The 72089-nt window shown below is 43.4% G+C and overlaps 1 pseudogene; it reads right to left on the bottom strand.

Annotated features, from left to right (window-relative positions):
* Positions 1-23453: 23453 nt before the first annotated feature.
* On the bottom strand, positions 23454-53180 carry LOC123935988 (annotated as a pseudogene).
* Positions 53181-72089: the final 18909 nt, after the last annotated feature.

The raw sequence follows: 72089 nt of genomic DNA, 5'->3' as shown, positions 1-72089 counted from the left end.
TGTAGGACTGGTCACTGTTATGGAAGATAATTCTAATTCCCTTAGATAGCAATGTCTTGAAGGAAGGCGCCACACAGTTCCTCCCAGTATGTCAATCTCCTGCTGAATAAGAGACAGACTGGATTTGAGGGTGCAGATGATGTTAGCAGCCACATACCATCAGGCATGCACAGCATAGCTGTGGACTCTGCAGACGACGGAGTAAGAAGCAGTCACCGCAGGCAGACTGCATGTTGGCCTCACGGGTGAGTTATTGCTGACTCCTAGGTCACATGTTCAGAAGGCAGATTGTAATATTTATTTAAAAAATGAGAATCATCAACACATAAGTTCCAGGAGTCGAGGGCTGGGGGTACTAGCATTGAAGTTATGCTTTACTTTTTCTGGTTCTGAGGTTCTAATCATTCTGCACCTGTTAAAACCAAGAAATAGAAGAGATGCATTAGAGCATGGCCTTGCCTGGACATGTACTGTATTTTTAAAAGAAAACAAAATTATATATTCAACCGACAACTGTAAAATTGTCAGAAAGCCTTCCAACAGAAAAGCTTTGTTCTCAATTAGCAGTGCATGTGACCAGGAAACTGATTACACAAGCCTATGTTTAAGTGCTGTGAAAACCATTATGTAAATAAGGCAAAGTCAGTAATAATATTGAGGTCTAGAACTGTAGTGGCCATTCCTTTGATTGTGGCCAGAGTTATGGCCACATAGATACAATTTGATTTGTGAGAGAAAATGGCTATTATGAGCCATATTTTACAGAGAAATGTAAAATGCCAATTCCCTAACAACATTTGGGAGACACTGCGTTAGAAAGAGGGAAAATACAGCAGTTTTCCCCTGAAGGCTCCATGAATTGATATACTTTGCAAAGCAAGGGGCAGGACACATTTTTGTACCATGGATAGGCAATATCTTATTATCATGTTCCTGCCCTGCTTTGCCTGTTGCTAAGATCTAGTGGCTTCTTGGCTCTGGAAAGGGTCCCCTTCTCTCCTTCAGTGGGGTGTGGACTCTGAGAACCAGCCGCAGGGTAATGATTCTGGAGGCCAGTGCACAATGGCTTCTTGTAAAAGAAAGATGGAAGATATTCAGAAACAAGTGGATGAACGAAGATGGAAATGTTCATTGGAAGTTCTCACGCTTGTTCTCAGTCTCCTTTCTGATTCCCCATGTCTATTCATCCTGCTGTACTACATTTTCCATCATGGGGGTGGGGGAGGTCCTATGTCTCTTTAGTTAATTCTAAGTCACCTGGTGAACCTAGGAATCCTTCTAGATCATCCTCCGCCACACTCACACCACAAGTCTCAGGAATGTTTCTCCTGCTGGAAGTCTTCACAGCGGGGCCATTAATCTTGTCTGACCCCTAAACACACTGAGATGCAGTGTTTCTTCAACGGCAGAGTGAGGACCTCAGCAACCGCTCTTCCGGGGTGTGGGGGAGGGGAGAAAAGAAAACAAACAAAACAACAAAATGCCAAGCAAACAATTCAAAGGCCAATATATTTATGCAAGCACAGAATTGCTTTTTTTAAAGTCATGCCCACTGTGATGCCTTGAATGCCAAGCACGGGCACTGTCTACACACTTGACTTGGCCCCTAAGAATCTGCTTCATCTGCCAATGACTATGAATTATAATTGCTTATTTCTGTTTCTATGTATAGTTCCTCATGAATTCAACTTCCCCTAAATACAAATTATTAAGATATGCGCTTGAGGGTGAATGGTATTGCACAGGGTCATCTCACACGCCTCCAGAGACCCTTCAAAGAGCACCTGAATCATCGATAGAGACAACCTCCAGTAACTCTTCCTGAGTAATTTTTGCTGAATCAGATGACAGCTGACATGAAACAGCGGGGCCAAAAGTGTGAAGAAATTAAACCTAAGAGAGGAAATGTGTTTTTTTTCTATTAGGAAAATGCCAGTCTTCTCAAAGTTAGTTAGCAGAGCACTTCTGCGGACATCATAAAAAGTTAGAAACTGAGAGAACCAGGGCGATTTCTGGGAACATCAGAGGAGGGTCGTTAATCTTGTCTGATCCCAAAACACACTGAGGTGCAGTTTCTTCAATGGCAGAGTGAGGACCTCAGCAAGCCAGTCTTCTGGGAAAACAAAACAACAAAATGCCAAGCAAATAATTTAAAGTAACTAGTTTTGAATTTGGAAGTGAACCCAGTCATAGAACAAACCAACAGCCATCTGTCCAACAGAAGTCACTGACCCTTGGTGAGACAGTGGCATCTGGAATGTTCACACACCCCTTCATCCCATACCCAGCTCAACAGAACAATGCAAAGTTGGCTGGACGTGTTAACATCTAACAAGACTGGCCTCGTACTGAATATTGATTAATTTCATACATCAGGCTGATAAAGGAAAAAACAGACAGAAGAAATGTGATAATCTCAAAAAATGCATAAAAAGATTTTGACAAAATGCATTACCCACAAATGATTAAACATGAAATTAAGGAAACAGTTAAAGTTCAAGTAGTAGTATAATTGAGAATCAAATACCTAGGATTAATTTTAACAAAAGATGTGTGATACTTGTATACCACAAACTATGAAACAGTGTTGAAAGAAATTAAAGAAGGTGTCAGGAAGTGTAAAGACATCCCCTGCTCAGTATTGTAAAGACAATACTGCTCCCCAGTATTATCAAGGTGGCTGTCTCTCAAATAGGGCTGCGGCTTCACTGCACACCCTAGTGAAAACCCAGATGCCTTTTGTGCATAAGTAGACTAGGATGATCCCAAAATTCACATGAAATGCAAAAGGCTCAGAAAGAAAGTATCAATCTTGGGGGGAAAAAAAGGAAAATGTAAAGGTCTTGTATTTCCTGATCTCAAAAGCAGCTACAAAAGTACAGTGACCAAGAGAATGTAGAAGTAGGTAAAGACAGACACAAAGACCAAGGGCACAGAACTGAGAATTCAGAGAGAAACCCTCACATTAATAATCGATTTTTGAAGAGAGTGCCAAGGCCACTTAGTGAGGAAAGAGTAGTTTCCTTAACAAGCGGTGCTGGAAGAACTGAATATCCTCGTGCGGAAGAGTGCGGCCCATCCTCCCCTCACACTGTGTGCAGAGATCCACTGAGAGTGGGCCACAGAGTGACACACAAGACCTGAGACTGTAACCTTCCAGAAAAAACACAGGAGTAAATCTTCGTGGACTTGGCTTAGGCAATGATGGGCAGTTTCTTAGAAATTTGAGCATAGACTTAGGAAGGGACCCCGCAAAAGCACTCCTAGGTATACACCCAAGCTCACTGACAACCTATGTACATACACCTGTGGGTGTGGTATCTGTGCACCAATGTTCCCAGCAGCTTCATTCGCAACAGCCAAAGAGTGGAAACTCCTCAAAGTTCATAGGTAGGAAAATGGACACACGAATCTTGCATCCATCCAATGGGCTCTCATTCAGCTTACCCAGGGGCCACAAAACTGGAGGCCACGGGCAAGAGTCCTCTAGACTGCCCCGTCTGCCTAAGACAGCAGACTCCAGCCCAAGTCTGGAAATCTCTGATACCCTGTTCACTTCAGAGAGGCTACGAGCTTGCATGTCCCTGCAGATGCATTTAGGTCTGCCCACTCTGCTGGAATGGCCCTCAGAACTCAAGAAAGTGCTCTACTTCCAGTTTTATTATAGCAAAATGGTAAATCAGAACTAGCAAATGAAGAAACATACACGGGGGTCTGGGACAGGGAGGGTTCCAAGTGTCAAGTCTTCTGAGAGCTGCTACCCTCCTGGCATCATGTGGGCAGTGGGCGCATGAAGGACTGTCTGCCAGGACGCACTCAAGCATTGCTGTTCAAAGGACTTCCTGGGGCTTTATCACATAGACAGGATTGACTGATCCACTACCCACATGACTGACCTCATTCTTCAGCCCAGTTCATTTCCAAAGGTCAGGGGGACATCATCTGGTTCATCAGGTGAGCCCACCCTGAGACTATCAGTGTGGCCAGCTGTACCATGAGCTATCTGGGAGCAAACACTAGCAGCTGTGGTGTGAGGGGCCCACAAGGCTAACAAAGGCACTTCTAATGCTTGGAAATTCTAAAGATTGGGAGGTTGTCTCCCAGGAGCTGGGGACAAAGGACAGTGAAATTCCTTATTACACAAGCCATAGAAAGGAATGAACTACTGACTCGTGCCACAACACAGATTCAACCCAAAACACGTGATGGTAAGCGAACGAAGCCCGATGTCAGAAGCCACATGTTGTGAACTGCAGCTTCTATATGATGTCCAGGAAAGGAAACCCATAGAGAAAGGCAGTACATCGTCATTTCCAGGGGCTGGGGGAAGGAGGCATATGGGGAGTGAGTGCTAATCTGTCCATGGTTTCTTTGCTGAGGGGGGTTGATGGAATATTTCAGATTTAGAGAGTGGAGATGGGTGCACAACTCTGTGTATACACTCAACACAGGTGATATTCATGGCACTTGAATTATCTCTATAAGAAAAAGCATGTAAATAAACGATTCTGTATTTAAAATTTACCTATTCACTAAAACTTACTTGTCCCCCAAAGTCAATACTTATGCTTCTTTCAAGCCATTCATTCATGGACAAGCATAGGGCATTGAAAAATTCGTCACCCAGCACACGTGTTTCTGGGTGAGTGACAATGGGGCGTGGACAGATTTCTTGTCTTGGCTTTCAGACAGAGATGGACAAAAGAATCAGACAGCCAGGAAAGCACAGTGTAAAGGAGGAAGCTTCCACTCTGACACCTGCTCAGGGTTGGGAGGTGGGGAAGGTTCAGACAACTCCTTAACACTCCTGAGCCCTCCTTTCTCTTTTGTAAAATAAAGAAAATCAATGCATTGCTTTTAGGATCTAAGGTTTTAATCTATGTGTGTGTATGTGGGGGTGTTTTTGTGCACGTGCGTACATCCACAATTTTCCCGCTAGAACGTTCAGAATCATCATTCTGAACTCTTGATCTGACATATTACCAATGTCTGTGTTGATTAGGTCCCTAGCCTTCGGTACTGCCTCTTGTTCTTTTGTTTGTGGTGATTTTTTCAGCCTTGTCATTTTGTCCAGATAAGAGGATATGAAGGATCAAATAAAATACTAAAAGGGTGGCAAAGAACCCAGAAAAATGCGCTGTAACCAAATCAGAAGAGACCCCAAATTGTGGGGGGGGAAGGGAATAAAAAGAGGTTCAGAAAAAAATTTAAAGAATAAAACAAATAAAGAAAAAATATAAAAAAGAAAGAAATATATTTATATTTAGATAATCTAGTCAAAAAACGTTAAAAAAGAAAAGTGTAATAGTTTTAAAAAATTTAGCAGAAGAAAAAAGAAAGAAAAAATTGAAAAAAAAAATTGAATTAACCGCAAGACTAAAGAATCATGGGAAGAAAGCCATGAGTTCCGTGCTTTGTTTTCTCCTCCTCTGGAATTCCGCTGCTGTCTTAGGAATTGAACCTGCTTTCCTTGATAGATGAACTTCGTCCTGGCTGGATATTTGTTGATCTTCTGGGGGAGGGGCCTGTTGTAGTGACTCTCAAGTGTCTTTGCCCAAGGCGGGATTGCACCGCCCTTACCAGGGGCCGGACTAAGTAATCTGCTTGGGTTCACTTTTGGGAGCTTCTGTTCCCTGAACACTTTCTGTAGAGTTCTGGAGGACAGGAATGAAAATGGCGGCCTCCTAGTCTCTCGCCTGGAGGAGCCAAGAGCCCGGGGCCCCACTCCTCAGTGCACCCCCAGAGGACAGCACGCAATCACTCCCGTATCCCCAGCTTCTAGGCGCGTTCTAAGCTCACCCAGCCCGCAACCAGTTCAAGGTAACCCCGAGCTGAGAGTTCAGACCTCGGCTCTGTCTCTGTAGCTGGCTTCTCCGTTCTACACCTGCAAGCTCTGCTACTCTCCGACACCCCTGATCCTTCTGTGACCCCGCGTGGGCTTCACCCCGGTTTAGCCTCTGGAGCAATATCCCTCAGTGGAACAGACTTTTAACAGTCCTGATTTGTGCTCCATTGCTCTGCCACTTGCCGAGAGCCAACCCCTCACCCCCGCGGTCTATCTTCCCGTCATTTTAGATTCACTTCTCCACCAGTCCTACCTTTCAGAAAGTGGTTGATTTTCTGTTTCTAGAATTGCTGTTCTTCTCTTCGATCTCCCGTTGGATTTGTAGGTGTTTGCAATGTTTAGATAAGCTATTGAGCTGATCTCCTGCTACGTGATGTAGTCTCAGCCTGCTACTTCTCCACCATCTTGACTCCTCCTCCCCCGGAAGTCTATTTATCTGATAACGGACTGCTTTCTTCTGATGAATACGTGCATGGTGCAACATTCTTCATCCTTATCCTTTCAACATGCCTCTATTATTATATTTCAGATGAATTTCTTATAGACAACATGTTCCTGAATCTAGATTTTCATTCCATTCTGCCAGTCTTTTTGGCGTTTTGTATTTTCAATTGTTTATTGTGACCAGTTATATAAAAATAATCCCTTTTGTTAGGGCTTCAGTCCATCATTTAATTTTTGTGTCCTGCTTTTTCTCTTTGATTTTAGTTTTTTTTTTTTTTTTAATCTTTTCTCCTGCCTTCCTGTGGGTTTCTTGATCATTCTTCTAGAATTCATGTTGATTTATCTCTAGTGTTTGGATAGTTTCTCCTGCATAGCTTTCTAGTGACTGGTCTAGGTGCTACATTATACACACATAAATGACCAGGGTCTGCTGTTCAAATGAGGTCCTTTATCGTTCCTGGTTACAGTTGTCTTAGACATTTCCAAGTCACGTTTTTGGAAATTCATCACACCGTGTTGCGATTTTTACTTTCACCATCCAATGTAATTTAAATAGTTCAAGGGGAGAACAAAAATCCTTTGATCTGCCCATATTACTGTCTACTGTGTTTTTATTTCCATTCTGGTGTTTCAAGGTTTCTTCTTTTGTCATCCTCTCTGTGTAGAGCACTTTCTTCTGTCGTTCTTTTAGGCTAGTTGTGCTCTGACAGACAGTCCTTCTTTCTCCGTCTGAAAATGTCCTGATTTCCTCTTCACTCTGAAGGACGTTTTGAGTGGGCAGAGAATTCTGAGTGGACAAATATTTTCTTCCAGTACCCATGCAATATTATGCGACTTCCTTCTGGACCCCATTGTAGCTGTAGGAAACCCCCCTGCGTTTGAAGTGGTGTTGCCTGAGGCGAGGTGATGGTTCCCTCTTGAGGCTTTCCAGACATCATGTCTTCTCTTTGGGGGAGATTGATGACAAAGTGTGGTGGGTTAGAACTCTTTTGGTTTTGCTGGCAAACTTGTGTCTACAAGTTTATGTCTTTTGCCAAATTTCAGAAGTTTTCTGCAAGCCACTGTTTCTTTTTCCTTGCTAAAGTTCAGTTGAAACATAGAATTGTGTTGATCTCAGGGGTACAACAGAGTGATCTGACAGTTGTGTGCACTACAAAGTGCTCACCATGAGGACGCCCTCACAGACTGTCACTGTACGGTCATTATGAAATTACCAACTATATTTCCTGAGCTGCACTTCCTACCCCCATGAATTGTTCACTTTCTAACTGGAGGTTTGTACCTCTTGATCCACTTTTGGCCCGACCACCACCCCTCCGCTCTGGCCACCATGAGTTTGTTCTCTGTATTTATAGGACTGATTCTGCTTTTTGTTTATTTGATTCATTTGTTTTGTTTTCTCAATTTCTCCTGTAAATGAAACCACATGGCCTTTTTATTTCTCCAGCTGACTTAGCGTTTTACTTCACATGATACCATCCAGGTCCATCTACGTTGTTATGAGCCTGGTACTTCTTTGAATACTTTTTCAGCCCTACATCTTTCTTTCATCCTGAGGACATGAGGACATGTACACTGGAGCTTCTGTTACAGTCCCACGGGGTCCTGAGGCTCCGTGCATTTTTTTTCAGACTGCTCTCAGTCTCTTATCCAAACTGGCTAATTTCTATTGCTCTATCTTCCTATTCGTTCATCCTCCCATCTGTCATTGTGCCATGCCCTGAGCTTTTTATTTTGGTTGTTATATTCTGCACTTCTACATGTCTCATTTGGTTCTTCTATAAGTGGTCTAATTCTTTGCTGAAACTGAACTATGAGACCTAATTATTTTCTATTTTGTTTCAAGGGGTCTCATAACTACTTGTTGAAGTTCTCATATGCTAGCTTACTTAACATCTCTGTTGGATAATTCTAACAGTGCTGTCACCTTGGTCTTGACATCCTTTGAGCGCCTAACCTCATTTAGAGATCTCTCCTGGTTCTCAGCATGATGAATGGTTTTCTTCTGAAGCCTGACATCTTGGGCATTATGTTGTAAGACTCTGGATCTTATTTAAAGCCACTGCATGAGCTGGCTTACTTCGACATTCATTTGTAGAAGAAGTGGGGAATGCCAGATAATGTCTGCCATGTGGGGGAAGAAGTTCAGGTTCCCTATTTGGCTCTCTTTAGCCCCCATCCCATGAGGGGGTCCTCATTACTTTTAGGAAGGGGTGGTGGTGTGGCCGTATACTGAGGCCTGTATGATACTTCCCTGGCTGGAATAGGTGGTGGCATCTTGTGACTACTCCCCCATGGCCTCCAACAACATGCCTGGGAGGAGGGTTGGCCTTTTTGGATTTCCCTAGGCACCTAGGGGAAACCCTGGCAATCCAGCAGGCCTCCTTGCCCAGCATCCCTGTGGGGGGACATTGCTGATGCTGGGTAAAGGAGGGAATCCAGCCCCCCATGTTCTTTCTGCAATAGGACTTTGGGAAACAGAAGTCCTGACCACTCAGCACACCTTCTTTGACACTACCCTGGTCATGAGCATGAGTTGGGACAGTTTGTGATAGCCTCACAAGGGATGAAGTCTAGGATCTGCACCTGATCCTGTTGGCATTTTGAGAGTGGGACTACGGGTTTCTCTGTGGTGTTATCGAGAGTAGAACAGTTACCCTAAAAGTTTTTTTTTCCCTGAAAGACTGCCTCCTCCCCATTCCTTTGTTTAGAGAGAAAGCAGGATTTCGTAAGGTGTGTGTGTGTGTGTGTGTGTGTGTGTGTGTGTGTGTATTGCATAAAAAACAACACACAACATAAAATTTTCTACTGTAACCATTTTTGAGAGTACTGTTCAGATCAGTAGTGTTAAGTATATTCACCTTGTCATGAAACAGATCTCCAGAATGTTTCCATCCTACAAACTGAAACTCTATATTCACTAAATAATATCCCTTCCCCCATCTCATGATAACCATAATCCCTAGTATCTCTTTCTATAAATGTGGTTACTCTAGGTTCCTCATATTAATGGAATCACACAGTATTTTTATTTTACTTTTTTGTGACTGGCTTATACCACTTAGTATAATGTCCTCAAGGTGCATCCACGTTGTACCAAATGACAGGGTTCCTCAATAAAACTAAGGGTTGTTTTTGAAAAGATCAACAAATTTGACAAATTCTTAGCTAGGTTAAATAAGAAAAAAAAAACACAGAACACGCAAGTAAATAAAATCAGAAAAGAAAAAGAAAAAGGAGACATTATAACAAATGCCACAGAAGTAAAAAGGGTTAAAAGAACATGCTGTGAAAAATAGTTTGCCCACAAATTGCGTAATGAAAAGAAATGGAAAAATTCCCTGAAACTCATTACCTACCAGAGCTGAATCATGAACTGGAAAATCTGGACAGACAAATTACTATTAAGGAGATTGAATCTGTGATCAAAAATGTTCCCACAAGGAAAAGCCCAGGACCAAATGGCTTCATTGAAGAATTATAACAAACAGTTAAAGAAGAATTAACACCAATTCTCTTGAAAACCTTCCAAAAAATTGAAAAGGAGGGACCACTTTGAAGCTCATCCTCAGAGGTCAGTATCAAAACGAGACAAAGAAACTGCGAGAAAAGAAAATTACAGCCCAGTATCTCTGATCAAAATTCGTACAAAAGGCTCCAGCAAATACAAGCGAACTGAATCCAACAGCATATTAAAGGGATTAGACACCACAACAAAGTGAGGTTTGTTCCCAGAATAGAAGCATGATGTGACACATGAAAATCAATCAGGGTAACTCACCACACTAACAGAAAGAAGATAAAAACCACACATTTCGTTGATGCAGAAAAGGCATTTGACAAGATTCCACAGCTGTTCTTGGTGTACAGACTTGGACCAGCCAACTTCGTACCCTGTCTTTTTATTACCTTTGTCTGGCTTTATTATCAAGAATATGCTTTTTTCCCCCCTAAATATGTGGCATTACATTGGAAGAACTCACTCCTTGAATAAAGGTAGAACTTGAATTCACCAGGACTTGCACTTCATGAGAGACTTCCACTTGGACTTGGGTCCGTTATCAAAGGAACGAGACTGAAACAAAGTGAAAGTTATGTAAAGTTTTATTCTATGTGAAGCGTTAGAAGTCAGAACGACCAGCCAGACTGCCTCCAAAGAGAGCAACCGCCCTTGGTCTTACAGGTTACTTTTTATATGGTACAACTGCAGACCTTTACATATGTGGCTTTGGCTGATTGGATGTTTCCACCTGCCTGGCCTTGTTTTAGATGTTTGTTTTAGTAATAGTTACCTGGAACCAATTTAAACAAAATGGCCTTGTTTTAGGTGTGTGTTTTAGCTACAGTTACCTGGAACTAATATCAATAACTGCTGAGGTATTTATTAAACAACAAAATGTCTACCTAGGCAAAATGGTGTCACTATGGCTAAGTAGGCACAGGCAGGCCATAGGGGTTTAACAGGTTTTAACGTGGTATTGACCCCAACATTCCCCTCTTTTCTTTGGAGATTAGTCAGTTCTTTGACTCTTGCTGAACTTCAAGCAAACCAGGCTCCAGTGGAGGCCTTAAGGAAGTTAGTAAAGAAAGGAGGGACTATTGTGATCCATTGGGCTGTTTTAGGGTGATGAGGTGTTTTATGGCTGCTGCTGAGTAGGAACAGGGCTAAAAGTTATGAAACCCTTTTGAGTCTTAGTTTTAGTCCACAGTTGGTGGGGTCAACTGGCAGTGGCTCCTATCTGTGGGGGATGTACTTGCCCTTGGCTCATTTGGTGTGACACATGTGAATCCAGGTCCTGATGTCCTCTACCCTTACTGCCATAGGGATGGTCAGGATGACAGAGAATGGTCCCTTTCCATGAGGCTTTAAGCTTTAATTCAGTGGCAGCATATGCAAACCAAGTTTCCAGCTTGGTAAGGATGTGGTTCCATCTCCCTGTCTCTGTCTCAGTGTAGGCAGCTTGCATCCCTGTGTGGGATTTTTAAAAAACATACTCTAGTGCCTGCAGTGACTGGAGTACAGATTGATAAGTCATTTCTGCTAGGGCAACCTCTTGTAGCCATGGGCAGAAAAGAGGGGGTCTCCTGAACATTATTTTAAATGGGGTAACCTTGTTTAAATAGGGTGTACATTGTGCCCTAAGGAGGGCGAAGGGAAGGAGATCCACCCATCCACCACCAGTTTCCAGAATTACCTTTGTTAAGGTCTCTTTAAGAGTCCGGTTTATTTTTTCTACTGTGTCCGGTAGGCACAGTATAGTTTCCAATTAGTGCTCATGGCCTTGGCCAATGCCTGTGAGACCGAACTCACAAATGCAGGGCTATTTTTTGACCCGATCACAAGAGGCAACTCAAACATAGGAATTATTTCTTTTTTTAGTAGTTATTTTTGGCTATTATTTCTGCCATCTCATGTTTGGCGGAAAATGTCTCTACTCAGCCTGAAAAGGTATCGATAAAAACTAATATATATTTATGTCCAATGGGTTCTGTTATTATCCCTACAGAATATTAGGTAAGGTCATCTAAGTGAGCTATTGTGTAACTTCTCTGAAGTCTACCTCATGTTGTCTAGCTTGGGAAAACAAACATTTAAAGACAACAAAATCTAGAACTCAATATTTACAAAGGTGTGTTACTCAAACATAATTTTTCTTTCTAAAATAACCCTCATTTTCAGAGATAGCCAAATCAGTACTAATTTATTTGAAAAACAAGCTCAGTTTTAACAAATTTGGCCTAATTATTTATATAAGCTCAGCAAGAACAGTGAGTGATCATGTAGACTTTTTAGAGTCTGCTTTGCTGGAACTTTTCATAAGGAATCATCTAAGTTGAACTTTTAGTAGCATCTCTGGGCCAGAAGCCAAGCCACGTACTTGACATCATACATGCCTGTAATACCTGTCAATTTGGGTGAATTCTTCTTCCTGAGGTCCCCAACGTATCCTACCAGGAAGTGACATTCTTTACTCACCTGGTAAGGCTGCTGGGAACTCTATAAGCAATGTATCAGGCCATCAGTTCCAAAGGGCTTTATGGCTCCAGGTTTTATAAAGTCAACCTTAGTTCCTTTAAGCTGTCTGGTCATATCTGAGTCTTTTAAAATACAACATTCCAGTCAAAGCCTTGGTAAAATAACCAGTGTTTCCAGTGGTGTCCTGTTACAAGGAGAACATATTCTTATTGAACTTATGCAAATGGGTGATTGCCATGGAAGAAGAATACTTACTGAGACCTTAGGAGATTTAGAGGGTTCAGATAGAGAGAAAAGTTGAATGCCTTGATTCATTTACCAATGAATACTTTTGCATCTTTGTAGATTACAGGTAACTTAAGAAAAAGTTTCCTTAGTCTGGAAGAGTAAACATTAGTTTGTCTAGTCCCATGTTACTAATTCTGGTTTAGTCTGAATGTGGCTTTTACTTAGTTCTGGAAATTTTTACCCATTTTAGTTCTAGGATTTTTTTAAGTTTTTTTATTTATTTATCTGACAGAGATCACAAGTAGGCAGAGAGGCAGGCAGAGAGTGAGAGGGGAAAGCAGGCTCCCTGCTCAGTAGAAAGCCCAATGTGTGGCTCGAACCGAGGACCCTGGGATCATGACCTAAGCTGAAGGCAGAGGCTTTAACCCACTGAGCCACCCAGGCGCCTCTAGTTCTAGGATTTTTTTAACATATCCAAGACATGTATTTGTCCTGAAAGTCCTTTATACAAAACTCCTTTAAGGTAAAACTTATTTTATAAGAGAATTAAAACAATTATAAGTGACAAAAACTCAGAATAGATATGGATTTACAATTTAACTGGCAAGAAAATCAGGTTACTTCTGTGATACATAACATTCCAATAATTACAATATCAAGTGATGACCTTTTCAAAAGGTTAAAACTTTAGGAAATGCATAGAATTTTTATAATAGTTATAGCATTTACCCAAATATAACCCAAGGTTTATTATTGGTTTAGCAGTACTTTCTGAGTAACTTCGTATACTAAGGAAGAGCCTTATGAGTCAAAGAGATCTCATTTACAATTTAAATCTTGTTGGCAATTGTTAAAATCTACGTTTTAAAGCACATGACTAAATAGGATTACGGATGAAACAAAACATAGAAACTGGTTTCTCTGGGCAGGCAAAGAGAAAACCATTTATATTCTCTTCTTAACAGCAGATCAATTAATCTAAGAAAAATTTGTCTTTTGAACAGAGAGAAAGTAGATTTTTTTTTAATACCAGTGTTTTTTAGCTTACATAATAGTCAACATTTATTGGAGTGGATCACCAATATAGATTTGCCATGACACAGGGCTTTAATCTTTCTTTTTAAATACTATGCTTCTTTTGAACAAAAACATTTTACAGGAAAAGATTTATTAGATTTTTTTTTCCTTTTCATGAATACATCCATCAAAATTGATCTAGCATGTTTAAATTTCCAACATAGTTCATTGTTCTCTTTCAAACTATAAACCAAGGCAAATAAAGGACACTTTCCCCAGGCCTTCAGTGACTTACTAAATACTCTCAAGTTTAGTTTTTATTATTTTCTTTTATGTGCTGGTGCAACCAGACATTTTTTTAAGACAAAGTACTTACTCTCTTAGGCTCCCTTTTTTGTGTGTGTGCAGTTTTTCTAAACTTACTATCAGTTATCAGTCAACTGCCATTCCTCTGTTTTTTTTTAGACAACACTAAAACTTTTAATAAAAACATTAACTGCATTTTCTTTTCTTTTCTTTTTTTTTTTTTTTGGTAGTCTAGAATACACGGAGTCATTTCATGTGTATTTGTCATTCTGATGTGCTACATTTTAAAATTCATTTTAATTTTGGCCATTCTAACTGGTGTAAGGTGGTATCTCAATGTATTTTTAATTTGAATCTCCCTGATGGCTAGTGATGATGAACATTTTTTTCATGTGTCTGATAGCCATTTGTATGTCTTCATTGGAGAAGTGTCTGTTCATATCTTCTGCCCAATTTTTAAAGATTTATTTATTTATTTATTTGACAGACAGAGATCACAAGTAAGCAGAGAGGCAGGCAGAGAGAGAGAGAGAGAGGAGGAAGCAGGCTCCCCGCTGAGCAGAGAGCCCGACATGGGGCTCGATCCCAGAACCCTGGGACCAAGACCTGAGCCGAAGGCAGAGGCCTTAACTCACTGAGCCACCCAGGTGCCCCTGCCCATTTTTTGATATGATTATCTGTTTTGTGTGTGTTGAGTTTGAGGAGTTCTTTATAGATCCTGGATATCAACCTTTTGTCTGTACTGTCATTTGCAAATATCTTCTCCCATTCCGGGGGTTGCCTTTTTGTTTTGTTGACTGTTTCCTTTGCTGTGCAGAAGCTTTTGATCTTGATGAAGTCCCAAAAGTTCATTTTCGCTTTTGTTTCCTTTGCCTTTGGAGACATATCTTGAAAGAAGTTTCTGTGGCTGATATCCAAGAGGTTACTGCCTATGTTCTCCTCTAGTATTCTAATGGATTCCTCTCTCATGTTGAAGTCTTTTAGCCATTTCGAGTTTATCTTTGTGTACAGTGTGAGAGAATGGTCGAGTTTTATTCTTCTACATATCGCTGCAAGACAGGAAACAACGTGTGTTGGAGAGGATTTGGAGAAGGGGTAACCCTCTTACACTGTTGGTGGGAATGCATGTTAGTGCAGCCACTTTGGAGAACAGTGTGGAGATTCCCGAAGAAATTAAGAATAGAGCTTCCCTATGACCCTGTAATTGCACTGCTGGGTATTTACCCCAAAGATACAGATGTAGTGAATAGAAGAGCCATCTGTACCCCAATGTTTATTCCAGCAATGCCCATGGTCGCCAAACTGTGGAAAGAATCAAGATGCCCTTCAACGGATGAATGGATAAGGAAGATGTGGTACATATACAGAATGGATTATTATGCCTCCATCAGAAAAGATGAATACCCAACTTTTGTAACAACATGGACGGGACTGGAAGAGATTATGTTGAGTGAAGTAAGTCAAGCAGAGAGTCAAGTATCATATGGTCTCACTTATTTGGGGAGCATAACAAAGAACACGGAGGACATGGGGAGATGGTGAGGAGACGGGAGTTGAGGGAAACTGGAAGGGGAGATGAACCATGAGAGACTATGGACTCTGAAAAACAACCAGAGGGTTTTGAAGGGGCGGGGGGTGGGAGGTTGAGAAACCAGGTGGTGGGTAATAGGGAAGGCATGTACTGCATGGAGCACTGGGTGTGGTGTAAAAGCAATGAACACTTTACGCTGGAAATAAACAAATAAAAAATTAAAAAAAACACACAAAAAATATAATAAAATAAAATTCCTTTTAATCTTAGTCTATCCTGACTATGTCTAATATTTCTTTTTTTGAAGATTTCTCTTCACAAACCTTTTCCTTTTTTTTTCTTTCTTTCTTTTTTTTTTTTTTTTTTTTTGCATCTAGGTTTTGTCCCAAGCCATTTTTTTTTCCAAACAGTTATCTCATTTAGGACAAAATTACCTTTTATCTTTAACAAAATGTGTTTCCATTCCTTATTTTTTATGTATCTCCTACTTTTTACATATAGGGTTGTTTTTCTTACTTTCATTAGTCTTAGTTACAGTTAGTAGAATTTTTTATTCTTAGAAACACTTTAGTCAATAGTGATGACTAAGTATTTACCAATTGTGAACAGTTACAACAGAATTCTGTCGATGGCCAATTTATGAATCAGTTAAGCACAAAACATGTTTACCGACAGATTTAAATATTTTTTAAGTAAAAAGTCAAAGGCACAAACCTGATTCCAGTAATTAATGCTTTAGTATTTTATCCTATTTGGTTAAGACCTTGATGTCCAAAAAATTTAATTCCATTTGTCATCCAAGCAAACCTTTAAAGTTTCAGGTTACCAAAGTCTTTGAAAATTATTTTAACAATTACCCATTAAAACTTTGAGACAGAAAATTAATCATTAGTTCTTCAGTTATTTCTTTATTAACAGATTTTAACATATAACATGAGCTTATTTGATCTTAAGTAAACTTTGATTGAAGTTTCACATTTTCTGCTATAACTTTAAAGATATGTCTATCTTAATTAAACCAACAAACGTAACTTAGTTTAAATTCTGATTTACGTTTCATCTGGGTGGGCCCACTCCACTTTGAATATTTACCTGAGACACAGGTGGGAAGATCTGAAATGGGGGATTGTTAGGTCCAGGGACTGTTCTTTTTGTTCCTTAACAGTGGAGAGAGGAGCCATGGTGCAGGAAGCACCAAGGATGTTATAGAGGCCAGTTATGCAAGCCGCACCCAAGTTGTGAAGAAACAGAAGGGGGAAACAGAAGAACAAAGTGCCTCCAGAAGGCCCCACCAGTAAAGGGGAGGGGCCAGGCTTTCCATGTTGTACCAGAGAGGGCAAGGCTACTTCCCTGAAACAAAGGGAGTTTTGGCATTTGCTTGGGATATTCCTTAAAGTCTCTGTCTCAAGTTAGACTAACCACCATTGGCTCCAGTTATAGCCATTAACACAAGAAATGAATGAGGGAGAAGTACCACATCTATTAGGAGGAATGGAGAGATGAAAGTCAGAGTCCCCTTCCCCTTTACTTGCCCCATTTTTTCAAACACAACAAACAACACAACAGACAACAAAAAGACAAGACACAGACAACCACAGACCCAGCGGCCTTACCCAGAACCTGCTGCTGGTGGGGATTTTCTCGGTCCCCTACAAACATTCGCTGGTGGGGATTTTCTCAGTCCCCTAGAAATGAGCAACACAACAGACAACAAAAAGACAAGACAAAGACATACAGACTCAGCGGCCCTTACCCAAAACCTGCTGCTAGTGGGGATTTTTTTGGTCCCCTGACTGCCTAGGGGGGCTTGAACCCTTGGTGATCTACCAGAAGAGGGATGGGGCATCCCCTCATCCACTCCAGCCCTGGGGAGCATGGCTACGTCCAGCTTCTTCCTGGCGGGCCATATCCTGGAGCTCTGCAACCAAACAGACCGAATCTCACAATAAAATTTGGAGATCTTACCTCCAGAGGCTTTTCCCAGAAATTCTGATGCTGGCTCAGTTCTCGTCGTTTGATCACAGATGAGCCCCCATATGTTGGGTCTGTTATCAAAGGGACGAGACTGAGACAAAGTCAAAGTATGCAAAGCCTTATTCTATGCCAAGCATTGGAAGTTAGACTGACCAGCCAGGGGAACGAGGCTGAAACAAGTGAAAGTTATGTAAAGCTTTATTCTATACCAAGCATTAGAAGTCAGACTGACCGGCCAAGGCCGCTTCCAAAGACAGCGACCCCAACTTGGTCTTACAGGCTTGTTTTATAGGGCACGACTGCAGACTTTTACATATGTGGCTTTGGCTGATTGGATGTTTCCACCTGCCTGGCCTTGATTTAGATGCGTGTTTTAGCAATAGTTACCTGGAACCGATATAAACAAAATGGCCTTGTTTTAAGTGTGTGTTTTAGCAACAATTACCTGGAACTGATATCAATAACTTTTGAGGAATTTATTAAACAACAAAATGTCTACCTAGGCAACATGGAGTCAATATGGATAAGTAGGCCCAGGCAGGCACTAGGGTTTTAACAGGTTTTAATGTGGAATTGACCACAACAAGAGGAGTTTTGACTACCAATGTCTGGGGGCCTGGCTGGGATGTTTCCCCCAGAAAGGAAAGGGCCACCCCATCCAATACACTCCACACAGCACACTACTCAGGTTGTGAGGAAGAAACAGACAGAGTTGATAGCCTTCCAATGCCTCTCTGTCCCCTGAGACCTTGAACCCTGTAGAGGGAAGGATTGCTGGGTCATCAAAGGTGTCACTCACTAGCTGTCTGCACCAAACCATAATGGTTCAGCCCAGAACATCGGAGACAACCCCCCCCACCATGTGTGCCCTTTTGGTTCACTACTGGTCTCCTTAGAGTGGAATCTCTCTTTTTCAGTTACACCCCTATCCAGACTCTTGCTACCAGCATAAGAACCTAGAACAAATGAAGTGGAGTCATATGCAGTTACTATGTCATTAATATCACAGTTTCTAGATTCGCCAGCTTACCCACATGTTAATTATTTTTCAAAATCCAATGAAGATATCAGTATTATTATTTTGAACAATTTTTCTTGGGGTTTATCCACATATTTAACTCTGTGCCCTTCATTCCTTCCTGCATCTCAGACCTTGCAGTCTCTACAATTGCTTTTTTTGTGCTCAGGATACATCCTTTGACCCGTGTTGGCCCACATAGTACCCATTAGTCACATGTGGTTTTTATTTAAGGTGATTTAAAAAAAATTATTTATTTATTTGACAGACAGAGATCACAAGTTGACAGAGAGGCAGGCGGGGTGTGGGGGGGAAGCAGGATCCCTGCTGAGCAGAGAGTCCAATGCAGGACTTGATCATGACCGGAGCCAAAGGCAGATCATGACTGGAGCCAAAGGCAGAGGCTTAACTCACTGAGCCACCCAGGTGCCCCAAATTTAAGGTGATTAATGTTAATGTTAACATTAACATGGGGTCCCTAGTCAGAGTAGCCACACTTTACATGCCTATTGATAACCACATGTGGCTGGAGGCTAATTTTCTATCATCGTAGAAATTTCTACTGAGCTGTGTTGCTTTAAAATGTCATTAATGAAGATCTCCACGTGCAGATGTACTCACATTTTGTTATCCAAATTGTCTTTCCTTCTCACTCCCTTTTCACAAATCTTCTCCTGAGTATAGGATTCTGGGTTGAATCCCTGAATTTGCATATAACAAGTGCAGGGAGGTGCTTCTGTAATCCTGTAGCTGAAAACCCAAGGTCACGGTCCTTCTCCATAAATCTGACCCCTGTGTGCAGCTCCAGATGAGGCTGGAAATCAGATCCTGGCCCGGCTGTCTCCTGCTGCTGTGACTCTGAGTGTCCTGTGACCTGAACAACCACATCTGGGACTCCTGTTACTTCCCTATTGCCGTGGATAAAGTGGCTCCCATGTTGATAGCTCGGATGTGAGATGGTAATGAATGAGTTACTTTCAGTTAATGAATCTTTCCCTTGGGTCCTGAACTATCGGAGTCAACTCTTTATATCTTAAAAAGATACCCAAATAACCACTTTCATTCCCACTTCAGTTTACTTTATATGTATGAGAACTCCAAAGCCTCAGCTGACTCAACAGAAGCAGTAAACTAACAGACTCACTGTGGGTAAGGGGCCACACTAAGCCCTCCCAAGTGTTAGGTCAGTGCTTATGAATACGTTCGTCCCCTTATAAACATCGTAATACTCATATGTGAGTTTAAGTAGCCCGAAGATCCAGCACTAGTAACATTTTTGTTCAGCTGTAGTATTTTCTTTTTCTTTTTTTTTTTAAAGATTTTATTTATCTTTTGACAGAGAGATCACAAGCAGACAGAGAGGCAGGCAGAGAGAGAGAGAGGGAAGCAGGCTCGCTGCCGAGCAGAGAGCCCGATGCGGGACTCGATCTCAGGACCCTGAGATCATGACCTGAGCCAAAGGCAGCAGCTTAACCCACTGAGCCACCCAGGCGCCCAGCTGTAATATTTTCAACCTGTACAGAATCTGTACAGGAGCCCATGGTCTCCAGGGGAGCTGTGGACACACATACACACCCAGTCCTTTTCCTCATTTGGAACGCAGACCACTTCATGTTTATCACTATTTTCCTAATTATTCCTTCCATGTTGCCACACCTGACGAGCCAGACTGGCATAGAAGGAGACCACCAGGATCCACGGAAAGCACCCAGGGACTCCTTAAACATTTTAGTTACATGCACCACAAACAACAGATTAAGCAGCCCAATAAACTTGTTCATTCACTACAGGTCTATGGCCCCCATGTGGGAAGATGGTACACGGCCTCCCGTGTGGGAAGACTATTTCAACATCCCAGTTGCATCTTCACCATCAGTTTATACCCTATACATGAAAATACATCCATCACGTTTGTCCTCGTTCAGGGCAAGAATCATGAACTTTATATTTTATCCTTTAAAAATCCATAGAAAACAATTATCCACCAGATGTTCTTTAAAGAAAACAAACAAAAATTCCAGAAGTGGTGATTATTCTACACCCAGAGAATGCCCCAACATGTTCTTCTCTATGGCTACATAATGCTAGGTGGTAGTGAAGGGGGCTTTACTTCATCATGGAGTAGGCAGAGGTTCTGAAGTTCTAGTCCCAATAATAAGTGTTAATTATGTACTATTTTCCTTTACCATTTGGAAATAAATCTTGGGGAATTATTATCTGTGAACATTTATTTCATAGAAAGATGTTATTTGCAAACTGGGATTTGTACATTTATAGTGCTCTAGAAACCCGTCTCTGGGGGAAATCTTGTGTAACCTGTTTGAGGACATAGTAAACATTCAACAAATAACTTACTGAATGTTAAATTATTTTTCTCTGGCAAAGGTATAAATACCTACATTCATAGGTACATTAAGTTGTAGTAATCAGGAAATACTAGGCACTTTATGTTTTACTTTGTGTTTGATAGTTTAAACACCATTGCAAATCATATTAACATAGCATAATACTCTCTATATACAGCAGAGATAAAATAATACATACACCACAACAGAATATATGCATTTGCGCAACTTTTAATATTTTAGGGGAAAAACAATATAATTTCATAATTCAAATTTCCCTTAAAATATTTTCCTAATTCAATTCAAAAAGGTTATTTCATTAACAAATAAGCAGGTAAAATTTACAAATTAGTAAACTGGGTGATATGTCACTGCAGTTTGGTACAAACATTTTGTTTTCTCTTTCAAAAGGAGAGCAGAATACAATGAATTTCACTGTCTATAAATCTGCAAAATGCCAGCTACCAAAGTGAGGAACATTTCCGGAACTTACCATGATCATTTGTTAAAGTTGCAGAGATATCAGGGTGTTAACAGTCACCTGTGCATTAACTAGAACCTGTCGTTTTTGTGCTGAATCCTTCTCCACTCTGCATAAGCCTTTGGGGGGGGGAGTATATATCATTTACCAAAGTAGGTTATTCATATATTTCTCTATTGAGACCCTGAAAAACCTTCATTCTTCACTTAAAGAAACTTCAATATAGTACTGTGGTAGATTAACCTTTATGTGACTCCCATGATCTCAGGCTGCTTGTTTGAGTCCCTCTGTAATCCCTTCCTCTTCAGTGTGGGCAGAACCTAGGACTTGTTTCTAATCAACTGAATTTGGCAATGGGGATGGGACATCACTCCCATCATCATGTTACAGTGTATAAAACTCCCTCTTGTTAGCAAACTTGCTCTAGAGTCTCTGTATCTCTCTTTCCCTCTCTCTCTCTTGCTGGCCTGGAGCAGAAGCAAGCTTCCAGGAATCTCCCAGCAGTAAGGAACAGAATGCTGCCCATGACCATTCCCCAGCTGAGTCTCCAGATGAGGATACAGCCTTGGCCTCAAAGCAGCCTTGCAGAAAACACGGTAAACCCATGCCCAGCTCCTGATCCACAGAAACTATGAGATAATATATTGTGATGACTTGTTAAACCTCATAGAAAACTAATATGAAACCATAAGAAAAAAGTTTTTTTTTTTTGAGAAAAGACTTAGTACAGAGGATATCTTTTTCTATTGTTTAAAAAAATCACAGAAAAATAGTCACAAACTCAAAGGTCATAGCAAGGCTCGGTGTATGGAGTTCTGGGTGGTCCTGTTGTGGTCAAAGGAAGCAACGTGATTCCTGGCAGGCACATGGCAAATGACTTATCAAGACCATAGCACATTTCACTTAGAAATGGGTAGTGAGTGCAAATGGTCTGCTCCGTGCAATTATCCTTCAATCCCTACCACAAAATTCATTACTGGAACAATTCCTGTGGTTAATACAAATTCTTTACACCCTGAGTATGCAAATATCCCTGAATAGGAAATGAACTGGTTGATTCTGGGTGCTCTGATGGATGACTCTCACTCTGAGATCCTAAATTCTTGACCAGAATGACAGATTAGGTTCAGATCCTACAACTTGCATTTCCCCTGGCATCAGCACCCTTCCCCTGACATTCCAAACAGTGACTAGACTGAAATGGTATTTCAGGGAATAGTTTGCCTAGATCACTTGGAATTTAGAAAAAAAGAAATGGAGAGATTTTGTTCAAAACAGGACTTTTCCCAAGTAAATGAAAAGACGGTCACAAGAAATCCAGTTGTTGTGACAACCTTAAGAACAAGAGAACCACAAGACTGCAAAGAATCGTGACCATAGCACCCCACATTTGAAAGAAAAAAAAATTAGGATTAAGTTAATTCTGATGAAAGGGAGGCAGGATACATTTGCAGTGTTAAGGATAGAATTTATACCTGGGCACAACTTCAGTTAGAAAATATACACTTTGGGGAGATTGTCAGTTGATCTTTATCATAATTTACAAAGATTAAAATGAAGAATTACAAAGGAAAAAAAAAGCGAAGTAGCACAGACTTGGATGCTTTACATGCTTTGCTGGCTATGATTTTTTCTGTTCCATAAATGAACAGAATACTACAATTTCATAGCTGGCATTCAATATTCATTTCATCACTAAAAATGTATGCAAACTTACTAAAAAGAGACAGATCATAAAAACAATCAGCCAAAAAAAAAAATGTTTCTTTCTAGGTTGCTAGTGCACTTTTGGCCCATGGGCTCTGGTTCACACGAAGATAGAAAGGCACTCCAAGACCGTCTGAGAAGCACTTCCTGGCTTAGAAGCGACCGCAGGTGATCAGTAAAGGAGGCAAAACACAGATTTCCATGCAATACACACTAGGGTCCAACTTTGACTTTTATAAACTTCCGGGTCTCATTTTTAAGAGAGTAGGACCACAGCTCACATCCTTGTTCTCACTTCAAACCCAAAGTCATTATGCAAACCACATGTGAATTTTCGACAATCAGGCCAGACAGTCAGACACTGACGCACAGGGGTTAATGGGCACAGCCAAGTCACTTCTACACACACAGGTCATGAAGCAGCACAGAGCAGAGCCTCCCAGGACCGCACTCAAGCAAGCTGATGGTGCTGCAGGATGGCCACCTGTCCGGGGGTTGAGGAGGGGCTTCATCCACTGGGAGACCCCCGCTTATTGAGAAAGTCCCATCACCAGAGTCCAAAGTGAGGCATCACTGCCCTTCAGAAGAAGTAATCTCTCTGACTCTCACTGACTGAGCTTTGCACATTGACCTCACTCTTCAGAGCCGTCTCAGTCAGGAAAACAGTTGACTGATTTTTTTTGCTACAACCACCTCCGTTGATAAATGTGTGCGGCTACAGTGGTGAGACAGAGTAAGACAAATACCACCACCACTATCACACCTGGTGAGAGAAGGGGGAGGTGCAATCAGAACACAGACTTGTAACATACAGAACCTACATAGCTGATAGCAAACTTCACGTACATCACACGCGCATCATCAGGAAAGTGGGCACTGGCCTACTGGAACACCGAGTTTACTTCTAAGTCTGCACGTCCTTTGGATACAGCAGTTTTATGCCTTTAGGTTTAAGATCTATTGACCTGGCTTTCACCTGGTACCCTCCTGTTAAAATTCAGAACCACAGCGTGGCCTCTAGGTCATGCCCTACTTCATACTAACAAGCGAGTATGTTTTCATTATTTTAAAAGGATGGAGTGTATAGGCTTGTCGTGGAGTAATTAAATGCTTATGTACAAGTACATTAAAAAGATCTTCTGCTGACTTTCTGCTGATTTACAGTTCTGTGGTGAGTACACCAGTTCCTTCTAAGAGCCTAGAAGAGTCTTACATGATCTATGCTGCTGGGGGCCATGTCTTGTGCATGATCCCCTTCAGTTGCTTGTGTGTAGGGTCTGTGCTGTACCTTGGTTATGTGATTATGGTATGTGAGAAGGTAGCACCTGTCCTACGGGACCATCCCTCTTCCTGCTGACGGTAAGAGGGCAGGCAGTCACGGTGGGAGTCCATATGGGAATCCCTACATGGCACAGAACTACAGGCAACCTCTAGGTGCTAAGGGCAGGCAGCAACAATCGAGACACTCTCAGCCCCACAACTACAAGCCTCTGGATGCCTTCAACACCCATGCGGAGGAGGAAGTGGACCCTTCCCCAGAGGGATCTCCAGATGAGACCTCAACACAGGTTGACACCTTCATTGCAAGCTCCTGTGACACTGAGCAGAGGACCCAGATAAGCTCTTCCCAGACTCCTGACCCACAGAAACCGGGACATACTAAAAGGGAGTTGGGTTAAGCTCTAAGTTGGTGGTGATCTGTCAGGCAGCAGTAGATAACCGATATACCACTGTATGAAAAATGTGTAGAAAGAGAGACAATGTTCAGCGACAGGGAAAATTGATTATTTGACATCCTTTGCTGGTAATGCTTTAAGTACTGAAGTGTTAGCTGTGTCTGTGCTTCTCAACTTTGGCTGCATGTCAGAAAATAGCTCAGAATCTTCGGTGGGAGGCTGGGACACCAATATTGTTTTAGAATTTCCTCTGACTTTTTTTGAGGGCTGCCAGTATTGGGATGATCAGATGAGGCCTAGAGGGGTTTTTTCAAGCTGCCATACTCATTAAAGAATGAGTGTTAATCCATACCAAAACAAGGAGGTACCAAAAGAACATTCATCAGTCAAACACTTTTAAAATGACTGACACAGGCATTGATATTGCAATTAGCAAATGTTAGAAAATGCATTACTGTTTAGTTAACTGAATCCAAATTTGTGTTGCTAAATGAAGATTCTTCAGTATGCTTTGGGACAGAGATAAAGAGCATAACGGAGACGAACAGACTTGCAGCTCAGTGGGTGCCTCCAGTCACAGGGATTCCTGAGCAGATGCTCAGAACCTTTGGAAAGGTTCTTAATACTAACAGGTAGAACAACCATCATGTTCACTATACCTTGCACCACACCTGACAACAAACAGTTGTCACTTTAATTACTCTTAAGTTTTATTATAGGACTTCACTTTGAAGAGCTACATCATATCCAATTTTAGTGTCAGGGACAGGAACTCAATAACAGTGATCAGGCCACTTGACTTTCCTGTCACTCTCACCATTACCCTCAAACACCCAGGATATTATGTATGAAACTGAGTACTAGTTTGTTTGTTCTCTAAGACTTGGTAGGGTCCCAGAGCAACCTCTGTCTTCATCTGCTCTCTGAAGAGACTGAGATGATGTGACTAATGCATCCGATGCCTTCCATACCTTCCTTTCATCAATCCCAATGTGAATGTGTTTGTGACAAGCACTTATGTCTTTCTGCCTCTCCATCCATCTACACATCTGTGTCCTTCTCTGCCTGTCCATTTACACGGTGGATCCCTTGGCAAGAAATGCTCCGTGATCTCCCTTGTACGAGGTGTGAACATTATTTAGGTTAATCCCCCTTCCTGTATTGTTCCCTTTGTTTGCAAGAGGAGAGGTGATGGAGCGCAGCATGTGGAGAAATCCACCTGCCAGGGTGGTTCTTTAACCGGACAAAGTACTTTACATGTGGTGCGGTCTGTGGTAATTCAGACACAGGGCTGAGGATTCCACCCAGGATTCTACACTGCGGCTCAATATATGCAGCACACAACCACCACATAGATAGAAGGCAGAGCCAAGTGAGTGGCATGGGACTGTAACCTGAGTTGTTACCTCCCTAACACCCATGTGCTCTGATTCTCCCTCCCTCTATCAGAAGTCAAGCTGTATTTCTCAGGGAAATAATATTGGTGCAACTTACTTACTTTGTACAACTTTCCAGTGATATTTAACCAAAGGCAATAAAGCTCCAAAGACCATACCTTCTGTTCAAGCACCAACCTGACTATCATCGTTGCTCTCTCTAAACATAGCACCAATCATGACATTTTGCATGTTTGGGCTTTGATTCCTATTTCAAAAACATGAATCACATTTAAGTCTATTTATTCTAAATCAACTTTTTGCTTTATACTGAAGTCTTCTCATTCAAAATAAATAAGAACAGTTCAGGATTAAGACGTGATTTATATTTTAACACAAAAGTATTCCTATTAGGTATGCATTATAAATAACACATATGTTTCTTTGTTACTGGAGTTGTGAAATCAGAAGATCATATGCCTCATTCAGTAGAAAAACAGAAGTGGTTATGATAGGAATGGGCAAGTTCACATTCTCACACAGATTTGGTCAGCACATGAAAATGTCTGAGTACCTTCCTAATAGTCTGGATAAAACTGGCATCCTGATGAATAGAAACTAAATGGGCAGATCCAGTCTGGTCTACCTGAAAAGTAGACACCCACTTGCATCCCCCAGCTTGAGGATGACCTCCCTTATCTGGATTAGCCTTGGAACAAAGAGAAGTTCGCTTCCTCCTAGCCTGTAGAGTTTGCAACAGACACATTCCAGTAGTCTAATAAATATAAGCATTCTCTGAATCATAAGGAGGAGACTTGAATATTCACTTTTTAAAGCAGGCCTAAATAAATTCTGTTTCAGAGAGTGCAGTGGGACATATTTAAGTTGGAATTACTTGTACCTCTTCAAATATTTGTAAGTACATAGGAAATATAAATATACATTATATGTGAATATATATTTAAATACATATATAGTTTATCTATAGGATTTTTGCTTTAAAGAGCTGTGTTATATCCAGTTTTACCATCACATGTATAGAACACATGTGACTCTGAACATGTATATGTAATACAAATATATGTGAATAGTTACATTTAGAAATACAAATAAATATATATAAATCTAAGATAAGGCTGACACCAGGAAACAGTTCCGTATATTTATGCTTAGAAAAATCTTTAGGTTTTCTATCTTTATGTTTATGAAAATGAAAATTTGCATAGCTTAGGTGTTCTAAACCCAAATAATGCTTTATTTTTAATATTATTTTTAAAGTTTTGGGCAAATGTATTGAGAGATCCGTGCCTATTTTGGATCAAAGAAGTAAAGGTGAATATGTGATATACATACATGTGTATATATGATCTCTTGAGAGATATGAATGGGTATTTTCAAATGAAAAACCTTATTACTCTGTAGTTTGGCAACTATCCTTTAAAGAGTGTCTCACTTCAACCATGGGTTCCCTCCACTCAGCTCCACTCAGCCCCGGCAGAGGCCAACATTCAGGCAAGCTCCTGAAGAATGCCCACAAAGGGGTGCCCTGCCATTGACCTCGCCCCTCAGCTAAGACTCCCAGACACAGTTTTATGCCAGCGGTGACAACAGAGCCAAAGACCAGGTCGTTCACAGCCCTGTTACCTCCGATGACAGAAGGACCACTTCTGTCAGCACTAAGGGCTCTCCCCTGTCTGCCCTATTACCTCTGATGACAGCAGGGTCACTTCTGTCAGTGCTAAGGACTCTCCCCCGCATGTTGGTCCAGAACCACCTACAGCAGAGAAAGGGAGAATGACAGAGGCAGAGGGAGGAGGACTTTGGTGATATTCACAAACATCTGACAGGAGAGCAGAGCCCTGTGTGGGCGGGAAGGAGCAGGAAACCCAGATCACTGCAGAACCTGGGCAGCCCCGGGGTGCAGATGGGGTGGAGGACCGCAGGCGGCCAGCGTGACCGTGAGCAGAGAGCCAGGCACCTGTGCCACCTGCAAGAAGGGGGGTGGCCTCCCTCGCCAGGGCTCCGGGCCCACGGACTCTGGCACTGGGAAGTGGCAGCCACCGGTCCGTGCACCGTGACCTCGACGGGGCCGCCAGGGCACAGCACAGCCTTGAGCGGAGTGGCAGGGTCCAAGCGCATGGCTGACAGGCAGCCGGTGAAGCCGTGCGCGCGGGCCTACAGCCTGTCTGGGTCCGCGCGTGTGGACTTTGCCGGCAGAAAAGCGGGACACCGGTTAGGGGGCAGGGGGGCACAGGCCTGGACCTCGTCTGCAGGGCCGCCACCAACCGACCCTCCCTCCAAACACTCAGCCCTTCCTTTCATAGAGCAAGACAGGCAGGGTTGTCTCTGCAGCCTCTGCTAGTGACAAGCGGGTGCCAGCTCTGCCTGCGGGCAAGCCGAAGCATCCCCGGGTGCAGTCCCGCCCAACAAAGGATTCCACCCTCTGCCATTGTGCGTTTCAAAGATCAAGGCAGTATTTTGTAACACTATCTGTGGCTGGTAACCTAGGCGGTCGCAGTGAAATGTCACCCGCGCCAGGGGACAACAGTGCTTTGGGAATCCCTAGGCGGTTCTAATCTCCCCATTTACACTAGACTCTGGCTCTGTTCTCAGCCCCACAGAGGCCCCGCCCCAGCGGCAGCTGCCACATGGGAACCCCGTCTCCCGCTGCCTTTCCCCCGTCACAGCGATGGGCTCTGTCCCCTTCCCGTCAATCCGGGCTGGCTCCCCGTCCTAGCCTGTGACCTGGCTGGGACCTGACCGAGGTTGGTTAGTGGGAGAAGGGCAGCGACGGACCCACGAGAGCAGAGCACCAATTCCTTCACCTCAAGGACGATCAGCTCCTACACTGCACTTGCTCAGTGTGCCCCAAATCTGACCAGGCCCAGTTACGTGCAGGCTTCAGACGTTTCATGGATGCACAGGGAAGCCGCCTCAATGTGGGGACCCATGGCATCTACTTATGACTCCCTTTCTACTTCAGTGTGTCCACTAGTTGGTTGACTAGTTATCTGAAGGATAACTACTATACACAGCAACCAAGAATTCACCCGATGCCTTCCACAGGCCGACCACCATGCGGGGTCATTTGCAGAGGTGAGAATTTAATGCTCCCAATGTAATACCACAAGTGTTTTTATTCCTGCTGGAAGGTAGTTCACATTAGATTTCAGAAATATCTGAATGTCTCTCACTTGGGGCGACCTGGATCCTGGCTGGTCACAGTAACCCCCTTTTCAACAGGATATTATCTCTTTATCCTGCCAGTGGCTTTTGGACATGTTTGTAATTGCTCGCATTAAGGGATGAGTAAATGGGGATCGTTATACTATATTTATTTATTTTTTATTTTTTTATAAAAATATAATGTATTATTAGCCCTAGGGCTACAGGTCTGTGAATAGCAAGGTTTACACACTTCACAGCACTCACCATAGCACATACCATCCCCAATGTCCATAACCCCACCACCCTCTCCCTACCCCCATCCCCCCGGCCACCCTCATTTGTTTTGTGACATTTTAAGAGTCTCTTATGGTTTGTCTCCCATCTTGTTTCATTTATTCTTTCCTACCCCCAAACCCCCCACGTTGCATCTCCACTTCCTCATATCAGGGAGATCATATGATAGTTGTCTTTCTCCAAATGACTTATTTCGCCATATTTAGAATGAATGCTATACCTTCCATGGAATATATGTGTGACTCTACTAGTCTTTTTGGTTATTGGGATAGCTGTTCTTTAAGTTCACCCTGAGAATCTCAGCTGTGATCCATCTGTCTTGATGTTGTGGATAAACTCTTAGGGGATAGTGTCTGCTTCCATTGAGTTTTTGAGGGGTACTCTAAGTGCTATGTAAAAGCACTCTAAAAGCAACTAAAATGAGGGGCATGTTTACACTGCTTCAATCCTAATAAACACCTCTCCGAAACACACATCTCTCTTGGCCAGGCTGATTATATGAGGCATCAAGGAGGCTTATGTATGATGAATTCCAGGTAGATTCTTACAGTGAAGTAAGCCAGCTGGAGACAACTCAGTTGAATGATCATTTTAGATTAAAGAGATCTTCTGGGGCACCAGGATGGCTCTATTGGTTAAGGGTTGGCCTTTGGCTCAGGTCAAGATCTAGGGCTCCTGGGATTGAGGCCCCACCCTTCTCTGTGGGGAGTCTGCTCTTCCCTCTCCAACTGACCTCCCAGCCCTTATACATGCACTCCATCCTTCAAAAAAAAATTAAAAAATTAAAAATAGGGTTTTTTAATGGTCACTTTTTTTTTGCATTCAGACAATATATATTCCATAAAGAAAGGCATCCTTGCTTGAATACACTTAAAACAATGTCAAGAAGAACTAAAACAGGAAAATGCTGTGATACTAACATAGGATTGCAACAATGCTACAATACTAAAAACAAAAACAAAACACCACAGGCCAATTAAAAGCCCCAGCTGCTGAGCAAAGAGAGGAACTGGACAACACTCGCTTTCCTTGTCAAAGTCTGACACGAGCGCTACCAGGCTAGGGTCTAAGAATCAATCCTGGGCAGACATGTATCTTATTAATTAACTGGACTAACTTTGTGAAATTTATTTTAAAGATAAATTTAAAAATGTCTATAGGCAGTGCTATTATTCAAGAAAGGAACTCCAGTAGAACACTATTGCAGTCAAGAACTTGTACTTGACATTTATACATACTTAAGGATTGTGTGTATGGGCATGTGTGTGTGGGCTTGTGTGACCCACAGCCTGTTATTAAGCTAACAGCTGTAACCATGACTTGTATGCATACAGGGTACCAAGATACATGCAAGGTTACTGCTCACTGCTTCCCACTGCCTTCATATTTTCCGTTCTGAGGTCATGGTTGTGATTCATTTTTTTTTAATAAGTATTTTATCCATTTTATTTATTTTTTTCAGCGTAACAGTATTCATTGTTTTTGCACAACACCCAGTGCTACATGCAAAATGTGGCCTCCCTATTACCCACCACCTGTTCCCACAACCTCCCACCCCTGACCCTTCAAAACCATCAGGTTGTTTTTCAGAGTCCATAGTCTCTTATGGTTGCCTCCCCTCCCCAATGTCCATAGCCCACTCCCCCTCTCCCAATCCCAACTCCCCCCAGCAACCCCCGGTTTGTTTTGTGAGATTAAGAGTCATTTATGGTTTGTCTCCCTCCCAATCCCATCTTGTTTCATTTATTCTTCTCCTATCTCCCTAACCCTCCATGTTGCTTCTCCATGTCCTCATATCAGGGAGATCATATGATAGCTGTCTTTCTCTGATTGACTTATTTCACTAAGGATGATACGCTCTAGTTCCATCCACGTCATCGCAAATGGCAAGATTTCATTTCTTTTGATGGCTGCATAGTATTCCATTGTGTATATATACCACCTCTTCTTTATCCATTCATCTGTTGATGGACATCTAGGTTCTTTCCATAGTTTGGCTATTGTAGACATTGCTGCTATAAACATTCGGGTACACGTGCCCCTTCGGATCACTATGTTTGTATCCTTAGGGTAAATGCCCAGTAGTGCAATTGCTGGGTCATAGGGTAGTTCTATTTTCAACATTTTGAGGAACCTCCATGCTGTTTTCCAGAGTGGTTGCACCAGCTTGCATTCCCACCCACAGTGTAGAAGGGTTCCCCTTTCTCCACATCCTCGCCAGCATCTGTCATTTCCTGACTTGTTAATTTTAGCCATTCTGACTGGTGTGAGGTGATATCTCATTGTGGTTTTGATTTGTATTTCCTTGATGCCGAGTAACGTGGAGCACTTTTTCATGTGTCTGTTGGCCATGTGGATATCTTCTTTGCAGAAATGTCTGTTCATGTCCTCTGCCCATTTCTTGATTGGATTGTTTGTTCTTTGGGTGTTGAGTTTGCTAAGTTCCTCATAGATTTTGGATACTAGCCCTTTATCTAATATGTCGTTTGCAAATATCTTCTCCCATTCTGTCAGTTGTCTTGGTTTTGCTAACTGTTTCCTTTGCTGTGCAAAAGCTTTTGATATTGATGAAATCCCAAGAGTTCATTTTTGCCCTTGCTTCCCTTGCCTTTGCCGTTGTTCCTAGGAAGATGTTGCTACGGCTGAGGACGAAGAGGTTGCTGCCTGCATTCTCCTCAAGGATTTTGATGGATTCCTTTCTCACATTGAGGACCTTCATCCATTTGGAGTCTATTTTCATGTGTGGTGTAAGGAAGTGGTCCAATTTCATTTTTCTGCATGTGGCTGTCCAATTTTCCCAGCACCATTTATTGAAGAGGCTGTCTTTTTTCCATTGGACATTCTTTCCTGCTTTGTCGAACATTACTTGACCATAGAGTTGAGGGTTGATTTCTGGGCTCTCTATTCTGTTCCACTGATCTATGTGTCTGTTTTTGTGCCAGTATCATGCTGTCTTGATGATGACAGCTTTATAATAGAGCTTGAAGTCCGGAATTGTGATGCCACCAACTTTGGCTTTCTTTTTCAATATTCCTTTGGCTATTCGAGGTCTTTTCTGGTTCCATATAAATTTGCGGATTATTTGTTCCATTTTTTTGAAAAAAATGGATGGGATTTTGATAGGGATTGCATTAAATGTGTAGATTGCTTTAGGTAGCATGGATATTTTCACAATATTTATTCTTCCAATCCAGGAGCATGGAACATTTTTCCATTTCTTTGTGTCTTCCTCAATTTCTTTCATGAGTACTTTATAATTTTCTGTGTATAGATTCTTAGCCTCTTCGGTTAGGTTTATTCCTAGGTATCTTATAGTTTTGGGTACAATTGTAAATGGGATTGACTCCTTAATTTCTCTTTCTTCTGTCTTGTTGTTGGTGTACAGAAATGCAACTGATTTCTGTGCATTGATTTTATATCCTGACACTTTACTGAATTCCTGTACAAGTTCTAGCAGTTCTGGAGTAGAGTCTTTTGGGTTTTCCACATATAGTATCATATCATCTGCGAAGATTGATAGTTTGACTTCTTCTTTACCAATTTGGATGCCTTTAATTTCTTTTTGTTGTCTTATTGCTGAGGCTAGGACTTCTAGTACTATGTTGAATAGCAGTGGTGATAATGGACATCCCTGCCGTGTTCCTGACCTTAGCGGAAAAGTTTCAGTTTTTCTCCATTGAGAATGATATTTGCGGTGGGTTTTTCATAGATGGCTTTGATAATATTGAGGTATGTGCCCTCTATCCCTACACTTTGAAGAGTTTTGATCAGGAAGGGATGCTGTACTTTGTCAAATGCTTTTTCAGCATCTATGGTGAGTATCATATGGTTCTTGTTCTTTCTTTTATTAATGTGTTGAATCACATTGATTGATTTGCGGATGTTGAACCAACCCTGCAGCCCTGGAATAAATCCCACTTGATCGTGGTGAATAATCCTTTGAATGTACTGTTGAATCCTATTGGCTAGTATTTTGGCGAGAATTTTTGCGTCTGTGTTCATCAAGGATATTGGTCTGTAGTTCTCTTTTTTGGTGGGATCCTTGTCTGGTTTTGGGATCAAGGTGATGCTGGCCTCATAAAATGAGTTTGGAAGTTTTCCTTCCATTTCTATTTTTTGGAACAGTTTCAGGAGAATATGAATTAGTTCTTCTTTAAATGTTTGGTAGAATTCCTCTGGGAAGCCGTCTGGCCCTGGGCTTTTGTTTTTTTGGAGATTTTTTATGAATGTTTCAATCTCCTTACTGGTTATGGGCCTGTTCAGGTTTTCTCTTTCTTCCTGGTTCACTTGTGGTTGTCTCTAGGAATGCATCCATTTTTTCCAGATTGTCCAATTTGTTGGCATAGAGTTGCTCATAGAATGTTCTTATAATTGTCTGTATTTCTTTGGTGTTAGTTGTGATCTCTCCTCTTTCATTCATGATTTTATTTATTTGGGTCCTTTCTCTTATCTTTTTGATGAGTCTGGCCAGGGGTTTATCAATCTTATTGATTCTTTCAAAGAACCAGCTCCTAGTTTCATTGATTTTTTTCTATTGGTTTTTTGGTTTCTATTTCATTGATTTCTGCTCTAATCTTTATGATTTCTCTTCTCCTGCTGGGTTTAGGGTTCCTTTCTTGTTCTTTCTCCAGCTCCTTTACGTGTAGTGTTAGGTTGTGTACTTGAGACCTTTCTTGTTTCTTGAGAAAGGCTTGTACCGCTATATATTTTCCTCTCAGGACTGCCTTTGCTGTGTCCCACAGATTTTGAACTGTTGTGTTTTCATTATCATTTGTTTCCATGAATTTTTTTCAATTCTTCTTTAATTTCCTGGTTGACCCATTCATTCTTTAGAAGGATGCTGTTTAGTCTCCATTTATTTGGGTTCTTTCCGGCTTTCCTCTTGTGATTGAGTTCTAGCTTCAGAGCATTGTGGTCTGAAAATATGCAGGGAATGATCCCAATCTTTTGATACCGGTTGAGACCTGATTTGTGACCCAGGATGTGATCTCTTCTGGAGAAGGTTCCATGTGCACTAGAGAAGAATGTGTATTCTGTTGCTTTGGGATGAAATGTTCTGAATATATCTGTGATGTCCATCTGGTCCAGTGTGTCATTTAAGGCCTTTATTTCCTTGTTGATCTTTGGCTTGGATGATCTGTCCATTTCAGTGATGGGAGTGTTCAAGTCCCCTACTATTATTGTATTATTATTGATGTGTTTCTATGATTTTGTTATTAATTGGTTGTTATAGTTGGCTGTTCCCACATTAGGGGCATAGATATTTAAAATTGTTAGATCTTCTTGTTGGACAGACCCTTTGAGTAGGATATAGTGTCTTCCTCATCTCTTATTATAGTCTTTGGCTTAAAATCTAATTGATCTGACATAAGGATTGCCACCCCAGCTTTCTTCTGATGCCCATTAGCATGGTAAATTGTTTTCCACCGCCTCACTTTAAATCTGGAGGTGTCTTCGCGTCTAAAATGAGTTTCTTGTAGGCAACATACTGATGGGTTTTGTTTTTTTTTTTTTTTTATCCATTCTGATACCCTGTGTCTTTTGATTGGGGCATTTAGCCCATTAACATTCAGGGTAACTACTGAGATATGAATTTAGTGCTATTATTAGCCTGTAAGGTGACTGTTACTGTATATTGTCTCTGTACCTTTCTGTTCTACTACTTTTAGGCTCTCTCTTTGCTTAGAGGACCCCTTTCAAGATTTCCTGTAGAGGTGGTTTGGTGTTTGCAAATTCTTTCAGTTTTTGTTTGTCCTGGTAGCTTTTTATCTCTCCTTCTATTTTCATTGATAGCCTAGCTGGATAGAGTATTCTTGGCTGCATGTTTTTCTCCTTTAGTGCTCTGAATATATCATGCCAGCTCTTCCTGGCCTTCCAGGTCTCTGTGGATAAGTCTGCTACCAATCTAATATTTTTACCATTGTATGTTACATACTTCTTTTCTCGGGCTGCTTTCAGGATTTTCTCTTTGTCACTAAGACTTGTAAATTTTACTATTAGGTGACGGGGTGTGGACCTATTCTTGTTGACTTTGAGGGAGTTTCTCTGCATCTCCTGGATTTTGATGCTTGTTCCCTTTGCCATATTAGGGAAATTTTCTCCAATGATTCTCTCCAATAGACCTTCTGCTCCCCTCTCTGTTTCTTCTTCTTCTGGAATCCCAATTATTCTAATGTTGTTTCGTCTTATGGTGTCACTTATCTCTCGAATTCTCCCCTCATGGTCCAGTAGCTGTTTGTCCCTCTTTTGTTCGGCTTCTTTATTCTCTGTCATTTGGCTTTCTATATCACTAATTCTTTCTTCTGCCTCATTTATCCTAGAAGTGAGAGCCTCCATTTTTGATTGCACCTCATTAATGGCTTTTTTTTATTTCAACTTGGTTAGATTTTAGTTCTTTAATTTCTCCAGAAAGGGCTTTAATATCTCCAGAGAGGGTTTCTCTAATATCTTCTATGCCTTCTTTGAGCCCAGCTAGAATGTTCAGAATCGTCATTCTGAACTCTTGATCTGACATAATGTCTGTGTTGATTAGGTCCCTAGCCTTCGGTACTGCCTCTTGTTCTTTTGTTTTTGGTGATTTTTTCCGCCTTGTCATTTTGTCCAGATAAGAGGATATGAAGGATGAAATAAAATACTAAAAGGGTGGCAAAGACCCCAGAAAAATGCGCTGTAACCAAATGAAAAGAGACCCCAAATTGTGGGGGGGAGAAAGGGGATAAAAAGAGGTTCTAGAAAAAAAATAGAAAAAAATTTTAAAAATAAAACAAATAAAGAAATAATATAAAAAAGAAAGAAAAATATATATATTTCGATAAACTAGTCAACAAACGTTAAGAAAGAAAAGGGTAAAAGTTTTAAAATGTTTAGCAGAAAAAGAAAAAAGAAAAATTATTGAAAAAAGAAAAAAAAAATTGAAGTAGCCACAAGACTAAAGAATCATGGGGAGAAGCCACGAGTTTCGTGCTTTGCTTTCCCCTCCTCTGGAATTGCGCTGCTTTCTTAGGAATTGAACCTACTTTCCTTGATAGATGAACTTCGTCCTGGCTGGATATTTTGTTGATCTTCTGGGGGAAGGGCCTGTTGTAGTGACTCTCAAGTGTCTTTGCACGAGGCGGGATTGCACCACCCCTAACGTTGGCCGGACTAAGTAATCAGCTCGGGTTCGCTTTTGGGAGCTTCTGTTCCCTGAACACTTCCCTTAGATTTCCGGAGGACGGGAATGAAAATGGCGGCCTCCTAGTCTCCGGCTCAGAAGAGCCTAGAGCCTGGGGCCCCACTCCTCAGTGTGCCCCCAGAGGACAGCACCCAATCACTCCCGTATCCCCAGCCTCTAGCCGCACTCAGAGCTCACCCAGCCCGCGACCAGTTCAAGGTAACCCCGAGATGAGGGTTCAGTCCTCGGCTCTGTCTCTGCAGCTGGCTTCCCGTTCTAATACCTGCGAGCTCTGCGACACTCCGACACCCCTGATCCTTCTGTGACCCTGTGGGACCTGGGGCCACACTGACCCCACGTGGGCTTCACCCTGGGTTAGCCTCTGGAGCAATGTCCCTCAGTGGGACAGACTTTTAAAAGTCCTGATTTTGTGCTCTGTTGCTCCGCAGCTTGCCAGGAGCCGGCCCCTCCCCCTGCGGTCTATCTTCCCGTCGGTTTAGATTCACTTCTCCGCCAGTGCTACCTTTCAGAAAGTGGTTGATTTTCTGTTTCTAGAGTTGCTGTTCTTCTTCTCTTCGATCTCCCCTTGGATTTGTAGGTGTTTGTAATGTTTAGATAAGCTATCGAGCTGATCTCCTGCTACCTAACGTAGTCTCAGCCTGCTACTTCTCCGCCATCTTGACTCCTCCCCCCCTGTGATTCATTTTTTGACTGGAAAAAGTCTCTAGTATTTTCCTCAGATAGGAGGCATTGTCAATATTTAATCTCCATACTTCCTCGTTATCCAAAATAAATTTTTTTAACCTTGCCAAATTCATTATAAATTAGATGCTTGCATTGTGGCTCATTCCTCAGCCATACTAATGATAATCCACTTCATTTTTTTATCCCACTGTAACAAATAAGAAGTTAGATGCTGATGCCAAAATCGTTATTTTTTCATTGTAGTAACTTCTGTCTAGAATGTTTGGAGGATATTTCTCTGTGGGTTTTGCAATTCGGAAATTTTCTCAGTTGTATGTCTTTTCTCATCAGAATTGATGCATTCTTTCAATCTGCAACTCATATTTTCGTTTAGCTCAGAGAATTTTTTTTTCATGCATAATTGCTCTCTTTGCTTCCAGTTCTGTTTCTGGACCGCTAATTATTCCCGTTAGGTTTTCTCTTATTTCCCCTTCTAATTTCTCTCTCTTAATCTTTTTTTTTCTCTGCAGTGTGAGTTAGCCCATCTCTGTAATATTCCAGACCACTATCTAATGAGAACCAGTGATGATTCTCTCCTTCAGATAACATTGTGAAGTCGTGAAAACCTATATTTACTTTAACCCCCAGAGTTGGTGTGTGACTTTTCCAAGTGTCCTGGAGTGCCAAGTTTCATCACAATTATGTTCGTCTCCTTTAATGACTCTATTTTGATGTGGGAATTGTAGTTGTTGTATTCAGTCCTCCTCCCTGTCTTCTTAGGGGTGACATCATGTTTTTAGCTGTTTATCATTCTGCTATGAGAACTCCATGGCTGAGGATCTTAGACGGTGTGGGGGTCCTGGCAGTCTAGACGCTGCATCTTTTCTGCCCCATACCCAGCAGCGAACATGTAGGCTCATGATCTAGCCCCAAACAGAATGTAGGAAGAAGTTTCTCTCCCTTACCATGGCAGAAGGAACATGGACCAACCATCCGGCCCATCCCCTGCTCCACGAGGGGCACTGAGGATAGTTATAACCATGCTGAGCAATGCTGATCTTCCATTTGGAAGTCAAACCTTTAAAAAAAAAATCTAGATAAATGACATAATTAGAAAACGAGTAGAAAACAGACTTTTCCAGTCCATCTTTCCAACAATTCAGAGAAAAGAGGGCATGATTTTCAGAATGAGAAAGAAATGAATGAATTATTCCTTCCTCCCTGAAACACAGGCCCACCGAGCACCAGGCTCTCCAGAGCTTGCAGCTAACACCAGAGAAGAAATCAGGGGTAATCTGGGACCCGGTGCATCAAGATTGAGCAATGCCAGTAGGCACTTCCAGGAGCACTAGTCCTTAGTACATAATACAGGTTCTTCATGTAATGGCATGTAGGCAGTCTCCACCACTCTTTCACCAACAAGGTGATCACATCAGAACTCCACACAATTGCTGCTCTTAGTTCCTTAGTCATCTTCACAATTGTGCAGCCCCTACCCCCGATGTGGCTCTGCCCATTTCAGCAGCCCTGAACCCTGAGCCCTTCCACTTCCCTCCCCCCACCTCCCATCACACCCTGTCCGGGAGCACGCTCATTCACACTTCAAAATAGACACCCCGTTACGACTCATCACTCACCTCTCCCAGGTGCATGTGCAGAAGAGGCATCAGCAAAATAAATAAATCTCTAATAGTTTTTTTATATTATTATTGAGATACAATTCATAAGACTGATCCTTTTAAAGTATTGAGATACAATTCATAAGACTGATCCTTTTAAAGTATACAATTCAGGGAGATTTAGTATATTTACACCGTTGTAAAACCGTTACCAGTATTCACTTGCAGAATCTTTCGATCTCTCCTAAAGAAACCCAGTACACATTAGACTCCACGTCCCATTCCTATCCCCCTCCAGCCTAGGCAAACCTAAACTTTCTGTTTCTATGGTTTGCCTATTCTGGACTTTTCATACAAAATAAATCATACAGTAAGTGACTTTTGGTATTTATCCTCATTTATTTAGCATCATGTTTTCATCAATTTGTAGCCTGTGTTGCTAATTCATTACATTTTAGGGCCAATATTTCACTGGATGCCACTTTTGTTTGTGGCATACAGTGAAACACTGGCACAAAATGTAACACTGTATCACTTAGTCATTGGTCACTGGGGTCATTCCCATGCTGGGTTATTGGTGGAGAACACAGACATGGGTATTTGCATACACCTTTTATGTCTGGACATGTTTTCAATTCTCTTGGGTATATACATAAGAGTGGCCATATGGTAACTCAGTGTTTAAATTCCAGATAAACTGCCAAACTGTTTTTCCACAGTGGCCACACATTTTACATTCCCATCACCAATGCACAAGTGCGCAAATTTCTCAACATTAACCACTTGCTACAGTTTTTTAGTGATATCTTGTGGTTTAGATTTGCATTTCTTTGTCGGCTAATGATCTTGAGCTTCTTTTCATATTGGTCTTTGGTAAATCTTCTGCAAAGAAATGCCCTTGATTTCGGCCTTTTACCAGACCTTTTGACCATTTTTAAATTGGGCCATTTGTCTTTTTGTTTGGTTGTGAGAGCTCTGTATACACTCTGTACAAAAATTTCTTATGAAGCTGGAGCAAAAAATCCTAAAATTTTTATGGAATCAGAAGAGACCCTGAATTGCTAAGAAAATGTTGAAAAAGATAAACAAAATTGGGGGCATCACGTTGCTTGATTTCAAGCTTTACTACAAAGCTGTGATCACGAAGACAGCATGGTACTGGCATATAAACAGACACATAGACCAGTGGAACAAAGTAGAGAGCCCAGATATGGACACTCAAATAATCTTTGACAAAGCAAGAAAAAATACACAGTGGAAAAAAGACAGCCTCTTCAATAAATGTTTCTGGGAAAATTGGACAGCTATATATAGAATAATGAAACTAAACCATTCACTTACACCATACATAAACTCAAAATGGATGAAAGACCTCAATGTGAGACAGGAATCCATCAGAATCCTAGAGGAGAACATAGGAAGTCAACTCTTCGATATCAGCCACAGCAACTTCTTTCAGGATATGTCTCCAAAGGCAAAGGAAACAAAAGCAAAAATGAACTTTTGAGGCTTCATCAAGATAAAAAGCTTCTTCACAGCAAAGGAAAGAGTCAACAAAACAAAGAGGCAACACACGGAATGAGAGAAGATATTTGCAAAGGATGGTACAGACAAAAGGCTGATATCCAAGATCTATAAAGATCTCCTAAAACTCAACACATACAAAGCAGGTAATCATGTCAAAAAATGAGCAGAAGACATGAACAGAAACTTCTCCAATGAAGAGATACAAATGGCTATCAGACACATGAAAAAATGTTCATCATCACTAGCCATCAGGGAGAGTCAAATAAAAACCACATTGAGATACCACCTTACACCTGTTAGAATGGCCAAAATTAACAAGGGAGTAAACAACGTGTGTTGGAGAGGATGTGGAGAAAGGGAAACCCTCTTATACTTTTGGCGGGAATGCAAGCTGGTGCAGCCCCTTTGGAGAATACTGTGGACATTCCTTAAGAAGTTAAAAATAGAGCTTCCCTATGACCCCACAATTGCACGACTGGGTATTTACCCGAAAGATACAGACTTAGTGAAAAGAAGGGCCAATCGTTCCCCAATGTTCATAGTAGCAATGGCCACAGTTGCCGAAATGTGGAAAGATCCAAGATGCCCTTCAACAGACAAATGGATAAGGAAGATGCAGTCCATATACATTGTGGAGTATTATGCCTCCATCAGAAAGGATGAATACCCAACGTTTGTATCAACATGGATGGGACTGGAGGAGATTATGCTGAGCGAAATAAGTCAAGCAGAGAGAGTCAAGTATCATATGGTTTCACTTATTTGTGGAGCATAACAAAGAACATGGAGGACATGGGGAGATGGAGAGGAGAAGGGAGTTGGGGGAAACTGCAGGGGGAGATGAACCATGAGAAACTGTGGACACTGAAAAACAATCTGAAGTATTTGAAAGGGAGGGGGTGGGAGTTTGGGTGTGCCTGTTGGTGGATATTATGGAGGGTACGTATTGCATGGAGCACTGGGTATGGTACATAACAATGAATTCTGGTACACTGAAAAGAAATAAAAAATAAAAAAATAAAATGTTACTTGTCCAAAAAATGCATTTGGGATCGGCTTGCCACTTGGACTTGGATCGGAATTGTATTGAACCTGTAGATCAATTTGGGGAGCACCACCATCTTAGCAATGTTAACACTTCCAGTCCAGGAACATGGATGTCTTTCCATGTGTGTGAATCTTCCTTAATTCTTTCCAGCAGTGCTTCATAGTTCCCAGTGTATGTGTCTTACACCTCTTCTGTTCAAGTTATTCCAAGTCATTTTATTCTTTCTGATTCTACTTTAAGTGGGATTTACATTTCAGTCTTCATTTCATTTTTGTATTATTCATTGCTAGTATAAAAATACAATAAATTTCTGTATGTTGATCTTATATCCTTGCTCCAACTGTATACTAGCTCCATTAGCTTTTTTCATGGATTCTTTACAATATCCGATTCTCTACAATTAGACATAGTTTTAGTTCTTCCTCTTTATTCTGGATACTTTTTACTCTTTTTTTTTCTTGCCTTGTAGCCCTCACTCAAACCTGTACTATACAATCTTGAAGGAAGGTGGTAAGAGTAGACATCCTTATCTTATTCCTGATCTTAGGGAAAGACTTCCATCATTTTCCATTAAGTGTGATGTCAGACATGGAGTTTTAGTTGCCGTCTTTTTTCACACAAGGAGGTTTTTTCTATTCCTACTTTGTTTTTTGGTTTTATATTTTTATGAAAGCACAGCGGATATTTTTCAAATACTTATTCTGTGTCTATTGGGGCAAACATGTGGTTTTTGTCCTTGATTCTATTAATTTGCTGCATTATGTTGATTGTTTTTATCTGTTGACCCAACCTTAAATTCCTATGATAAATCTTATCAGATTGTGTATAACAATTTGTTTATGTTACTGGATTAGATTTTACTGGATTAGATTTGTTAATATTTTGTTGAGGTTCTTTGCATTTGTATTCATATTGCTAAAATTATATAAAATCTTTGTGTCTTCCACTCTACGACTTTCCTCCCAAATGAGATAAATTCTTAGGCAGAGCACAAGAAAGACAAAACCTATATCCCAGAAGTCAATGGAGTTTTTAATAACCAAACTGTATTCTGTCCATGAAGGCATCAGTAAGTATATCCCAATTATTTATAACCCAATTCTCATATATGGAGTTCCATTTCAACACAAGATCCTTCAGTGAGTTTCTTTTCCTGACTAAGGGTTATCCACATGACTGTATTGACTTCAACTACATTCAACGTATTGTACTCTTTCCCAGGTGGAAAGAGAAAGGCACATCTTTATTCTGCACCCTTCAAAACAGATTTTCATTTTGGTATTTTGGGGATCTTTGCTGTTGTTGCTCTTTAATGCACAAAAGACAAAATCAACAGAATACCATTTACACAAAAGGCTTTAGAGAAATAAAACCTAGTGAAAATGCCAGGGCACCTTACTGGGTTGTTGTATTTTAAAGCTCTCATACTTCAGGGTTACAGGCCATATCTGAGTCAAGACTGGACAGAACATTAGAAACATAACAATCTGCACGTAAACTAGGATTTTACTAAAATTATTTCATAGTAACCGGGAGCACTTGACTTGATTAGTCGTCATTAATAAGATGAGTGAACACCAGAAAAAGCAAAAGAATCCTGTTAATTTAGAAGATGACCCTGCACCGCTCCTCCCAATGTGTATTAGGGTAAATAATAATGATGATAAAGGATATCCATCATGAACACTCTTTTATTCTTCATATTCCCTATTGTACTGAGAATGCTATGAGGGCAGGTACAAATGTCTTGTTTCTAGGATTCAAAATGCCCAGGGAAGTACAAGTGCACATCAGGGACCCCCAGAGTTTCTTTAATGAATGGACAGGTTGTTGAGTCGAAGGAATTAACCAAAAATAAGTGGAGGACAACCTGCCACAGTTCAGGACAACTGTCTTTGGAAAATTAATGGCTCTTCATTAGCCATTCTATTGGTCTACTGCAAGTTTATGAAAGGAAGCTCAGCTTATATTTCCCAAATCTGACCACAAAATAGTCATCTTCTCATAGTTACTAACTCGTAAGTAGAAGCTATCCTGAAATAAGGTAACCCAAAATTAGCCTTTGATCAATATGCGTACCTCTAGGTAGAGAAGAAATGAATATTTATAATTTTATTAGACTCAGTTGCTTCAGGCAAGAAACTTCATTGCTGAATTTCAACTTTAATTTCTACAGCCTGAGAGAGATGCTTTTTGACTATACCATTCTTGAATAGAAATATTAACATCTTCGATTCTGTGCTACTGCTCTGTACAGATGAACTTGCAGGAAAATAAAAATGTATATGATAAAATGTATTATTCTCCTTTTTTATTAAAATTATTTTCTTTATATAAGGAAGTTTACTTATTAAACCAATTTTCATAATCCATGACCTATCTATTTTACAGATAATATATCCAAAGCTAAATTGTCTTTAAAAATGTTTGTCAATTTCACACTTCCTGCTGGCAACTTTCTACCTTGTGCCACAGTCACTTCTGAACCTGTCTCATCTCTCCTGTCAGAGCCAGAGTCACTGAGGGCAGGCACTTGTGTGTAGTGTGTTCCTTTTGTTTCTTGACCCTATCTGTCCTCCTGGCTGGGAAGAGTGGCCAAATACACCTGGTCCAGCAACAAAGGAGGGATGACTTTGCTGGGGGCAGACGGGGCCATCGCTGCACTCACAGACCGCACCTGCATGTAAGTAAGCTGAGTTCTGAGGCTTGCATATCCCTAAGTTGATCTATTCTTCACTTTGTTCAAGCCATGAATGGTAGCTGTCAGGCCAGAGAGTGGAGCTCAGCAGCACATAAAAAGGGAGCAAATTTTTTTCCACTTGGGTATTAAAAATTCTTTTCCACTTGGATTGTATAAAAAATTATACTATTCAGTTGACAGTCGAGGATGGGGTTCCATCCCACTGTTCTGTGAAACTCAACTAGGCTCTGAGTTTTTAGGAACTTCATAACCTCTACCTGCTAATTGTATACTGTTATTTTCATGGGTCAAAACCAGAGGAGAACCTTATCTCTTTCCATTGTTTTCCCAGTTCTTGTGGTTTTTCTATACTATGTCACTGTTTTTGTTTCATTTGGTTTGGTTTGGCTTTGGTTTTAGTTTTTAAATTTATTTGACAGAGAAAGAGTGGGAGACAAAACACAAGAAGGGGGAGTAGGAGAAGGAGAAACCGGCTTCCCACTGAGCAGAGAGCCCGATGTGGGGCTCAATCCCAGGACCTTGGGATCATGACCTGAGCCGAAGGCAGATGCTTAATGACTGAGCCACCCAGGCAAACTTCCCCCTCCTTTTTTTTTTTTTTTTTTGCCACTATTCTAAATAGAATTAAAAAAAAAAAAAACAAACATCTTACTGGGTGTTGTATCTAACTGATGAATCACTAAATTCTACACCCGAAATTAATGTTACACTGTATGTCAGCCAACTAGAATTTAAATAAAAAAATTTTAAAAAAATAATGAAAATATACTCATATCACAAAAACATAAATATCCAGAAACGCCTAGAAAACATAACTGAATTCACACATTAGAGACTGAGCTGTTCCCCTCCCTCTCCCATGGGCTGTATGATCTACAGACTTCTCCCAGCGCTCGAGGGGAACAACTGTGCTCATCTGCATTCCTGTGGCAACTGCTGGAGGCCCACACTGCACGTGTGGAGGGGGCAGGAACGGCAAGCCACATCAAAGTCTTTCTGACAACATATCATGGGGCCCGATTCTTTATCCATCTTAAGGCACAGTTAGAAAGCAGGACCACTTTGGCCCAAAGTTGGCATCCATTACATGATGCCAAGACTACGTTTTCACAGCAAAGAACCCCGAGACACTACTTGACTGGCTTAACCTGCACCTGTAACTCCCAGGATCAACACGGAGCTTCCTGTCCCCTCTATCATCTAAACGGTGCACATCTGTATTTACCATTTACAAGGGCATGTTGTGATTTGCCCCATTTCCTCTGAAAAATAGGAACTCATAATTTTGTTGACCACCATCTTTTAGAAAAATGTCACCGTTTTGACAGTTACTATGATTCTCACCCTACTTTGAACATGTGCTCATGGGCTGTCTCTAAATCTCCAACATCTGTAGGGTGTTTTTACATGTTGGGGATGGAAGAAATGATCAAAGAATCAAGGTACAAATGCCTTAAATGTAGTAAAGAATCCATGAATTATCTCGGACTAAACAGAGTCAGATGAGTATCACATACCAGAGCAGGGATTCTACCCAAGACCACAAGAGGATTTCTCCCAAATAGCTTTAAATATCAACAGCACATACAATTTACAATATAAATAATCAAAAGAAAAAAATACCTTCCAAACTATTTTTATTGCAATTTAATTCTTGGTGACAAGGGGGAAAACAAAGCCATAAATAATTTGATGCTTAAGTAGTCTGGTATGGTTTTACTCTGCTGCTTCTATGGAGAATAACTCACAGCCCTAAAAGGTGAGAGGGTCTTCAGATCCTGACCTTCCAAGGGTAGCTGGGAGTACTGAACACATCTCAGAGCAGGGCCCAGCCTACCGCCAACATGTATTCACTTGCTCAAAGAAAATGTAAGACCTTTCTTCTTGTAAATGTAAATCTATATTTACCAATGGGTGATTTCTGCATTTGACTCCTGACTAATATACAATTTGTGAATGTGACACCTGCTTTGATTTTGCCTTTCCTCAATTGTATAAAAATACCAAGTTTCATTCTGCTTGATTGCCAAGGGGGAGGGCACGTGTGGAGACACTTCTCAGGGGTCACTGTGGCTCACCTAGCAGACAGCCCTCACTGGTGATTACAGGCACACTCAGACAAAAGTGCTGCTTCTATCTTGATTGTCACTTGCTGGGAAACCATGAATATTACAAGGAGCTTCTTTCAGCCTCATGAACCCTTCCCATGTTTGCAACCTGACACTTCTGATCCATGTCAGGGATTGGGGGTGGGGAGACGGTGCTCTTTCTGACACTTACCTAAAATTGTCCCCCACATAAGGGATTTGACAGCATTGAATTCTGTCCCTGAGGACAGGACGACTTGTCTCCTTGCATTCTGGTTAACCTATTAAATATTCCACGAGAAGCAAACATCAATATGGCGAGTAATTTTGGTAATAAGAGAATGGGAGTCTGAGGGAGACCAAGGAAAATGGTAAAAATGAGCCATACATTCCTGCTGTCACAAAGGTGAAACGTTTCATAGCAATTGTTTTAATACCTCGGATTTCACACCACCCCGTATCCTATTCTTTCCCCTTCATGGTTTAGGGATCTGTAATTGGTACGATCCACAAAAAAATGCAATAAGCTGTTTCAAACCTTAAAGCTTTTACTTATTTCAAACACAAATTAGTAACACACGCCACAGAAGGTATTACTGGCACAGATTCAATATATAAATGTTATTCTTCAAAACCCAGTGACAATGAATAATTGAGACAGGGAGGCTTTTAAAAAATGTATTCCCACTTTAAGCAAAATCTTGCTTTCCCCCTTGTGTTTACATTTCTGTCGCCTTTGCTCTTTTGTAGTCAGGTTGAAGTAGGCTCTCATTCTAGTCAGAACGTCTCCAGTAATCGCTGGGAGAAACTGGGCAACATTCCCTTACTGACAAGGACAGCTTGGCATTTTCAGCAGTCAGATATTAACAAGAACCCTGTCAGCCTCTTGCTAAACAAACAAATGACATTGCTAAAGAAAACACTTTGACTATGCTTTCTGTCCCCAGGACTTTCTGGGAAGACTGATGAACGTGTATCTCTTTTACCAGGATTTATTCTCAAAGCCTTGCTGGAGGTCATACACTGAATGCCACAAGTTTGGTTACTGTTGCTGCTGTGAATCTACCCCTTACCTCTACAGATACCACTGCAGATTCTCTGTGAATTATCACCTGGTGAAGCTGCCCATCAGTGAAGTTTTTAAAACCAAAGTTAAAAACATCAAGTTCTTGGTGCCTGTACAGCTTATAACGGACCTGCAAACTTTCTAAACAAGACCAAAAAAATGACATTTTTAACTAAAATGGAATTTTATAAAAACCATCAATACAGGTTCTAAAGCACACTTTGTTCTTATTTATTTCCTATAATTTCACTTTATTGAGCATTTGCATAAGGGCAGCAAGAGTCACTATTCCTGGAAGAGCAATCATTTATGTGCTATTCCAGGGCTGAATTCAGAATCCGAATACACTACTTTAAAAGTCAAGCCCAAATGGTCTTTTCCCAAGTTCTTCCATTTTCCTTAGCAGAAGGAAAAAATTCTAAGTTAAGCATATGGGAACTCAGAGCTAGGCTCAAAGTTAATTATTCATGTGGTATTCATGGTATTAAATGGCAAAACCTCAAGCAATATTGCATTAACATTCAGTTTCTATAAGCATCACTTCTTTTAATGTGACTTATTTTAATGCATTTTAATGTATTGCTGACATTTGCATAAAAATCGTTTTGCACAACTAGAAGTTTTTCCTAATGTTTCTGCCATAATCAAGAAACAGAAGAAAGACCAATGATTTGCCACAACATTTAAATCTCCTGATGTCCTTCACAAGGATGCCCACTACCCTATAACGCTGTACTGCCTGGAGCATATCTTCCAGAAAGTAGGTCTCTGCCCTTCTGCTCTGTGAAGAGAGCTTACAGATTGGTCTAATGCTCCATTTGCAAGTCTTGGAAAGATTTGGTGGTCATGAGTTGGGTACCTCTCATCCCACTTTTCTTCATATGTGGATATTGCCATGAATGGCTTCTCAGCCACTGAAGAGTAAAGAAAAATCATATTCATGTGATGAATAGGAATAGTGAATTTTTGATAGTTTAATATACTTCTTTACTTTGCTAAGAAGGAGGAAAAAATATTTTTCATGTACAAAATGAGCTATCTTGTTTCAAAGTGAATTGCAGAAATAATTTATTCACACACAGAAGGAAAGACTTCCCAGAATAGCAAGAAGCCTAGCGGCACATCAAATACCTAAAATGGTCAAACTTCCATGGGGGAAATATATATTAAATGTAATCATGGAAATGTGAACTTTAGTAAGAAACACTTGAGGGATATCATGAACTAGTGTAACAAGCATGGCACGGCATGCAATTGTGTTTCCTTTTTGTAGTTAAACACCTAAAGAGTCCCCCTCATTGTGGTCCTTATTTTCTAATTCAGCCTCCTCATTCTTGCTGTCTTGACACACGTTATTGGGGGCAAGGATCACGGACAGGTACTCCTCATAGAAGGAGCTCACATAGAGGAGTAAGCTGGGTGTCGCTGTGGTCCAGAAGCTCAGTGTGGCCATTTCTCCAGCCAGCGTCAAAACCTCATAAAGTAAAGCTGGAAAGGATCTTGAGTTCTTGCTGGTGGTGTAGTTAGAATGTTCCTGAAAGTTGTAGATAACAGATGAGCGAATTCCAAAATGTGCAGAAATCTCTGAAATGACACTCATTTTTGTTATGTTAGCACAAAGCCAAGGAGAAGCTCTTCTCTATGTGTATTTATACACTATCTCTAAGGCTTAGTCTCTCAAGACAGAAAACAAGAATGTCATGCTTTGCTGTGTTTTTTTTTTTTTATTTAGGAATATTTCCGATTAAAAAGATAATCAAGTACAGATAAAAAGACAACTTATCCCCGTGTATATTCGCATGATGTTGAACTGAGTAACAATATTTTATTATGGCCCACAAAATGCTTCATCTCAGAGCTACACAGCATTAAATACCAAGTGTAAACATACACTTAGAGTTATTGTCCATCTCAGTGTCACGTGAATAATGCTGAATCCAACAGAAGTTATCACGAGATTCTCAAGAATAGAGTTGTAAATGGACAAAAATGGAAGTGTAACAACTCTCCATTAGCCGATCAGAAAGAACTGCCTTATCCTTTCATAGAGAAAGGGTCAAATGCCAGAAACACGATGCAAAGACCCAAATGAGGTGCCTCTCTTTCCCTGTCCTGCCCAGGGCACACTCACCACTCTCACAGAATGGCCTGATGGCCTGTCATATGCAGAAAAGGCACAGTCGTAGGCAATGCCCCTGGTCTCTCCCTACATCTCCCTCCATTGAGACACAGGTGTCCATAGCTACTGCAGTGTCCTGGGCAGCCTGGGTCCACACCTGGTGTCAGCGTGGCCCTTTCTTCCAGGTCCAGGGCCAGCCCATTCAACCGCAGTGACTGAGTGCACCCCAGGAAGCCTCTCTGTCTGTTGGCCCTCCCACCTGCAAGGAAAACAATTACAGCCATGCCCTCGGGCTCTCGGTGGCATTTCCACCCCATATCTAACTGTGGCTGGACCGATCACGTCATAGAGGGGACCTGCCGGAAGCTTTACAAACACATGCGATTTTGAAAACCTAGGCTGTGATCTCATACTAAGACTCATTAAACAATATAGATTAAACCACAGATGGAAATAATTTTGAAATTGAACTTGGTAAATATTTATTCTAAAAAGTATTTCTTCAAGTTCTATTTAGTTGTACATTTTTAAGTTGGTTCCTTCATTAAAAACAAAAAAGTCCATCTCTCCTTTTTTTAAAAAATATTTTATTTATTTGACAGAGAGAAATCACAACTAGGCAGAGAGGCAGGCAGAGAGAGAGGATGAAGCAGGCTCCCTGCAGAGCAGAGAGACCCATGTGGGGCTCGATCCCAGGATCCTGGGATCATGACCTGAGCCGAAGGCAGAGGTTTTAACCCATGGAGCCACCAGGTGCCCCACCATCTCTCCTTTTTAAAGTTTAAGTGTGTAAACTGTGATGGGCATAACAAAGTTAAATAGTTGAAAATCTTTGCAATATAATAAATATTACAAATTTGAAACATGCAAATGTATATACATTATATATACATATATACACAAAATATATATGCACATATATACATATATGTACATACATATATATATACATATATATACATTAATATGTAATATACATTATAATTTGTATATGCATTTGTCATACATACTTTGTTACATATTGTTATATATTTGCTATGTATAATATAATGCATATATTATATATAATAACAAATTATATATGTAATACTATACTTTTTTAGCAATGCTCCCATTAACAATGTCATGAAAAAGGAATTGAGGAGCAGGCAAAGAAAGAGAAAGTAGGGGTGACATTAAAACCCAGGATCAGGCCTGCCTTGCTCCAGCCTGCTGGCTTTGAGGTCACGAGGGTAACAGTCACTGAACACTGAGTAGCTCTCTTTCTATCATGCCTCACATGAGCCCAATCTCAAATCTTGGGGTGCAGGACTCACCTGGAGCGCTTGCTACTCCTGGGGTTCATTCACAGGGATTCTGACTCGGTGGGCCTGGGGCACATAGATCAGCATTTTCCACCAGCTTCCCACACTCTGGAAACATTGTTTCCATAAGTATGTCAAGTACAGGTAGGTGTTCATGCCAACTTTTTTCCTAGAAATTCCATTCCTTGATCCTCAGGATTACGAATCAGAAAACAGAATTGTTTAATTTGAGTCACAGTTTGATGATGTGAAGCCTTGAAGTTTTCTGTGTCATGGGTTTTGTACACACACACACCTCCCTGCATTGCACAGCCCCCAGAAGCTGTAGGTGTCCTCTGGCAAAGCATACTGGGGGATAATCTGTGATTTAGATTAGCTCCTAATTGGACAAGCTCCTTATTTACTTGAAAACACATGAGAAATCACCAAGGAAGAGCTACTTCATCGATTTGCTTGCTTTCCAAATTAGAATAGATTTATCTGAAAAGTAATGTAGCAAAACTTAGCTCTCCCATTGAGAAAAAGAAAAAAAAAAGTCTTAAAAAATAAGCAAGTAAATGAAAAGGAAGACTTCCACTAACCAGAGCTTTCATCCATGAAGCACCAGCAGTGAGAATCGAGCCAGCCCAGTTCTGAATCCGGTGTCTGCAAGGATTGGGCAGCAAAGGAGGGTGACACAGCTACATGAGTCCTCCTGCAGTCTGTGTTAGAGGGAACACAGGAGAACTCGGGCAAAGTCACACAGCAGATTCCCCGACTGCACTGAGAAGTGAAGCTGGGAGTTCTGGATGAAACTTGCTAACCATTTTATGAATAACATTGATAAGAAGTCACTAAAGCAAACACAGGCCATCAATACTATTGAGGTCCATCCTGGGAATCCACCCACTAGGGACTGGGTTTCTCTTTTATTTCAATTTCTAGACTATATCACTTGCTCTCTCTGGACCTGTATTATCTCATCTGTGACCTGGGAAATATATGGAAACCATGATCCCAAGCAACACACTGAAAACTGTATTAACAACCATCTTTGGAAAGAGAGCCTGACTCTTGCTCAAGTTCTCAGTCCGTGATGCCAACAGGAGCAGGGTGCACCTGCTGCCATCATGGCTGGATGGCTCAAGTCTTCTCTCTGTCCACAAGCACAGCCCAGCCAGAGGGCAGCCACACTCACCCACGAAGAGCTGGCTGTTGAGCTGCAAGCAGACATCGCCGCCTTCTTGCATGGCTTACATCTTTCTGGGGAGCTGGTCCACTTGAAGACTCGCCTCCTTCATGTTCCTCTCAGCCATCACGTGCTGCCACTGGTTGTCGTTAAAGGGAATGGGAGAACACATTGTGACCTCACATCGCCCATTCCCCACATCGAAAGAAAAGGTCACTTCTGCAGGAGCTGCAAACACAGAGAAGAGAGCAGCTTGGTTAATTCCCCAGGGAAGAAATTCAGTCTCAAGAGAAGGAGGGAAGTGGTACGACGCGCTCTTTATGAAAGCGGATGGTGACACAGCTACTGACCAAAGTCATTCTGAGCTGGCTAGGAGGGCTACAGAACTGTATGTCCTGGGGGAAGAAAAACAAAGCCATTTTACCCTATTCCTCCTCAGAGAATGCTCCTTATTTTATTAAACCTTAAGAAGTCGAGGTCTTTCCCCACAGGAGGCAAACTGGTCTGTGACATGCCTTCTTATATATCAACGAATTTATTTCAAGGTGGGTGGAATCCTCATGTACTTTACTTAAAAGGCCCTCCATGAAATTTTGAAGTAAGGAACCGAGACTTGCATACATGCGTGAACAGTGTGGCAAGTCAATTACAGGAAATGATTATGCAATTTAGGGAGTAGTTATCAGACCAGTTTGGTTTAAGAGGTTCTTATTGCGCCCACATTGAGGGCAGCACAAAATTGTACAGACTTCTGTGTGTTTTGTGAATCACTGTTTTCCTCTCTATTAAAAATAAGGATTTAAAATAATGGAACTTTAGGCCCTCCTGGGTGGTACTGTTGGTTAAGCATTTGACTCCTGGTGTGAGCTCAGGTTGTGATCTCAGGGTCATGAGATCAAACGTTACACTGGGCTCCACGCTCAGTGTGGAGTCTGCTTAAGACTCTGTCTCCCTCTTACCCCCTCCCAACCCTGCTCTCTCTCTCTCTCTCTCAAATAAATAAATCTTTGTTAAAAAGGTATTAGAACTTTAATATGTACTAAAGGAATACAAGTGACAAGGAAAGAATAGCAGTACTTTGGGAATTAGGTTCCCAGAAGGGTTATTGCTATATAATGAGTCCTGGCGGCTTTGCCCAGGGGGCCACTCACTGTGCAGCTCTAGCTTGATGAAGTCAGTAATCCGCAGGTTCTCTACAAACACCCCAGAAGGCACTGCCATCTTAAAAAAGAAAGACACTTTAGCACTGAGCTCTCCACGGAACATAGGGAAGTGAAGGTATGAGTACTCAGTGTTGAAGGAAGCAGAATTACAAAATGAATTTGTTTCCAAAAAAAAAAAAAAGACAGTGAAAATAGCAAGGAAACAGAATAACAACCATATTTTGTATTTCTAGCAAGTTTTTTACCATTATTACCAGTTTTACCATTATTAAATGCATTCATTATTTATGCAAGCCTTCATTTGGGTGTTCTTCCAAACATACAGCCATGATGTGAATATCCAGATACTGACTCTTTCAAGGATTAAGATAGACAAGACTGCAACTGAGTGGACAGATAATCACTGGAAATACCCTGCGTTTTTTAGAAGATGATATTATTTATAGATTATTATTAAGTCAAATCGACTTTGGGGGGACATACAGTTAGATGAACTTTAATACACGTGTAGGTTTGTATAGCCACCACCAAAATCAAGAAAAAGGACAGCTCCACCTACCCTCCTCCCTCAGGCTGTTCTCTTACAGTCATACCCTCCTTCTGCCCCTAAGCCCTTGTCTTTGTGATCTACAATTGCGCCTTTTCCAAGTGTCATATAAATGGAATCACACTGTAACCTTCTGAGACTGGCTTCTCTCACTCAGTGGAATTCGAGATTCATCAGTTTGCCACGACTTATTGCTGCTCTATCGTCCTTCATCCCGTGGATCAGGCCACCATTTCTTTGTCACTGGAGAACATCAGTGTGGTTTCTAGCTTTGGTCGTTCACAAACAGAGCTGCTCTAAACACGTCTACCGATCTCACGTGCATCTGCAGATAGTTTTCTTTCTTACTTTCGAACCCAGATTCCGTTCTTTCCTTCCTCGGTTGCTGCACTGGCTAGAATGCCCAGTGCGACTGAAGTCACAGAACAGAAGCGGTGAAATTGAATATACTTATCTCGTGCCCACTCCTGCAGTGAATGGGTTCAGTTTTTCACTAGTAACCATGCTGCCAGCTGTTCCATATATAGATAATCTTTATTAGGATCAAGAAGTTCCCTGTTATCTATAAAGAACTTCTCAAACTCAACACACATAAAACAGATAATCATATCAAAAAATGGGCAGAAGTTATGAACAGACACTTCTCCAACGAAGACATACAAATGGCTATCAGACACATGAAAAAAAGTTCATCATCACTAGCCATCAGGGAAATTCAAATTAAAACCACATTGAGATACCACCTGACACCAGTTAGAATGACCAAAATTAGCAAGACAGGAAACAACGTGTGTTGGAGAGGATGTGGAGAAAGGGGAACCCTCTTACACTGTTGATGGGAATGCAAGTTAGTGCAGCCACTTTGGAGAACAGTGTGGAGATTCCTGAAGAAATTAAGAATAGAGCTTCCCTATGACCCTGCAATTGCACTGCTGGGTATTTACCCCAAAGATACAGATGTAGTGAAAAGAAGGGCCATCTGTACCCCAATGTTTATTGCAGCAATGGCTACGGTCGCCAAACTATGGAAAGAACCAAGATTGTAATGGGTAATTGTGTTAAGGCAGATATTATAGTACGTTATTTTTTCATTCTGTTGTTTGCAAAGTAGCTTCCTGAACCTGAGGAAATTTTAAACAGCTTAGAATTGGGAATTCTTTTTCATGAGTCTGCCCAGAATCCCCAATTGAGGATCAACCTACATGGCCTTCAACCGCACCCCAATATCATAGGCTGATCAGTGCTCTAATGATCAGTCTGACACAGCCTGAGCCCCGACCTCCTGTCAGCCACCCAGATAGCAGGCCCCATATTCTGCAGGTGGGACCTGCTATGGCCCGAAGTCATCATCTCTAACCAACCTGGGAATTTAGGATTTTGTCCCCAGACCATAGCTCCAATCCCAGTCTATGGTTGCACCTGAAGCACAAAAGAGTACTCCTCCTTCCCCATGGCAGGAAACCTGGCTGTTGGGATGGGTGTCCAGCCCTCAGAGTGGGAGCCAGCTACATGGCCCATGAGACCACGCCCACACATGAGGGCAGCCCTGGGCACAAATAGGCATTGTGACCCACAGCCTGAACTGGCTTTCAAACAAGATCCCTCAGGAGCTGGACCAGGAGCCCGCCTATCGGGCCTGCCATGCCCCTCGGCCCAAATCCTAACCCTTGATGTGGTTATCCAGGTGCCCAGACCCAGAACCTGTCTCTGCAATCCCTGTTTTCATGCGATCCCTGAGACGGATAAGAGCACTCTTCCCTTCCCCCAGAAAGACACCAAACTCTTGGGAGCTGGGCAGAATCTGCAGAGAGGCAGAATCTCCCATGGCCCCATGAGGTCACCCTCCATTCCGTGGCCATCCTAGACACAAAATCCAGATATAAAAGCTTGTGCTATCACCTCCCAGTCACCTAATTCCTAATCCCAAGGCTCTGCCCTCAGCGTCTGCAGATTGCACCTGCCATCACCTCGCCCCTAACCCTAATCCAAGTTTGTGTTTGCAGACTTCTGTCTCCAAAGCCCTGGCCCACATGCCCTCCAGGATGGGGCCTCCAGAGCCACACCGCAGCACTGGGCTTGCCCTCCCTAAGAAAACTGTGCTTGTCACAATTGCCTAAAACCTCCAGATTAGAAGACACATGCAAGGCCCCTGAGCCAACCCCAATTACGTAGGTCGTTCTGCAGAAAAATGCGCAGTCTACCAAACCCTGAGCACCTACCTCCAGGCAGACACCCAGGTCAATGGCCCTGAGTCAGAAGATTGAAGCTGACATGCCCTAGGACCTCATTAGATGTCCTAGCTTAGGTTTCCAGGCATCTGTCCCCAGAGTCCTGTTCTGGAACACCAACATATGGTGCAACATATTGTCCCTGAACCATACAACAGAACCCTTCCTGTCCCCAGAAGGAAACGTTGCTTTGGGAGCTGTGTCCAACCCTCAAGTTCGGAGAATCCTGCATGGCCCCTGAGCCACTGCCACATTATAAGGTCTCCCTGGACACAGACCAGCATTGTGACCCATCATCCTGAGACACCTTGTCCACTCAGGCCCCTTGGCACTTTGCCCCGAGCCAGCAGATCAAACATGCCATGTTGCTCGGTTGCAGTTGTAACCCAGGGTGGGCTTCCAAGGCATCTATGTGAAGAGCTCTGCTATCCAATATTTCCATATGGGGGACCTGGGAGCCATCTAACTGGACTCAACCTGGACCCCAGAAAGACACCTTGCTGTTTAGAACAGCTCACAAGCCCCAGAGTGGGAAATCCTCCTGGGCCTCCTCAGGCAACCCCTCTATTCACCTGCCATCATGGACACAAACTCCAGCGTGAGGGAACATCTGACACTCGCCCTTACTCAGGAGCTGGAGATCTCAAAACAGATGCTGCACATTGGAACTGCTATGCGCTTGCCACAGAACTGAACCGTAGCTCGTGCTTTCAGACTTCCATCCTCACACTTCTGGCCCACAAGCCCTCCAGACTGGGAATTATTGAGCCACAATACTGCCTTCTGACTGACCACCAGAAAGAAGAAGGGTCTCATGGGCCTGCCTGGAATCCCCACATGATGATCAACATGCATGGCCCTCAAACACACCCCAATAGCATAGGCTGAACTGTTCACTAATGATCTGTCTGACACAGCCTGAGCCCCGACCTCCTGTCAGCCACCCAGATAGTGGGCCCCATATCCTGCAGGTGGAACCTGCCACAGCCTGAGGTCGTCATCTCTAACCAACCTGGGTATTCAGGCATCTGTCCCCAGACTGTAGCTCCAATCCCAGGCTATGGTTGATCCTGAATCACAAAAGAGTACTCCTCCTTTCCCACAGCAGGAAACCTGGCTTTTGGGATGGGTGTCCAACACTCAGAGTAGGAGCCAGCTGCATGGCCCATGAGACTACACCCACTCATGAGGGCAGCCCTGGGCACAAACAGGCATTGTGACCCTCGGCCTGAACCAGCTTTCAAACAAGACTCCTCGGGAGCTGGACCAGGAGCCTGCATACCCGGCCTGGCATGCCATGCAGTTCTCCAGGTGCCCAGACTGAGAACCCATCTCTGCAATCCCTGTTGTAGCGTGATCCTTGAGATGGAAAACAGCACTCTTCCCTTCCCCCAGAAAGATACCAAACTCTTGGGAGCCGGGCAGAAACCCCAGAGAGGCAGAAGCTCACACGGCCCCACATGGGCCTACCAAGGGCCCCATGGGCCTGCCCGGAATCCCCACATGAGGATCTACCTGCACGGCCCTAGAACACACCCCAATAGCATAGGCTGCCCTGTGCACTAATGATCTGTCTGACATAGCCTGAGCCCCCACCACCTGTCAGCCACTCAGATAGCAGGCTCCTTATCCTGCATGTGGGACTTGCCGTGGCCTGAGGTCATCATCTCAAATCAACCTGAGTATTCAGGCATCTGTCCCCAGACCATAGCTCCAATCCTAGCCTATGGTTGGTTGATCCTGAAGCACAAAAGAGTACTCCTCCTACCCCATGGCAGGAAACCTGGCTGGAGGTATGGATTTCCAACCCTCAGAGTGGGAGACACCTGCAAGACCCATGAGACCACACCCATTCATGAGGGCAGCTGTGGGCACAAACAGGCATTGTGACCCACAGCCTGAACTGACTTTCAAACAAGACCCCTCAGGACATGGACCAGGAGTCCGCATAACGGCCCTGCCATGCCCTAGGCCCAAATCCTAACCCTCAATACGGTTCTCCAGGTGCCTGGGCCCAGAACCTGTGTCTGCAATCCCTGTTGTGGCGGGATCCCTGAGACAGAAAACAGCACTCTTCCCTTCCTCCAGAAAGACACCAAACTCTTGGGAGCCGGGTAGAGTCACCAGAGAGGCAGAATCTCTTACGGCCCCTGAGGCCACCCCTCCATTCTGTGTTTATCCTAGACACTCAATCCAGACATAAAAGCCTGCACTACTGCCTCCCAGTCGCCCGTATTTCAAATCCTGAGGCATTACCTCAACGTCTGCAGATCGCACCTGCCATCACCTCACCTCTAAACGTAATAAGAGTTTGTGTTTGCAGACGTCCATCTCCAAAGCCCTGTCCCACATGCCTTCCAAGATGGGGTCTCCGGAGCCACACAGCAGGACTGGGCCTGTCCTCCCAAAGAAAACTCTGCAGGTCACAGTTGCCCACAAACTCCACATGGGGATAAACCTATAATGTCCCTGAGCCCACCCCAATTCCGTAGGCCGCTCTGGAGAAAAATGCACAGTCTGACACACCTGAGCTCCTACCTCCAGGCAGACACCCAGGTCAATGACCCTGAGTCAGAAGATTGAACCTGACATGCCTCTAGTACCTCTTCGGTCCTAGCTTAGGTTTTCAGACATCTGTGCCCAGAGGCCTGTGCTGGAACACCAACATATTGTCCAACATGTGGTCCCGGAACCACACAAAAGAACCCCTCCTGTCCCCAGAAGGAAACATTGCTATGGGAGCTGTGTCCAACACTCAGGTTCAGAGAATCCTGCATGGCCCCTGATCAACTGCCACATTATAAGGTCTTCCTGGACAGAGACCAGCATTGTGACCCATCAGCCTGAGACACCCTGTCCACTCAGGCCCCTTGGAACTTCAACCCAGAGCCAGCAAATCGAATCTTCCATGTTGCTCGGTTGCAATATTAACCCAGGGTGGGCTTCCAAGGCATCCATGTGAAGAGCTCTGCTGTCCAATCGTCCCATATGTGGGAACCTGGAGCACTCTCTATGCGCACTCTCCCAGGACCGCAGAAGGATACCTTGCTATTTAGAACACCTCACAAACCCCAGAGTGGGAAATCCTCCATGGCCGTTCAGGCTATTCCTCTATTCAACTGCCATCATGGACACAATCTCCAGGGTGAGGGAACATCTGACACTTGCCCTTACTCAGGAGCTGGAGATCTCAAAACAGACACTGCACATTGGAACTGCCATGTTCTCGGCATTGAACTGAATGGTATCATGTGTTTTCAGACTTCCTTCCTCACACTCCTTGCCCGCAAGCCCTCCATATTGGGAATTCTGGAGCCATTACACAGCCTTCTGTCTGCTCAGCAAAAAGAAGAATATCCCTAAGGGTCTGCACAGAAACCCACGTGAGGATCAAGCTGCATAGCCCTCGACGGCACCCCAATATCATGGGTGGCCCTGTGCACTAATGCTCTGTCTGACAGAGCCTGATCCCCGACCTCCCGTCAGCCACCCAGACACCGGGCCTCATATCCTGCAGGTGGGACCTGCCAACGTCCGAGGCCATCATCTCTACCAAGCCTGGGTATTCGTGCATCTGTCCCCAGACCTTAGCTCAAATCCCAGCCTATGGGGGGACCTGAAGCACAAAAGAGTACTCCTACTTCCCCATGGCTGGAAACCTTACTGTGGGGATGGGGGTCAAACCCTAAGAGTGGGAGCCAGCTGCATTGCCCGTGAGAAAACGCCCACCCATCAGGGCCACCCTGGGCACAAACAGGCATTGTGGTCCTCGGCCTGAGCCTGCTTTCAAACAAGCCCCTATGCTAGCTGGACCAGGAGCCTGCATATAGGCCCTTCCACGGCCCTAGGCCCCAAAACTGAACCTGGTTCTGTTTCTACAGGCACCCGGAACCAGAACCCATCTCTGGAATCCCTGTTTGGGTGGGATCCCTGAGACAGAAAACAGCACTCTTCCCTACCCCCCAGAAAGAAACCAAACTCTTGGGAGCTGGGCAGAATCCCCACAGAGGAAGAATTTACCATGGCTTCATGAGGCCACCACTCCATTCCGTGGCCATCTGAGACACACAATCCAGAAAGAAAAGCCTGCACTACTGCCTCCCCATCGCCCTATTTGAAATCCCGTGGAGCTGCCCTCCGGGTCTGCAGATCAGGCCTGCCTTCACCTCGCCCCTAACCCTAACCCAAGTTTGTGTTTGCAGAATTTTGTCCCCAAATCCCTGGCTACATGCCCTCCAGGATGGTGCCTCTGGAGCCACACCGATGGACTCTGCCTTCCATCCCGATGGAAACTCTGCATGTCACAGATGCACAAATCCTCCACATAAGGAGACCTAAAAGTACACTGAGCCCATCCCGATTTCATAGGCTGCTCTGCACAAAAATGCGCTGTCTGACATATGCCAGACACTTGCTCCAGGCAGACACACAGGTCAATGGCCCTGAGTCAGAAATTGAACCCAACAGGCCCCTAAGACCTCATCAGAACCGTAGCTTAGGTTTGCAGGCATCTTTTCCTAGAGGCCTCTTCTCCAATACCGACATAGGGCCCAACAGGTGGTCCCCGAGCCACAAAACAGAACACCTCCTCTCCCCAAAAGGCAACCTGGCTCTTGGGAGCTGCGTCCAACCTTCAGGGGAGGAGAGTCCTGCATTGCAAGTGATCCCCCACCACATTCTAATGTCTCCCTGGACACAAACCAGCACTGTGACCCATTAGCATGAGACTCATTGTCAACACAGCCCCCCGGGCACTTCGTCGCAGAGCCACCAGATCGAAAGGCCTTGTTCCTGGGCTGCAATGGTAAGCTGAGCTGGGCTTTCCAAGCATTCATGTGGAGAGCTCTGCTACTAAATCTTTCCATATGGGGGGCCCTGGATCCATCCAAACGGACTCCCCCTGTCCCACAGAAGGAAACCTTGCTGTTTAGAACCGCTCACAAGCCCCAGCCTCAGAAAACCTCCATGGCCTCATGAGGTCACCCCTCCATTCATTGGCCATCATGCACACAAACCCCAGCGTGAGCGACAATTTGACACTTGCCCTTACTAAGGTGCTAGAGATCTCGAATCAGACGCCACACATTGGAATGGCCATGCTCTCGGCCCTGAACAGAACTGTAGGATGTATTTTCAGAATTCTGTGCTCACACTCCTGGCCTGCAAGCTGTCCAGATTGGGAATTATGGAGCCACAACACAGCCTTCTGCCTGCCCACCAGAAAGAAGAAGTGCCCTGTGGGTCTGCCCAAAAACCCCACAAGAGGATCAACCTGCACGGCCCTCAACGGTATCCCAATATCATAGTCTGCCCTGTGCTCTAATGTTCTGTCTGACATAGCCTGAGCCCCAACCTGCCATCAGCCACCCAGACAGTGGGCCCCATATCCTGCAGGTGGAACATGCCATGCTCTGAGGCCATCATCTCTACCCAACCTGGGTATTCAGGCATCTGTCCACAGACCTTAGCTCAAATCCCAGCCTATGGGGGAACCTGAAGCACAAAGAGTACTCCTCCTTCCCCACTTCAGGAAAACTTTGCTGTGGGGATGGGGTTCAAACCCTCAGAGTGGGAGAGAGCTGCATGCCCCATGAGACCACGCCCATCCATGAAGGCTGCCCTGGGAACACACAGGCATTGTGACACTCAGCCTGATGTGGCTTTCAAATAAGACCCCTCAGTAGGTGGACCAGGAGCCCAGAGATTGGGCCTGCCATGCCCCTAGGACCAAAACATAACCCTTGGTCGGGTTCCCCAGGCGACTGGTCCCAGAACCCATCTCTGGAATCCCTGCTTTGGCAGGACCCCTGAGATGGAAAGCAGCATTCTTCCTTTCCCCCATAAAGACACAGAACCCTTGAGAGCCCATCAGAATCCCCACAGTGGAAGAATCTCCCATGGACCCATGAGGCCACCCCTACAATCCTTGGCCTTCTGAGACACAAAATCCAGACAGAAAAACCTGCACTCCCACCTCCCAGTCGCCCTAATTTCAAATCACAAGGAGCTGCCCTCAGAGTCCGCAGATCGGGCCTCCCATCACCATGCCCCTCAAACTAACCCGAGTTTGTGTTTGCATACTTTTGTCCCCAAAGCCCTGGCCCACAGGCCTTCCAGGTTGGGGTCTCTGAGGCCACACCGCAGACTATGCCTGCCCTCCTGAAGGAAACTCTGCCCATTACAGTTGCACAAACCCTCCAGATTAGGAGACACCTGCAATGCCCTTGAGCCCACCCTGATTTTGTAGGGTGCTCTGGACAAAAATGCGCCACTTGACACATGCCAGACACCGACCTCCAGGCAGACACCCAGGTCAATGGTCCTGAGTCAGAAGATAGAACATGACAAGCCCTTAGGACCTTATCAGAACCCTAGCTTAGGTTTGCAGGCATCTGTCCCCAGAGGCCCGTTCTGGAACACCTACATATGGACCAACATGTGGTCCCTGAGCCACAAAACAGAATACCTCCTGTCCCCAGAAGGAAGCCTGGCTCTTGGGGGCTGCGTCCAACCCTCAGGGGAGGAGAATCTTGCATGATGCCTGAGCCCCCGCCACATTCTAAGGTCTCCCTGGACAGAAACCAGCATTGTGACCCATCAACATGAGATTCCCTGTCAACTCAGCCCCCTGAGCAGTTCACCCCAGAGCCACCAGATTGAAACTGCCTTGTTCCTGGGCTACAATGGTAAGCTGTACGGGGCTTCCCAGGTATCCATGCGGAGAGCTCTGCTACCAAATCTTTCCATATGGGGGAACCAAGAGCCATCAAACTGACTCCCCCTATCCTGCAGAAGGAAACCTTGCTGTTTGGAGTAGCTCACAAACACCAGCCTGAGTAAACCTCCATGGCCTCATCTGCTTTCTCTGAAACAGTGGGTTGCGTGCAGCTCCATAGGGCACATTTTCCTTCTGGAGGGCAGGAAGAGTACTGTGCTGTTTCTCAGATGTACCCTATCTGGAGGGTTAGTGGACCAGGACTCTCTAGACCAAGGCCTGAAGACCAAGCTATGGCTAGGTCAGGGCATAGGGCATCGAAGACCCAACGTACATACACTGAGGCAATCTCCAGGGAATCTGAAGTTAAGGCAAGGGTCAGAATGTCACTCAGTCTGGAGTTTGTGTAGATGAGATGTGCCAAATATAGGTTTAGCCTCATGGTGGCAAGATTTTTCCCGATCAGGGGGTTTTGTGCACATCCAAATAGCCTGGTCTATTCTGGGGTTAGCTGCTGTGTTGTTTTAGGAAACTGGGTTCCCCTATATGGAGGGATTCGAGAGCAGTTTCCAGGTATGGATGCCTGAAAACCCAGCCTAGATTTTGTATTTGGTGCTAGAGAACTTAGATCCTGAATCTGGTGAATCTACCCATGTGGGTTTGTTGAAAATGCGGCTCAGGCTAAGGGTCACAATGGATGTTTGTGTCCTGGATGGCCTGCAAAAGTGGGCGTGGCCTCAGAGACAACAGGTTTCTGCCATCTCTGAGTCTTTTATATAGCTCCAAAAACCAAGGTTTCCTTCCAGGGGGCAGGAGGAGTTCTGTTTTGTGGCTGTGGGGTCCCCCATGTGGAGGGATTTGAGAGCAGGGCTCTAGGTATGGATGCCTGCTAAACCAACCTAATTTTAGCATAAGTCCTAGGGGCATGACAGGTCTGATCTTCTGGCTCTGAGGCCAACTGTCTCGGTGGCTGATTGGGGAACATGACTCAGGTACATCAGACTGTGCATTAGTATCCAGGGAGGCATACACACGTGGTTGGCATCGTGGGTCCTGGTGCTGTGTTGTTTTATGAAGCAGGGTTCTCCCATATGGAGAGATTCGAGAGCAGGTCTCTATGTATGGATGCCTGGAAACCCCACCTCGCCTTACCATTGCAGCCTAGGAACATGGCTGTTTTGATCTATTGGCTCTGGGGCCAACTATCCAGGGGGTCAATTCGAATTGGTGTCTCATGCTGATGGGTCACAATGCTGGTTTGTTTCCTGAGAGATCTTGGAATGTGGCAGTGGCTCATTCTCCTACCCTGAGGATTTGACACAGCTCCAAATAGTAACATTTCCTACTAGGGACAGGATGTGATGTGTTCTGTGGATTAGAGATTCCCCAAATATTGATATTCGAGACCAAGCCTCTGGGTCCTGATGTCTGGGAATCGAAGCTATGGTACAGATTAGAGCCCGGGGCATTTCAGGTTCAATCATCTCTCTCTGGGGTTATCTACCTGCGTGTATGACATGAGGTAGTTGCTCAGGGTGTGTCAGACTGTGCATTGTTGGTCGTCCTATCAATTTGGGGTGAACCAGGGGCTTATAGTTTTCTCATATTCTTGATGTTTCTTCTATTCTTGAGCTTCCTTCTGGAGGGCAGGCACAGTCCTGTGGGGTGGGTATGGAATCCCCATGCTAGAGGATGTCTGGGGCAGAACTCTGGGGACATAATTCTGAAATCACAAAGTAGGGTTAGGATTAAGGTAGAGGGTATGGCAGGCCTGATCTTCAGACCTTAGGCAAGCTCCTTGGATCTGAAAATAGGGTGAGTGTGAGGTGAGACTCAGCCTTTTGCCACTGGTTTTTGTATCTTGGTTGTAAGCGGAATGTAGGGGTGGCCTCATGGAGCAATAGAAGATTCTCCTTCTTTGGGGGTTTTGCACAGCTCCAAATAGCCTGGTGTCATTGTGGGGGAAAGTAGGTATCCTGTTTTCTAATTCAGAGGTCCCCATAAGGAGGGTTTCAAAAGCAGGAATTAAGGAATGGAAACCCAACCTTGGGTTAGGATTTTGGCCTGGGGACACTGTAGGTCTCAGATGCTCCCGCCAGACACCGAGGCACATGGTGCCAGAGAGAGAAGATTGAAGTTGACATACTTCTAGGCTCTGATCTGAACCCTAGCTTAGGTTTTCAGGCATTGTTCCCCAGAGGCCTGGTTTCCAATACCAGCTTATGGTGCATCCCTGAGGCACACAACAGAACACACACTGTGCTCAAAAGGGAACCTTGCTATTTGTAGCTATGTAAAACCTTCAGGGGAGTAGAATCCTGCATGGCCCCTGAGCCACCACCACATTCCAAGGTCTCCCTGGACACAAACTGACATTGTGATGCATTAAAATGAGACTCCATTTCAACATGATCCCTTGAGTAGATTGCCCCAGAGCAATTAGATCGAAACTGCCTTGTTCCTAGGGGCCAAAGGGAACATGAGGTAGGGGTTCCAAGCATCCATATGTAGAGCTCTCCTCTTGAATCTTTCCCTACGGGGGAGCCATGAGACATCAAACAAGCTTAGCCCTGTCCCAAAGATGGAAACATTGTTGTTTTGAGCAGCTCACAACACCCAGGGTGGGAAAACCTCCATGGCCTCATGAGGCCAAACCTCAATTTGGCAGCCAACATGGACACAAACTCCAGCCTGGGGGAACATCTGACACGTGCCCATACGTCAGTTACTGGAGATCTCAATTCAGCCTTGGTATATTGGCCTCCCATGCCCTAGGACCTAAACCTAACTCTAGCTTGTGTTTTCAGACTTCCGTCCTCACATTCCTGGCCCAGAAACGCTACAGATTGGGAACTGTGGAGCTACAATCCAGAACTCTGCCTCCCCACCAGAAGGAAAACATGCTCTATGGGGCTTCCCAAAAACCCCAAATGAGGGTCAACCTGCACGGCCCTCGACGGCACCCCAATTTCATAGGCTGTCCTGTGCTCTAAGGCTCTGTCTGACACAGCCTGAGTCCAGACCTCCCATCAGACACCCAGATAGCTAGCTGCAAATCCAGCAATTGGACGTGCCATGGACATAGGCCATCATCTCTACCCAATGTGGGTTCTCAGACATCTGTCCCCAGAAATTATCTGAAATCCCTGCACATGGGGTAACCTGATGCACAGAAAAGAACTCCTTCCCCATGGCAGGAAACCTTGCTGTTGGATTGGGAGTCAAACACTCAGTGTAGGAGAAACTTGCTTTGCCCATGAAGTCCTCCCACGTGTGAGGGCCGCCGACATCACAAACACGCATTGGTCCCCTCAGCCTGAGCCCAATTTTCAAATAAGGACCTCAGTAGCTGCACCATGGCCTGAATATCGGCCTATGCATGCCCTTAGGCCCTAATCCTAACCCAAGGTGGGGTTTTGCAGATGCCTGTACCCAGAGCCCTGCTCTGAAATCCCTCTTTTTGGGGGACCCCTGAGACAGAAACATGATTCCTCCCTTCCCCCAGAATGACACCAAACTATTGGGAGCTGGGAAAAATCTCAGAGAGGGAGAATCTTCCACAGCCCATGAGTCCAAACCTACAATCCGTGGCCATTCTAGACCAAAAATACAGAGACAAAAGCCTGCAGTACCGCCTCACAATTGCCCTGATTTAATGAGGAGTTCCCATCAGGGGCTGCACATCAGGTTTCCCATATCCTCGACCCTAATCCTCACCTCAGTTTGTGCTTTCAGGCTTCTGTCCCCAGAGTCCTGGACCACAAACCCTCCAGACTGGGGCCTCTGGAGCTAAACGGCAGGACTGTCCATCCCTCCAATATGAAACTCTGCTCTTTACAGTTGCCAAACCCTCCACATTAGGAGAAAACTGCAAGGCCCCTGAGGCCACCCCAATTTTGTAGGCTGCCCAGGGCAAAAATGAGCAGTCTGACACACCCTGTGCCCCTACTTACTCTCAGACACCCAGTTAGATGGCCCCAGAGACAGATGATGTAATCTTACATGCCCCTAGTTCCTAATCTGAACCTGATCATAGATTTTCAGGCATCTGTCCCTAGAAGCCTTGTCTCAAATCCAACACACAAGGGGTCCCTGAGGGACACAAGAGAACATCTTCTGTCCCCCGAAGGGTACCTTGCTATTTGGAGCTGTGTAAAGCCTTCACGGTAGGAGAATCCTGCATAGCCCTTGAGTCACCACAAAAATCTAAGGTGTCCCTGGACACAAACCCACATTGTGACCCATCAGCATGAGACTCCATTTCAACTCAGCACACTGAGTAGCACTCCACAGGGTCAGCAGATCGAAACTGCCTTGTTCCTAGGCGACGATGGGAATGTCAGGTGGGGTTTCCAGGCATCCATATGTAAAGCCCTGCTCTCGAATGTTTCCATAATGGGGGTCCCTTGAGCCATCAAACAGGACTCTCTATGTCCCATGTAAGGTAACCTAGCTGTTTGGTGCAGCACACAATGCCCAGAGTGGGAAAACCTCCATGACCTCATGAGGCCATACCTCCATTAGGCAGCCATCATGGTTTCAAAGTCCATCCTGAGCGAATGTCTGACACTTGCCCTTACTTCAGGTGCTGGAGATCTCGATTCGGCCTCTGCAGATTGGGCTTGTCTTGCTCTAGGCCCTAAACTTAACTAGAGCTTCTGTTTTCAGACTTCCTTCCTTACACTCCTGGCACACAAGCCATCCAGATTTGGAATTCTGGAGCCCCCACCCAGCATTCTGCCTGCCCACCAGAAGGACAAAGTGCCCTATGTGGCTACCCAAAAGACCCAAATGAGGATAAATCTGCACAGCCCTTCACAGCACTCCAGTTTCTTAGGCCGTCCTGTGCACTAATGCTGTCTGACATAGCCTGAGCCTAGACACCCTGTCAGCCACCCAGGGAGCTAGCCACATATCCAGCCATGGTCATGGGCCTGCATCTCTACCCAACCTCGGTTTTCTGGCATCTGTCCCCAGACGTTATCTCAAATCCCTGCATATGTGGGAACCCGATGCACAAAACAGAACTCTTCCTTCTGCATGTCAAGAAAACTTTGTTTGGAAGGGTGTCAAAACCTCAGATTTGGAGAAACCTGCAGGGCCTATAAGGCCAAGCCCACTCTTGAGGGCCACCCTGGGCACAAACACGAATTTTGACACTCAGCCTAGCCCTTTTCAAATAAGGTCCCATGGTAGCTGGACCAGGAGCATGCATATCAGGCTTACCATGCCCTTAGCACAAATCCTAACCCAAGGTGGTGTTTTGCAGGTGCCCATATCCAGAGCTCTGCTCTGGAATTCCTCTTTTTGGGGGACCCCTGAGACAGAAAACATGATTCTTCCCTTCTCTCACTATCATACCAAACTATTGGGACCTGGGCAAAATCCCCAGCGAGGGAGAATCTTCCATGGCCCCATGAGGCCCCCATACATTCTGCGGCCAACTTAAATTCATAATATATAGACAAAAGCCTGAGCTACCTTCTCACAGTCACCCTAATTTCAGATCCTGAGTAGCTCCTCTTGGGGGTCTGCAGATCAGGTATGCCAAACACTCGGTCCTAAGTCTATCCCGAGTTTGTGTTTTTAGATTTCTGTCCCCAGATCCCTGTCCCACATATCCTTCAGGCTCCAGCCTCCAGAGCCACACCGCAAGACCGTGCTTGCCCTTCTGATGGAAACTGTGCCCATTAAAGTTGCCAAAACACTCCAGATTAGGATAAACCTGCAAGGCCCCCGAGGCTACCCCAATTTAATAGGCCACTCTGGACAAAAATGCACAGTCTGACACACCCTGAGAAATTACCTGCAATCGGACACCCAGGAAGATGGCCCCAGAGACAGAAGATTGAAAAATGACATGCCCCATGCCATAATCTGAAACCTAGCTGAGATTTACAGGCATCTGTCCCCAGGCCTTATATCAAATCCCTGTATATGGGGGAACATGATGTACAAAACAGAATTCCTCCTTCCCCATGGCTGGAAACCTTACTGTTGGATGGGTGTCAAACCCTCTGAATTGGTGAAACCTACAGGGTCACACCCCCAATTGAGGGCTGCCTTGGGCACAAACACGCATTGTGACCCTCAGCCTGAGCCCCATTTTCAAATAAGGCCCCGCAGTTCCTAGACCAAGAGCCCGCAAATTGGGCTTGCCATACCCATAAGCCCAAATATGAACCCAAGGAAGGGTTTTCCAGGCACCTGTTCACAGAGATATGATCTGGAATCCCTCTTTTTGGGGGATCCCTGGGACAGAAACAGGACTCCTCCCTTCCCCCACAATGACACCAAACTATTGGAAGCCATGCAAAATCACCAGAGAGGGAGAACCTTCCATGTCTGATGAGTCCACCGTTACATTCCATGGCCATTCTAGACACAAAATCCAGAGGCAAAAGCCTGAGCTACCGCTTCCCAATAGCCCTAATTTCAGATCCCGAGGAGCTCCCTCGGTGTCTGCAGATTAGGAATGCCATACCCTCAGCCCTAACCCTAACCCATTTTGTCTTTTCAGACTTCTGTCCCCAGAGCCCTGACCCGCACACCCTCAAGGCTGGAGCATATGGAGCCACACTGTAGGACTGTGCCTGCACTCCCTAAGGAAACTGTGCCCTTTAAAGTTGCCAAAACCCTCCAGATTAGGAGAAACCTGCAAGGCCCCCAAGTCACCCAGTTTCGTAGGCCTCCCTGGATAAAAATAAGCAGTCTGACACACCTTGTGCATGGACCTGCAGTCAGACACCCAGGTAGATGGTCCTAGAGACAGAAGATTGAATCTGAAATGCCCCTAGGCCCTAAACTGAACACTAGCTATGATTTTCAGGCATCTTTCCTCAGAGCCGGGTCTCAAATACCAAAATATGCGTGGGTCCCTGAGGCCCAAATCATAAAACCTCCTGTCCCAGAAGGAAACCTTGCTATTTGGAGCTGTGTCTAATCCTCAAGGCAATAGAATCCTGCATGGCCCCTGAGCCACCACCACATTCCACGGTCTCCCCGGACCAAAAACCAGATTGTGACCCATCAGTATGAGACTCCATTTCCACTCAGACCCCTGTGTAACTTGCACCAGAGCCAGCAGATCGAACCTTCCATGTCCATAGGATCCAATGGTAACCCTAGGTAGGGTTTCTAGGCATTGATACATAGACCCCTGCTCTTGAATCTTCTATATTGGGAACCTATGAGCCATCGAGCGGATGCCTCCTGCCCTGCAGAAGGAAACCTTGATGTTAGGAGTTGCGCACAACCCCCAGGTTGGGAAAACCTCCATGGCATCATGACACCACCACTGCTTTGGCACCATAAAGGACACACACTTGAGCTTGAGTGAACATCTGACCCTTGCCCTTACTTCAGATGATGGGATTCTCACCTCAGCCTCTGCATTTTGGGATCGCCATGCCCTAGGCCCTAAAAATTACATGAACTTTTGTTTTCAGACTTCTGTACTCAAACTAACTACAAAAATAATACTTAAAATGAATACACTGCATGTGATCATTATTCCTACGGGGAATCTAACCATGACTGGTAATACGAAAAAATCAGTGTTGTATTTCAACTATAAGAATACTAATGTCCAACATTCATAAGACCCAACCACTAACCAAAATTATCAACAACTCATTTATCGACCTACCTGCAGCATCAAACATCTCAGCATCATGACATTTTGGCTCCCTTCTCAGAATTTGCCTAATCCTTCAAATCCTTACAGGTTTATTCTTAGCTATACACTACACGTCAGACACAACTACGGGCTTCACATCAGTTACACACATCTTTCGAGACACCAATTATGGCTGAATCATCCAATATATACATGTCAATGGAGCCTCCATATTCTTCATCTGCCTATTCCTACATGTTAGATGAGGCCTATACTACGGTTCTTATATATGCCCCGAAACATGAAACATCGGCATTATCCTACTATTTGCAGTTATAGCAAGAGCATTCATAGGTTACGTTTTAACCATGAGGACAAATGTCCTTTTGAGGCACAACCGTAATTACCAACTTACTATCAGCCATCCCATCCATTGGAACCAGCCTCGTAGATTGAATCTGAGGAGGTTTCTCAGTAGACAAAGCCACCTTAACACGATTTTTTTGCCTTCCAATTTATCCTACCATTCATCATCTCAGCACTAGCAGCAATTCATCTACTATTTCTTCATGGAACAGGATCCAACAATCCTTCTGGAATCACATCTGATTCGGACAAAATTCCATTCCACCCACACTACACATTTATAGACATCCTAGGTGCCCTATTCCTAATCCTAGTACTCATAATACTAGTACTATTCTCACCCTACCTACTAGGGGACCCTGACAACTACATCCCTGCCAACCCGCTTAACACACCACCCCATATCAAAACCGAATGATGTTTCCCATTCGCATACACAATGCTACGATCCATTCCAAATAAAGTAGGAGGAGTACTAGCCCTAGTCTTCTCCATTTTAGTCCTAGCCATTATTCCAGTACTATATATTTCAAAACAATGAGGTATTATATTCCGCCTAATAAGCCAATGCCTATTTTGATTACTAGTAGCTAATCTCCTTACCTTAACGTGAATTGGTGGTCAACCAGTAGAACACCCCTTCATCACCATTGGTCAATTAGCCTCAATCCTTTACTCGACAATCCTCCTAATTTAATAATAACTATCAGCATTATCGAGAAGAACTTATTAAAATGAAGAGTCTTTGTAGTATATTAATTAATTTGGTCTTGTAAACCAAAAATGGAGAGAACTCGATCTCCCTAAAACTCAAGGAAGAAATAATAGTCCCACCATCAGCACCCAAAGCTGACATTCTAACTAACTATTCCCTGATTTCCTCATCCTATTATTTCAATACATATATTTTAAAATATCTGCTGTGCTTCATCAGTATGTATTTTCCCCACCCCTATGTATATCGTGCATTAACGGTTTGCCCCATGCATATAAGCATGTACATACTATGATTGATTTTTACATACGTGCACCTCACCAAGACCATGAGCGTGATCACCAGGCTTTGAGAAACCATCAATCCTTGTGCGGTGTGTACCTCTTCTCGCTCCAGGCCCACCGAATGTGGGGCTTTCTACACTGAAATTATACTGGCATCTGGTTCTTACTTCAGGGCAATGATAGTCCTCAATCCAATCCTACTAACCCTTCAAATAGGACATCTCGATAGACTAATGACTAATCAGCACATGATCACACATAACTATAGTGTCATGCATTTTGTATTTTTTAATTTTGGGGGGGGTTCTGGTATCACTCAGCTATGGCTGTAAAGGCCTCGTTGCATTCAATTAACTTGTATCTGGACTTAATCATCATCATTTATCCGCATTGCACAGCCATAAGTTGCAATTCAGTCAATGGTTACAGGACATACACACGTATACACATACACACGTACACGCGTACGTGTATACAACAGATAGAAACTAGCTAAATCAAACTCCCTTTACTCCCTGTAACTTCAAAAGTATGCAAACACTTAAAATTGTCCTGCCAAACCCCCCAAAACAGAGCTAAGCACATGCAAC

The sequence above is a fragment of the Meles meles genome, unplaced genomic scaffold (assembly GCF_922984935.1).
Source record: "Meles meles unplaced genomic scaffold, mMelMel3.1 paternal haplotype, whole genome shotgun sequence".
Taxonomy (NCBI): Eukaryota; Metazoa; Chordata; class Mammalia; order Carnivora; family Mustelidae; genus Meles; species Meles meles.
The sequence above is the reverse complement of the archived record's forward strand: the minus strand, read 5'-3'. Positions and strand labels throughout refer to the sequence as shown.